Source organism: Planococcus citri, chromosome 1 (genome assembly GCF_950023065.1).
Source record: "Planococcus citri chromosome 1, ihPlaCitr1.1, whole genome shotgun sequence".
NCBI classification, from domain to species: domain Eukaryota; kingdom Metazoa; phylum Arthropoda; class Insecta; order Hemiptera; family Pseudococcidae; genus Planococcus; species Planococcus citri.
In genome coordinates, this window is record NC_088677.1 from 19832995 (window position 1) to 19905083 (window position 72089).

The following is a 72089-nucleotide window of genomic DNA, read 5'->3' on the forward strand; positions in this document are numbered from 1 at the left end:
AATCAATCAAATGGGCCTACATGCAAGACAACTTGATGTTGATACAGCCTTTCTGAACGGAGACCTTGAAGAAGAAACATACATGGAAATTCCCGAGTGTATGAATATGTCCGAGAAACACCGAGCAAAGTATGTACTACGATTGAAGAAATCGCTTTACGGATTAAAACAGAGCCCAACGTGTTGGAACCGGAAATTTGCGGAAAAACTTGAGGAATTAGGTTTCGAGGCAGATGTCAATGAACCTTGTTTATTCTGGATAAGAATCGAAGGATTTCAAGGATTCTTAATCGTTTATGTTGATGACATGATATTTGTCGGAAACAACCTGAAGATGTTGGAAAAATTCATCCAAGATTTAAAGAAAATATTCAAGATGAAAGATATGGGAGAACCCAAGAAGTTTCTAGGATTGAACATCACCCGAGACAAGAATACCTGAGAACTTACATTGGACCAAGCTGAATACTGCGAAGAAGTATTGAAAAGATTTCATATGGATAGATGTAATCCAACAAACATCCCAATGACACCGAGATGTAAATACCCAAAAATGGAACCCAAACCAAATCAAATATTGAAGCAAAATAAGAAAGAACGGAGAAGACAGAAAAAGGTGCAAAAGCAGAAATTCGACGGAGCCCCCTTTCCTTATAGAGAAGCAGTTGGCAGTCTGCTTTATCTTGGAAACGCGACTTGTCCCGATATCTCTTTTGCGATAAATTGGCTGAGCAGAAAACAATGCGAGCCAAAACAAGAAGACTGGCAAGCGGTAAAACAAGTCCTGAGAGGAACGACGAATTAAGGCTTAAAATACACTGGAAAGGAAAAAGGAATCGTAGGATATTCCGACTCAAGTTTTGGAGATTGTGACGATACCCGAAGATCTACAGCCGGAGTAATTGTTCTACTAAATGGAGATTTAGTAACATGGTCAAGCAAACGCCAGTCAATGGTTGCTAATTCTACGTGCGAAGCAGAATACATTGCGATCAACTCGTGTTTATTAGAATGCGTAGGAATTAACGCATCAATCACCCGAGCTACCGGAGAAAACTTCGAGCCATTCCTGATCAACGGAGATAACACAGCATCTCTGAAGTGTACGAATAAACCAGGATCACCGAAGTTAAAACATCTGACAGATTTAAGGTTCACACCATTCTTCATTACGTCATTGAAGATAAAGTGAAACTTGAATGGGTTAAATCTGAGGAACAAGACGCAGACATTCTCATGAAAGCTCTACCGAAAGAAGCTTTTAAAAAATTCCGGAGTTGTCTTTTGTGTGAAGTGAAGAACTGAGAGTTTCCCCGAGAGTGAAGAAGGAAAAACTAGGAAAAATGACCCGAGTCACTAAATAATTTCTTTTGTTCACAGATCCAGGTTTCATTGACAATGCGATCGAGGCTTTTGAAACCATTCTCCAAGTCTGCGATCAATACGGAGAAAAACCTGTCGGAAAGGTTCAGCACTACCTGGACGCACTCAAGGTGGAAAATATGTCCATTTTGGAAAGACATCCGGAAAAACACCGACAATCCCGACATCGTAAACAGGCGCATAAGAAAGCGATGGATAACCGAGATGATGGAATAGAAGAAGACTTTCTATCGGACGAAAATCGAAGTCAAAGTCCACCACGGCCTCAACAGGGACCTCCACCGGCCGGCGCTGGAATACCTGTCTAATTTCCCGAGTTGTTACCTGAGTAGAAAATATTGTATTGTATTCCTTTCAAAGACTGAAAATGTCTTATGATTAAGTTGTATAATGTTACCTGAGATCCGGAGAGGTACCTCACGCAGGGAGGGAGTGTCGACGGCTGCCGCGTAGCTGCGCCGACACCCGTGTAACCAGGCCCTTGGCCAAGCTATCCCGAGTACCTGAATGTAGCGCGGCTTCTCCGCGCACTTGCTGTTTTGTCCTTAACGTGGTATGATATGTATACTCTCCCTGTAATTATTGCGATTAATTGTTTTAAGCGTTTATTTCGAGTGTTATTTTGAGTTTGTTTTACAAGAATATATTTCTATTCTTTTACAAAGGTGTTCCGTTCATTTTATAATACTTTACGTATTATTTGACTGCTGTCAAGTTTGAATGTGAATTTTAAATTCCCGTTGTAAATTAGAATGCCGAGACAAGTAAAACTTTTAAAGTTTTTCGACATGAGTGTTGTGACAGGTGCGCGCATTGTTTTAGTATCCGCCTGTCTGCTTTTTCTGGTAAGTAAAGTGTTTGATAAATAGGTAAATAATGTACGCTTTGAAAAAAAATTCACTTACGTTTTGAAAATGAACTGGTAATTGAAAAACATGGGAAAAACAAAAAAAGTGTTGAAAAGTTGAAATTTTAAAATGACCATTTCTCGTACTTTAATCGTACTGCATCCCATTTTACTTACGTTAAGAAATGATACAAGAAGAGATTATTATTCTCGTTCAATACGGACTGAGTTCGGGAATGGGAAGATGAAAGAAGACGATAATTGGATGCCAAAGTACAGCGACGTCACCGAAACGAACGAGAGCCCAGTTTCACACTTGGGACCAGCCATCATCAAGCAGCTCGAATCCAGTATACTTCCCACCCGCTCCTCCCAGTATTCCGCAGCCAGCGCCTGGACTTCCAGTGCCTCCTTTTTTTTTGAATATTAAAAACTGATTTTTCCTTCTGTTTTAAAAATATTAAATAATTGTACTTTTTGTTAAATTGTAGTAAAGACTAATTTTTTCATCCTAAATTGGATTTTAGCTTCTTGTAATACTGTGTACGTTATAGTATTTACCTGTTTGTTTTTGTATTGTTTTGAACTTGATGAGGATTTTCGTCTCCTCGATATCGAAGCGAGAGCATTTGTAGATATGGCGCATCAAGTGGATTTTTTAACACATTACTTACGTACCTCATCGCGCGATCCTACGTAACGACAAAATTCGTGTTGTATACGACGCATCCGCGAAGACTAAATGTTTTCCATGCAGCTCTATGTAATTCTCCAATTCAATGTTCTATTGTTGGATGCAGTGATATTAGCAGCTGGGTGTTCCGCTGCTCCGGATTGAGTCTGCCGAGTTTGATCCTAACGCTCAGTCGACTCCTTTTGTGGAAAGGAGGCACCACAATGCGCCTCCCCTCGGTAAGTTCAAGATAACCACTAATTTAATGTGTTGGAAAAAAAAATCCTAAATTTTTATCTGTGTAACTATACTGAGAACATGTTTGGAGACTCGATATTATTTAGAAAAATCGAAATCAATTTCATTGAAGTGAAGCAAGATGTGCTAGCTCTGAAGTTTTTCTACGCCAGCAAAATGCTACCTTCTTGCTATGTGGTGCCGGAATATGAGACACTTTTTGCCAAAAATTGCTAGCAAATCAGTCGCGATTTAGTCGCATGTACGTATAGCAGAATGCAGAGCAAAGTGCTAACAAAATGCTAGCTTTTCGCTAGCTTTGTGCCAGCTACGTGCTAGCTATTTGCGCGCAATTCTGCTACTCTAATGCGACCTAATCGCAACTGATTTGCTATAGCATTTTTTGTGAAAAAGTGTCTCAAATTCCGGTCAACTGGGTGAGCATTGAAATATTGCCTTACAAACTGCTGGACTATTTAACTTGGTAGTTGACATTTTGAAAATATGTGTTTCGATATGTTTCATGTTCTACAGTCCACGAAACCCCCCCCCCGCACGCAGTACCGAGTACACTATGGAGTGCCATCTGTGCGGGCAAACCACTGCCGACTCCTTTCATCGGTAAGTATTTCAACAATCAATCACTTTCATTTATAATCGCCGAATTTAAACGAAACAAAAAGTTGAATCGCGTAAAATTATGTTACAGCATACCTGCAGATCCGGCGACCCGCGCAGTTTGGCTGGAAATTCTCGGCGTCGAAGAAGATGATGTTACGATCCCAGAAATTAGGCTCTGCAACCAACATTTTCTGCGTGGCGACATCTATCGGAATGCATACTCGATTCGGCGAAACTTGAGGGAAGGAGCCTTGCCGGTCGCGACTGCAAGGTACGTATAAATTGATAGAATAATAAAAATTTTAAAAAAAATGATCACTTTTTAACCCCGTTTGTTTTTTAAAAATATGTGTAGCGATGCCGAAGATGCTGCTGATGACAGCGAATGAAATTATTATACAGGTATGTACGTTAGCTATATCCTATGCTTTAGAGAGATATGATTAATTGATTAGAAATTCTATTCTGATGAATCGGTGAGAACAGAAAGGGAGCAAGTCACATTTTTGAATTATTTTTTATTCACGGATAAGGGGGTTTAAAAGTACGGCGGATCAACGGGTAATGTCAGATTTCTGCAAAACTGTCGGGAAAGTGGTGTAAGTATTTATTTGGGCGCAGAGAACGGCCGGATTCGCATTAATGACTTTTTTGTTAAATTTTTTGAATTCCTCGAAAAATAACTAACATTTCCGAGAAGACCATTTTTTGAAATTCAAGTTCAACTCTATAGGTACCGGAAAAGTATGAAAAATTTACAACTTCGGCTAAAAGTCTTATATACCTCGAGAGGTTTTTGGCTACTTGATGTACTTAAAATGTAGAATCAAGCCATATTCGTGCCCGAGCAACTTCAACAGAAATTTTGGCGATATTAAACAGTGCTAAAAATTGTGTCTTGGGGTCCTCTTTCATTGACCTTAACCATGTTTCCCAAAAATTTCTGATTTTTCAAATAAATCAGTTTTTCGTTATTCTTGAAAAATGCGTAAATGTAATTAGCCCCTTTCTGTTATCACTGACTCACATGAAACGTACTTTCGTTAAAATATTCTAGTTCCTTCGACACTGTAAAAATATTCGAGTTCACATCAAAGTTTTGTTGTTTTTTTTTTGTTCTCAGATATTGGAGGTCGTTACCAGTGGTTTTTAAAAATGTATTGATAATTTTGTATTTTTTTTTTTTTCGTTTTGTTTACTGTTACAGCGAGTTTTGTCGCTTTTTACCAATGGTTTTTAAAAATGTATTCATAATTTTGTATTTTTTTTTTTTCGTTTTGTTTACGGTTACAGCGAGTTTTGTCGCTTTTTACCAGTGGTTTTTAAAAATGTATTCATAATTTTGTATTTTTTTTTTTTCGTTTTGTTTACTGTTACAGCGAGTTTTGTCGCTTTTTACCAGTGGTTTTTAAAAATGTATTCATAATTTTGTATTTTTTTTTTTCGTTTTTTTCGATTATTAAAGTTTTTTAATTATTGTTTTTTAAAAATGTCATCCTATTTCTGTTTTTTACTTTTCCTCTTGTACAGGGTCATCCAGAATAAACGCTCACACGTAAAACGGCTTTCGCGTCTGACTGAGGGATTTTTTCCCCCTTCCAAACACACCACTGAATTCTCCAACTCCGGACAAGAAAAAATATATGTGGTTTCAGTTGGTTCCAGTTCGTTGATGCGTCAAAATGTACTCTCTTAAAAAACGCAATTTTTTAAAAAAAATCCAAAAAAATGCCAAATTTTGAAAATTTTGAAAAATTTTAGTAAAAACTCCAAAAAAACGCATCCTAAAAAGCCGGCATGGAGCGTTCCGACTGTCTCGAAGTGTCCCGAGCTAAAATACGAAGTTATAGGCACTTCACATCCCAAATCGAAAGGCACGAGCGGTGCCAAACGAACGCGCATGTCGGAGAATATCGAGAAGGCACGGAGCCGCACGGAGCATTATTGTGCAGGTGAAATCAACCGGCACGAGCGTTGCTAGACTGGCGCAGGAGCGGGGCGTGTCTCCAACTGCTTATGAACGCATTCTAACCTGAATATCACTTTGTTTCCGCGTAAAATTCAAATTTACCCCGTCAGCACAAAAAAATGGAAACTTGGAAAGGCATTCCCACAGATTTTGGCTCCTATCTTGATCATAATCGCTACAAACTCAGCAAATAGGCTCATTTCTGGTTGGATGGATATGAAAACGAGTTGAATTGTGTATTTGGAGCACCACAAACCCTTATGAGTTTGTCACAATTGCACTTTTCCTTCAACCTATTATTCAACTATAGCAAAAATTGACGGTTCTTAAGGGAGTACATTTTGACGCATCAACGAACTGGAACCAACTGAAACCACATATATTTTTTCTTGTCCGGTGTTGGAGAATTCAGTGGTGTGTTTGGAAGGGGGAAAAAATCCCTCAGTCAGACGCGAAAGCCGTTTTACGTGTGAGCGTTTATTCTGGATGACCCTGTATTATTTTGTTTTTTTTTTTGTATTTTGTTTTCGATTCTTGACGCTTATTTCCAGTCATTTTTGTCGGTTTTTAATTATCTTTTTTAAAAATTTTGAATAATTTCAAGCCCAAAATTGAGCATGTGTTTTGACATTTTTGAAACAGTGTTGGGCTCAAAATTCATCAAAAATGCTCAAAAAAAAGTATTGATAAAAATGTACGATGAAAAGTTACCTATGGTTCTTGTTCATCACTAATGGTAACCACTTAATGTTCTGTGGTTACCACTAATCACTAATGGTAACCACACTCTTTTTCATGGTTACCATTTATTACGAACAAGCAAAATGACCCGCCCTTGGGGCAGGGAATAAATCTCGCAAAATACCATATAATAACTGAGAAATTATAAAAAAATGATAATTTTTGACATTTTGTAATTTTTTGGCTACATTGTGAAGGGATTTATTCACTAGAAAAAAAAATGTTTTTTCACTTCTCAAAATCCAAAATTTTGAGAGCTTTTGCCCTAAACTTAATTGGGTCGTTTTGCTTATGTTTTTTAAAACTGCTACAAAAAAATCACTCAAATTTTCAAGTTTATAAGCCAAAAAATCTGATTCTTCCCATAAAAAACATCGTTCTCTCAATCTCAATTGTCAAAATTAAAATTTTCAAAAGATTTTGTCCTCGCTATTCCTGGCTCAATTTGTTTGATTATTGTTCTTTCAATTATCAAAATTAAAATGTTTAAATTCCATCTTGCATCCTTTCTGCCATGTATAGTGTGGTGCACCTATACATAAGATGATGGCAAGATTACCATTTTGGATTCTCTCCCCACGAATAAAAAGAAACACTAGTTGGTAGTGAATCGATCATAAAAATTTTCTTTCTATGCGTAATTTTTTGTGTAAATTTCCATAAAATAATTATTGCAGAACAAAAAAATTCATGTAAAGCTCATATAACAAAACAAAAATTACTTAGAATATCGACCAAAATCGTTCAAAATTGTTAAACAACGATCCGTGTGCACGATAGCCGGACATGGACAGAGAATCAGCACGTTAGAAGAATCCCTCGCTACGATAATTGATTCGATTTCCTGCACATAGAGAATCAGCACGTTAGAGGAATCCCTCGCTACGATAATTGATTCGATTTCCTGCACATTTTATTTTTATCTATAGTCAAACAATTCTACTTCTTATTGTATTACCAATTAAATAATCTCCATCAGCACAGGGTATAAATTCTTTGTATGTATTACAGGTGTTCGATAATTCGTTTTCTTTCACGGTGTTTTTTCTCAAAAAGTTTATCGAGGTCAGTGTTTCTCGAATCCGTGGTAAGTGTGTCTCGATGCGAGGTCAACCCCTCATATAAATGCGAATGATCGGATAAAAATAAAATTCCCACAGCTCGCCGATTACATTATAGGCCAGCAGCGAAAGCACAGATGTCGGAGCACTGTCTCGTTGGCTGCTCAATCGGGTTCATTGTACTCCACGCCGAACAACTTTTTCTAAATTGGTTATGGAATAAGGACCACGTTTCGTCATTTGATAAAAAAAAACGTTACTTAACAGTTTAGAGACTGCTGTGGGCTTACTCGTTGCCTATTACCAGGATATCGATGCGCCCAGTCTTATCGATCATTTGAATTTGTATCAAATGCCTGAGGAGCCCCCCCCCCCAAGAAGAAATAAATGGTCATTGAAAACCATGTTCCCAATGAACAAATGCAGATTGATGAGGAGCCAGCTGAAGAGTACGAGCCGAAGGTGAACGACTGGATAGAGACAATGGTATCTCACACAGTCAGATACCAAAGATGACGATGACGACCTTTAATTCAAGGCATCAAGATATGACGTATTAAGCCATCATATCCGTACCATGCACCCCATATCTAACGGGTACATGTGTGGGGTTGTAGGTTGTAAAAATGTGTATCAAAAGGCGAATTCGTTGCAGAAACATCGCGCTCGTAAGTACTGTAATTGTAACAAAAAACCATTATTCCTCTTTCTATCAATTATAATAAGGTGTTATTTATATTTTATTAATTTTTTAATTCATATAGGATTCCATTCGAAAGAAGCGGTCGAAGCCCACTTGGCAAGTTTACGAAACCAAGGAGAAGAATCCGACGGCGAACAAGGGCATCGCAGTCGAGGGCAACGCGGTCAAGGACGCGGTCAAGGCCGAGGCCGAGGTCGAGGACAGCGTTAATCGATCTCTAAAATTGTTTGTTTCCTAAATTGTTTGTTTCGTTTATTGTTATTTTTTTTATTTGTATTCGATAAATATTAATATTCGATAAATATTTATATCCAATAATTTTTTATAATCGAAAAATATTTATATCTTATATTCGTTAATTCAGCGTGGACTCGGTTGGACGAAGAATGCCATACACTTTTGAGCGTTTCAAAGGCGAAAAATGTCTTTAAAATATTTCCAAAAGAGACAAAAATACTATTGGTTCAAAAAATTTTAAAAATTTTACCTACGTTATTCAGAAGGGTGGAGGTTTCGCTAATCGTCTTCCAAATACGTTCGAAGACTGCCTGATTTTTTTCCAGCCCCTAAACCCAAAATTAAGGGCATTTTGAACGTTTTTTTGAAAATTTCAAATTCAAATTTGGAAAAAAAAAGGTTCAATATTTCCAAAAATGACCGTAAATACGGAGATTGGACGAAATTAATTTAATACGCTCTCACTCAAACCATTTGAGCCCCATTGGGGAAAAATCTGCCTTTTTTCGAATTTTTCTCAAAATTTCTCTGTATATTTTTATTTTTCATAATTGTATAAGTTTTGTTTGTTTGTTTGTTAAAAAGTGTAATAAAATTTTGTTGAATTGTGTTGAATCGCGATGTTTTATTTATTAATTGGTAGATATGAATTCTTCAAATCCTTCAAGTGGCTACTAATCATTATTAGTATTTTCTAGTGATAGGTTTTTTCCCTGTTCTAATAGTCATTTTCACTGTTTTAGTTGGGTAGATTCATGTTTTTACGTTTCATTGTTTTAGTTGGGTAGATTGATTTTAATTGGATTAATAAATTCTTTAAATTTTACATTTTCGTGTCAGTACATCGAAATGTCAAGTTTTATAAGAAATGCGAAATTGACATCATTTAACAGTGGCCCTCAGTTCAATCTGGATGACCTGTGTTAATCTCCATCAGCACTGGGTATAAATTCTTTGTATCCAGCGGTTTGATAATTCGTTTTTTTTACAATGTTTCTTCTCGCAAAGTTTATCGAGATCAGTGTTTTTCGAATCCGTGGTAAGTGTGTTTCGATCCGTGGTTCCGGTTAATTTTCACACGTGAATTTTTTCAATTCAGCGATGGACGTGGATCCGGCAGATGAGTGTCCGGTACAGTTTGTGGCAGGTCCGTCGCTGGTCGCTGCCACAAACTGGAAAAAAGACATCGAAAACATAGAACATAGGGCGTTCGCGATTGTGAATGAAACAACAATCCGAATTCAATGGTTTCCGCGGGACGAAACTGCCTAAACATCCTAAAGGTATACCCCATTCATAACGTCTTGTTCCTGCAACGGAGACAATCCTTCATAAAATGAATGGATAAAGAAAGAAAAACATCGGTATATTAAAGTGAAGTATGCTACAACCGGCGGGCAGAAAGATATAGCATTTTGCCTCCAGAAAAGCGATTGAATATTTTTAGAATTAAGTTTTTTTTTTGTTGTTATTTTTATTACTCAGAATATAAACGTTATATGGTATCCCTTTTCTACGCGCGCAGCGTTAATTATCATTCGTTATTCTAGTTCGTTGTTTTGGATTGCCCGAAAGAAAGGTATCTTCCAACTAATTTTGTTATTAATTCTAATTTCGAAACGAGATGAATATCCATAAATTCATGACGTGGAACGGGACTCAATATTCATTCGTTAAACCACCCGCTGCCGAAGATTTCATAAGACAACGTACCTCTGAACTAGACAAAATCAAAGAAGGGATATGGAATGATTTTAATTACAATGAAGAGGCTTTCACGATGTTGTACGTTGATGATATTATGTATTATGAACCTAGGCTTGATTTTCCCACAAACTTTATTCAATCTATTTCAATAATTGACTCAGACGATGATACTAATTCAAATATTTCTTCTAGACCGATGGAGATGACTTTCAAAATCCCAATGTGCCAACTATGCGGAGATGGCTTCGATCCTGGCCAAGATATCGTCAGCAATGAAACCTGTCCCCACATCTATCATCAACGATCTCCGATGGGCAACTATAAATATTTACCAATAAAGTGCCAACATCGTAACTGCGGAGCAATGTTGATTAGACAACACGACCACCCAGCCTATGGTTTAGTACGTTTAGTCGCAATAGACGGGTCGAAAGGTGATTAATTAATAACAGTTTGGAGATTTTTTTTTTTTTAATAAGCTTCAATTTTGAATGTTTAGATTTTTCTTTGTCGTATTATACTGACGTTATTTCATTATTATTTTGTAAAAGATTTCGACCTCGGATTGTTTGACTTAGTTTTATCATTTAATTTTTTTTTGTGTGTGTGTTCGCATTTATTCTACTATAGAGTTGTGATTCTGTTATCAGAAGAAATAAAAACCCAGTGTGAGTTCGTGTAGTTATTCAATTTAGTCTTCTCTGCAGATAGCTCTGATATATACCTATCACTGAGAAAAATGATTCGGTAATGGTTACTGAAAAACTCTGTAATTTTTGGACATGCTCTAAAACTTTGCAACTGCTCCCAAACGTTCAGGAACCATTCCCAAACGTTCAGGAACCATTCCCAACTTGATTTTCAGGTGGTTACTGAGTTACTTAGTAATCTTTACAAGATATAAGGTAAACGTTCTTTTATTACCAAAAATACAATTTTCAAAATTAAAAAAATTGGGGTAGGCATTCACGAATTTGGATTTTTTTTTCATTTTTGTCATCTATCCATCAGAAGGTATTTTTCACATCTTACACAACCTACTAAAATTCCTAGGCCTAACTGGGACTCGAACCTGCGACCTCTCGATCCTAACTACCTAACCCTAACTGTATGGCTATGAGTACTGTATAAAGGATAGGGCATTAAAAGAATATAATGTATTATTTTTTGTTTGCTACTGTGTGAGACACTAAGTAAGTTTACTATAATAAAGAAGTACAAAAATACAGGACATAAAGATTAAAAAGTACCCACAAAATTTGTCAGAGTTGGTTGGATATCAGTGGAAAGCTTTACCACTTTTTAAAAATGATTTAGTGTAAAATTTGAATTTTTCAGATCAAAATTGTTCTTACTTACATTTTTTAGGTTATGATTTTTTTTCAAAAGTTTTTCTTTTTCGTCTGTTTTGCACAAATTCAAAGCTTTTCCTCTTCATTTGAAGCATCTACTTAAACAAATTTGCCACCAGAATTTTTCTAAGGAATGATAAGACAATTTTTTGAACATGAATTCTTCAAAAGTTAATCAAATTTCCTCAAAATTTCTCATAAATTATACACTTATTAAATCAAAGGAAAAATTCCTCCAAAAGCAAAAATTTTAATGGATGTAGGTACCTATGTGGCCTACCTACAATATTGTTCAGCTTTTGTCATTTTCTACCCTGAAAGCTTTGCCTTTATCATTCGAAGTTCTATTCTTCTTCAAGAAGTTTTGATAAGCAAAGTGAGCTTTTTATTGGAATCATTTTAAAGTTTGAATGGAAAGCAAAAAACAAAATGTGCCTAAATTCTAGCTTTAATTCACTATATGTACCCGCACTTCAAGTATCACGTTGTACACAGAAGGAAAATGTTAATTTTAGTTCATCACATTGTCACAAATTCTAATCTCTAAGATTTTGGTATTCCTCAGAATTGTATTATCACCACACATGCACAATGAAACAATTTCTCATTTGTTACACATTACAGGATACTCAGGAACAAGTACTGAATAAATTTAAATCATTACACTCGAGTGTGTTGAAACTGTTACTTTTCGTTTTCAGTACCTATTAAAACTCTTCTTATTAATAGTTACTGAATACTTAGTAATGATTACAAAATACTCAGTTAATGATTGCAGAATACTCAGTAATGATTACTCTTTTGCAATCATTACTGAACTGTGCGGTAATGAGTACCATTTATCTAGGAACAGTTCCCAAAGTGTTCAGTAAATTGGGGAAAATACCAATGTTTTGAAATGGTTACCAAACATAGGGTAATTATTCCTGATCGTTCAAGAACAGTTACCGACTTTTTTCTCTCATTTCTCTCAGTGCACTCAGAAAAATGAATTGTAATGGTTACATAAAAAAACCGTATTCATTCCAGCAAAACACTGTAATTTTGGGATACTACGTCCATTTTGTAACTATTCCAGCATGTACAGTAAATTTTACAGTATGGATAACTCTGCACTCAGAACCGCGTTTTCAGTAATTATTCCGTATGTAATTGTAAAGTACAATTATATACAATGTAATCATTACAGCACTGATATGAGAAAAATTAGGTGGTTCGATATAGCCATCACATTGCTGATAGAGACCAGTTCCACTGTTTATTAGATTCTTTCCCGAGTTTTAGTGTAATGGTTGCGTTGAACTACAGAGTGTTTCCTATCTTGTACTGTAACCATTACTGCGCATGTGAGTGTAGGTACCATACAATGGTAACCATTATCAGAAAACGCGGGATTCAGTACAACATTTTTCATATTAGTTCTGTAATCATTACTGCGTATGAAAGTGCAGTTTACCACATATTTGAAACCATTACTGTAAAACGCGGTATTCAATACAACGTTTCTCATATCAGTTCTGTACTCATTACTGCGTATGAAAGTGCAGTTTACCATAATATTTGAAACCATCACTGTAAAACACTGTATCCAGTACATCGTCATGATTTGTAAAATGCCCTTTTTTTACTGGAATAGTTACTGAACTGGGATTTGTAACAAGGTTGCGATTCAAAATCGGGATTGTGTGTTCATTTTATCAAAAGCTTCAATGTTGACATAAAAAATTAATAGCATTGAAGATTTTGAAAAAATACACACAATCCCAATTTCGACTCGCGACACTAGCCATTCCTGTGGTATTACAAAATCATTATTGAAATTACTGTTTTGCTGGTACGAATACTGTGTTGTTTTGGAAACAAAAAAGAAAAAGTTATCAACTTACAATTGATCGGAATTCAAAATACACGTATGTGAAACAAACAAGACAAATAACATTGTAGGTTTGCATTGAAGAAAAAAATTTTATTATAAGAAAAATACGTATTACTACAAAAAATCACACAAAAAAGCAGCTTAATCTATGAGTATAGTTGATCTACTTTCATGCTAAAAATCAGTAGAATTCATTAAATTTTATAAAAGATGAATAAACTTTTTTCAAAAGTTGTAAAATTTGTCAAGAGACATAACAAATCATTTAGAAAGTTGTGAACAAGTAAATGCGATTAAAATAAATGACAAGTTATCATAGCAAAGTCTTATAAGTAATTACAGAATCATTTAAAACTGCAATAAAAAAGTATAATCACACACTTTTAAAAAAAAGAAGCAAAACAACTCAAAAGAACTTTTAGGCCCATGATTACTGTCCCGTTATCTCAAGTTACTCGTCTCATTCCCGTTAGGCATTGTTTGTCTAGATACTTTCAGCTATTGTTTTTTTTTTCATTATTTTATTCGATTGTAGTTTCTTTTTTTAAAATTCGATTTTTTATTCGTTAAATCAAGTAAAACTGTAACAAAGTATTGAAAGTGTTTCAAACAGACGAAAACGCATCATAATTTGTTCATATTGTGTCAATAAAAAAATACAATTTTTATAAGAACCTGGTTTTTTGGGAAGTTTAAAAAAAAACTGTTTTTTTTTTCAACAGCAAAGCAAGACTTTCTGGAAACTGTGATCCAAAAAAATAGGGTTTCCCGCGATTTTGCCAAAAAAGCAACTTTTTGACAATTTTGATAACACAATAGGTTCTTTTGGTCATTTTAACAAAAAGCGGATCCTTTTTATAGCACTTTCAAAAAAATAGGATTTTTGGGAAGGCAAAATGGTATCTTTTTTTGGTAATTTTATTTCTTTTCGCAATTTTGACGACAAAAAAAAACAGACTTTTTGCGATAAAAAGCAAGTCTTATAGAAAATTTCTGCTGAGAAAAAGGTTTCATTTGTAATTTTGACAAAAAAACCATTTTGGCAATTTTGATTTCAAAAAACACGCATTTTTCGAAATTTTGAAAATGAAAAATGACATTTCACAACTTTTACTAAAATTATTATTTTTTGCAATTTTGGTAATGTTACGTAGGTACCAATAGGTATTATTTTTTATTATTTTTTTAAAATTTCTACTCATAAAGCCGATTTTTATGATAGAAATGCAAGACTCACAGAATGTTTACCAAAAATATGTTTTTTCCTTTAATTTTGGTAAAGAAAAAAAAGACGTTTTGGCAATTTCAATGAAGGCAGTTTTTTTTCAAAAGATTTATCAAAAAAATAGGTTCTTGATTGTAATTTTACCTCAAAAAACAGATTTTTTTGGGACAAATGAGCAAGACTTTAAACTGACTTTTTGTCTATTTTGACACCTGAAACAGATTTTTCAGGACAAAAAAACTATACCTTCTGGAATGACTGCAAATACTCTTTATCGCCAATTCGATAAGTTGTAGAGAACCTGAAGTAGCGAAAATTTTCTTCTTTAAATAATTTCCAATCCACTGTAGAATCGGACGATTCAAATTCAGGAAGAAAACAAAAACTATGAAAGTGGGGGTCATAATAAACAAATTTGTCGACACTTTCAGCAACAATTTCAAGTTTGTTATCTGATCGAACAATCCCTATTGACAATTTTACTAGCAGAATGCTAGCATTAGTAGCACCCACCTAGCATGAGTAGCAGGAAACTAGCATGATACTAGCGTTATGCTAGCATGAAATGAACTAGCATAACATGCTAGCAAAATGCCAGCTTATTTCTAGCATGATACAAACTAGCAAGAAGTATGTTAGCAATGAGCTAGCTACATGCTAGCAACATAACTACCGAATGAAGCTAGCATTTCCCGCTAGCAAAATGCTATCATATATCTAGTATGAGATGAGCTAGCACAATGCACGCTAGCAATATGCTAGTTAAAACCTTGCCCCTTAATTACCAAGTGATGCTAGCAGTTCATACTAGCATGATGCTATCATATCGCTAGCATGGGGTGAGCTAGCAAAATGTATGCGAGCAATGTGCTAGTCAACCCCTTGCCTCATAATTACCTAATAATGCCAGTTGTCCCTGCTAGCATTATGCTATCATATTGCTAATGCAAGATTATCTAGCAAAATGTATGCTAGAGGTATGCTAGTAAAAACCCAGCACCATAATTATCGAGTGATCCCAGCAGTTCCTGCTAGCAAAATTCTAGCATAATACTAGCCTGAGATGAGCTAGCACAATGTATGCTAGCAACATGCTAGTTATATCCTAGCATCATAATTACCGAGCGATGCTGGTAGTTTCTCCTAGCATAAAGCTACCATGTTGCTAGCATGATATGAGCTAGTAAAAAGTACACTAGCCATACACTAATTAATCCTAGGAGAATAATTATCTTATTAACAATTTTACTAGCAGAATGCTAGCATTAGTAGCAGAATACTAGCACGGTGCTAGCATGGAATCAACTAGCAGATTACCAGTCAGAATAGTGTTAGCACTTAGCACTTTGCCAGCAGATATTTTATTGGAAAATTCATCCTAGCATTGAACTGGTATGATGCTAGCATGCGGTGAACTAGCAAAAGACAGGCCAGCAATTTGCTGGTTACATGCTAGCAGCATAACCACCGAGTAAAGCTAGCAGTCACTACTAGCATATTGCTAGTGCATTGCTAGCACCCTGTAATGGTGCTAGCTTGAGGTGAACTAGCAAAAGGCATGCTAGCAATCTGCTAGTTACATGCTAGAAATACAATCACAGGTAAACTTGCACTAGTCTACTGCTAGCGCTATTCTAACCTTGGTAAAGCTAGCAGTCAAAATACTAGCATGGTGCTGGATTTTCGTTAAAAGACTTCTTATCCAGGTGCTAGCAGTCAAGTGCTAGCATAATGCTAGCAAATTGCTAGCGTTGTTCTTTAATATGATACACTTGACTTCTCTTAGATGAAGTATGTAGTCAAGTCGAATATAAGCTCAATACAGTTTCCTGTTTAAATTAAGAAGAGTGAAGTTGGCAAACTAATCACTCAGCTTATACTAGCACAAGATGCTAGTGCAATGCTAGTTCTAAACTAGCATTGTAGGGCAATTGCCCATTTTTGGATATTCTTGGGAAACGTACCATAATTAAAAATATACCCTATTCTTTTATAAGGAAATTAATAAACTTCTAGCATTCTACATATTATACACATGCTAGCATATGCTAGCAAAAATCTAGCAAGATCATGCTAGCACCAGTAGCACCATTTTGAACACCTGCACTAGCGTATCTGCTAGCAAACTGACGCTAGTATAATGCTAGTCCCCCTGCTAGAATTATGCCAGGTGTATGCCAGCATATGCTGGAAATATGCTAGCATGACTATGCTAGCACTGTTGCTAGCATTCTGCCACTTGAAATTGTCAATAGGGATAAAACATTTTATATCGAAAAACAAAGGGTCGACACTGTCAGGGCTGTATTTGACTAATATGTCATGGATTTGAATTTTCTTATCGAATAATGAAATCCATTTTGTAACCATTACTGCTTCAAGTGTTTGAAACTCATTTTCAAATTTTGATTTGAAATCAGAAAAATCATTCAATGACATATTTTTTAATGGTCCATGCTTAAAATCTGAAACTAAAGACTCCTTTGAGAGAAATCGATTATTAAGTTGTAGCTGCATTTTTACAGCTATTGAATGACACACATTTGTCCGACATATAGCATTTCGAGAAATCCGTTTACCATCACGATGCTTCGATTCAAATCGCATGGAAGCCATGTGCCACAAAGGGCCCATTTTTTGAAAAACACGAGGGTAATGCACTAGATGGTGATGTTTAGGTTTTATTACATTACAATTTGGAAAACGTTTGTTAAGTTTCCTCAAATAATCGGAAATAACACATTTTAGTTTTTGTTGATGGGAATTTCTCAGACAAAAATCATCCATTATCACTTCTATCATTTTTATAAATAACAAAAACAGTTTCCAGTACTTATCATTTTCAGGAATAAGATCACCCAACATCAAAGGAAGATTGCGTATCAAGGCCATTGTTTCAGAAGCAGACATTCTAAGTTTTTTTTTCAAGTGTTGAGGTTGTATTTCCACAGGTTTATTCTCCCAATTCTTGTATGGGAATGATAAAATTCGTTGATTTAGATGTTGTAAGGTAAAAAGCTTTTGAACATTGACAAAATTATCAAGTATCTTGGCAATGTCGTATTGTGCTACACCCTCAAACACATCGTGCATCACATCTACACAAAGGTTTTGAGTTACGTGAAAATATGAAAACCTGTGAAAAACACACTCCTCAACAATATTAAAAGAATTGCCATCAGAATTGATATTCTGAACATGCTCAGTATAATTGTTCCAATCCCTCAAAGTTAAGCCATCTTCAGAAGTGAAATTTTGAAGTTGTTGAAATTGAATTAAGCAAAAACGACAAGGGTATGTAGCTCGGAAAGATTCAGAAAATCCAAATAACGAATGGAGACCTAGATTGTCGCCCAAAATAAGCGCAAACTGCAAGTAGATGCGAATTTTTTTTTCATTTATACAAATTTCTATTCCAGTTTCTCTCAAAAAGCTCAACTCAGCCATAGCACGGTTAAAAATTGCCCTGTTTTTGAACATTTTTCTGTCTAAGGAATTGAATAAAACAAAAAGGAAAATATTAGAAAGCTTAGACCTCATACTTGGTGGCAAAAATGGTAATGATAGGTAAACTGCCCCACACTTAGCCAAGCCAGCATGACTTCCTAAAGCATTATTATTTTCGAAATCGTCAAAATAAACACAAACTGGAAGCACAATTTTATCCTCGAACGTTTTCGACATATTTTCCCAGAAATCTCCTTGAATTAAATTTCTCACAATATCTTTTTCATTTTTCAAAGAATTTATATAAGTCCAAATTTTATTAAAATACCCTGGCAATTCAAAAAAATTTTTCAGGATGTGCCTGATTGGTATAAATTCAGCAGTGCTATTCACTCGAACTAATGCAATTTCATTCAATTTTCTTTTTTTTCGAAATTCCTCCCTACTACCAAGAAGAATTTGTATTGGAGCAATATAATACTTTTTCTGAGATAAACGAGTTAATTGTAAATATTCACTTTTCAACCCATCAAAAGGTTTTACTTCTCGTAATTTTTTTTCAAGTTCTTCGTTCCACAATTCATTATTTTTTAAATCATTGATCACTTTTTCAATCTGATCGCTAAAAAAAATTGCAGTATCATTCACAATACTCACAACTCTACATCTTGGAATATCTGGGTAACTGTGAAGTTTTGCAATAAAATTTAATGCTTCATCTTTACATGTACTATTGTAAGGGGACAATATGCCTTCACTGGCTAGGCAGGGATATTCATCGTATCTCTCTTAGTGGGATTATAAATCTTTCATCATTAAAGGAAGTACTGGAGAATCCAATCAATAGTTCGATTCTACAGTACTTTACTTAGATGAAAGTATATACTCGATGCACTTAGGTAAGGTGTTAAGTACGTGGGAACCACCCAAGAGGTGTTTTCACATCGTTCCATTAAGGGCAGATGTGAAAAGCTCAAAAGTTCGTAAAGCTCAATTCCTTCTCAACTCGAGGCTAGAAGCCAAGTTGAGATGGAATTGATCTTCACTTGTCGATTCGCGCTTCCTCTGGTAGGTCTGACCGCGGAAAAGTAATAAGGCCACTCACTCCTACGTAAGAGTTGTGCTTGAGTCTCAGGTCCTCTGCCTTAACGTTCGTGTTTAAAGGAGAGTATTCGCGTTTAAACTTAAGTCCTAAATTCGCTACCCAACGCGGGCAATTTGATAGTTACACAGAAGTAGGTAAAAGCGATCCTACTTGCGCCACTATTCGGTGGAATATTAGTATCGGTTATACGCGTAGAGTTTTTTATATATTTTAGACTTAAGTATCGTGTTGTAATTTATTACTTAAATTATAATACAGTGTTCGTATTTATCGTGTGTTCTTATTTCGCGTGCGGTTCGAATCAACATAAGATAAACTCGATCACAATTCTGTTTAAATTGCTACATATTGGTGTTGTATAAGCTGAGCTAGCAGCGGGTAAGTACAGTTTCAAAAGGTGATATAAGACATCTCTTAGGGAGTTAGTTTTATCCTAACCCATTAGGGAAATATTCTTATCCTTACATCGTACGCAACGCCTCTACGTATATATTTAACACTATCATTTTCATTTTCATTTAAGGAACCATCACCTTCATTCAAGACATTCGCATTTTCATTTGGCAAATTATCATCGAAATCAGATTCGTCACTAGATGACAACACACACTCACGTTCACAATCAACAGATTCATCACCTGATTCAATATCTGATGTTCCCATCCTCATACTTTCGTTTTTGTCAAAATTTTCAAAGTTATCTTGAACTATGAAGGGTATATTATTGGCACTCGTACTTGCAACATTACATGATAGGCCTTTGTTTCAGAAGTCTCAACAGTTGTTGAATGTTTTAAAGACAGGTGTTTGGAAAATGAATTCACAGAGTTAAATTTACGTTGATCCTGTTCAGGGCAATTTATGCATGTCATTTCACATTCGTCTTTATGTAACATGCTGAGATGACTGCGCAATTGTCTTATACTTTTGAAGGTCTCTTCAGGGCAATAACAACACCAAAACATCTTGAAAATGAGGTATTTGAAAAAAATCGTAATTTGATTACAATATAGGTACCTAAAGAGATGGAAATTTAAAACATTTTGGATTTTCAAGCTAAAAGTTCTTTCAAATTCAGTTTCATGTATGTATAATTAATAGAGAGAAAATTTTCTGTTCTGTACAGATCCCAAAATAAAATGAAATTTTGAAATAAATAGAGTAGGTAATATACCATACCTATCTCCAAGACTATAAAGATAAATTGCAGGTAGGATGCATAATACAAAAATATAACGATATAAAATTATAAAATAACATTCGAATACATTGAAGTTGCTTCATGCACCGTCTTAATCGTAACAATCAATTAGTTCTTTAGGAAGATTTTTTAATTCTGAAATTAAAACAGTAGCAATCCTACCAGGTTTTCGTTGTGCTGTTTCTTTGATACCGTATAATGCCAGCTGCACTAATTGCCATACATGGAAACAGTCGGCTGGATACTTTACATTGAATGTATGAAAGACCTTGAATGTGAAGTCCAATGCTTCGATTGCGGACGGCACTTGAATTTTTATTCCATCGAGATACACCATATAGTTGTGATTATTGCAAATTATGAACGGTTGCACCCTTTCGTTCTGTTTTAGGAGAAAATCTGCTCGTTCACTGATTTTGGTATCTATATCTGCAGGATTCTGTTTAACAAAATGATTAATTATTTAGAAATGCCCAAAAATTAATCCTGAGGGTGATATTGAAAATGAATACTTACAGATACACGTAAAATGAAAACATCACCAACTTCTGCTGCCGAAAGTTTTTTAGTTTTGGAAAGTGTTTTGCTTTTAAGTAGCTTTGGGAGATCCAATACGATGATAGAATCTTGAACGTCTCTGTCTACGTGGTCTGACGAGAAGCACTGATTTCCGTGGAAACGTCACCGAAGCTGATGTTTATTGTCAAAATCGTAACTGCGACGTTCGTTTAATCTACTCAGAAGAGCATCCGATCAACTTCCGATTTGAACCAATCGACCTGACTAACGACGACGATAATGACGAGCGACAACAACGAGTCCATGTTCTGGAAGCTCAAGTTGAACGCATGTGGCAGTCGTGCATTGCGATGGAAAGCTTCTTCCTGCACTAACTGGTAATGAAAACGTTGATACGCTTCCAATAATCATTACCAGTGGTGATGTAGAACAGATCTTTCACGTACCACCATTGAAAAGTGGCACAGGGAAAATGCAGGTAGAAAGTATATTCGAAGTTTTGGTTGATTAGGGCTTAGAAATATAGTACAAGCTTGCTGCTTTAACACAACTGCAACAAATAATGGTGCACATAATTAATGGTGCTTGCATCCATCTTGAGGGGCTTTTGGATAAAAAGCTCTTATATCTGGTCTGCAGACATCATATCGCCGAAGTCATCTTGAGAGCTGTTTTTGAATACAAATTTCCTGCAAGGTCTGGTCCAAATGTTCCATTGTTCAAAAGATTTCAAGAAGATTGGCCAAATATTGATCAAAAAAACTCGTGCCTGGAATTAATGAAGAAAATAATAGCTGAACTTTTCCATGAAGACAAAGCCTCGATCATTGAATACTTAAAAACCCTTGAAAAAAATTCAGGAAATGATTATAAAGAATTCGCCGAATTATGCTTGATTTTTTTGAGGTGCAATGCACCATGCACGGTGGATGGCAAAAGCAATTTATTCTCTGAAAATCTATCTGTTCAGGCACAAATTTCGAATGAAAAATGCGACAAAGAATGCAATTTTGCCTAATGGCAATTGATGAACAGCCAGGTGAGAGTTTGAAATTTATCATTTTCACTGTTATAGTCGGGTAAATTTATGTTTTTACGATTTAATATGATGACTATTAATCTATTTAATTTTAATTAATTAATCAATGTTCAAATAATAAAATTACGACGAATACGATTCCTTATATAAATAACCTCCTTTCTGTCTTGTTTTGCTTGTCTGTTTAGAATCCGACTCAAGCTACGAATTATTAGACGTAGAAATTGTTGAACATCCCTTCAACCATACCGTCGGAGGTTCCCAGCGGGCAGTACCATTACGAAGATCGCCACCCTTCCAGTTCGCAGCAGGAAGTACCCGAACGAATATCCCGACCTCGGTACCCCTCAGGATCAACGGATGAAACGGATCAATTAAGACTCCAGAATAGGATTCAACAAAATAAGTCTCCTTTTTCCAGTAGAAATTTTTTTTATGTTTTCAATTTCAATTATATTACCTAACTTTAATTTAATATTTTATTCTTATATTGTTATTATTTGTTCTTTTTTTATTTCAATATTAAATGTAGTCTTGTGACCTATGAAAATGGAAAATAAAGATTTCGTCATTGTCGGTGTTTTACTGCTTTCTGTATCTTGCGCTAAAATAAATGGAAAATTATTAAAAGTATCAAGTTTTATCGATACGATTAAAGCGATTAAAAAGTGTCAGTCCTCGTTAGTATCATCGATAAAACCACCTAATTTGGAACGGATTAATTTCATACGGAGTTTACCGCCTTGTCAACGATATCCGGAAAAATGGAAGCGCAGAACGAAGTATTAGGTACGAGTAAGCTTTATAGCGTATTGTAAAAATATATGTATTTAGCATTTCTCCAAAAAAACATTTCGCTTAAAATTCCGGATCCAAAATTCACAAACCTATACCGGCATTGAAATTTTGATTATGTTCAATGACCACGAAAAATAGGAAAGCTTAACCGACCTAGCAAAACAAAATTTATAGGGAAACATGAAAAAATACAATTTTGGCCAAACACAAATCGAAAGATTTGATCAAAAATAAAATTAGAAGCCTATCATGAATAGTTTATACACATTTCCCAAAGTGTGGGGGAAATGTACCAGAAAGACGAAGGGCACTCCGTTACGGATGGAGTGTTCTTATATTCAAATTAAAACCTTTGTTTTTCTCATTTTTTTCCACAGAATTGATTCGATATTATTATGAGCCGAAAATGGCATTAGTCAGAACTCGCCACGCTCCATACAAGGTGAAATGGATATCACGAGAGAAATACCTGAGGGAGTTGCGGAAAAGAACCCAAATGGAACAACTCCGAATGGAATGGGAAGCGTCTGGTTGAATTGTACATAAAAATCGTAACCACATGTAATTAAAATACACGTTTTAGACATTTGTATACTTTTGTAATTAATTTCTCCAATACGTCGTGGAGCGACGTTATTCGACGAAAAAACATGACACCATCAGATATGAAATTCTTGAATCATTGAATGCTTTTGTAAGATTTGCATCGCCTTGTCGTAGTAATCATTATTCAGTGAGTTGATGCTTTTATTCGGGATGCGTAATCTTTGTGCTAAATCTCTACTTGACTTATTTCATTGCTCAAGTGAGGGTTTAGCATGGAGCTTTTTCATCCGACTTGCACCGTAGATTGCACCGCTAATTGATATTTCACCACGAGTTCAAAAACGATGGTATAAATTTATTGAGAACGAAAGGGAGTAAGTAAGTAATCTTTCATCTTTCCATAGCAATCTTCACAAAGGCGCAAAACAAAGTCTCTCTCCAAAAAGCCACAGTCGTCGAATTGAAAAAAAAAAGCAAGCCATGAGATTGTGTAACTGTAGGTATAGAATACCTATTCATTTAGGTTATTTCAGCATACAAAACGATATTTCTTTTAATTAAGTAATTCGGAAAATATCTTATAATGATCCTTAAATACATCAATGAGCAATTTTTCAAGGAACGAATCTATTCCATAATATCCTCTCAACAGATATCACAAAATACACATAAATAATAAGGTATAAATAATTAGTCATACGTAAAGATGAGATAATTATATGAAAAATATTATAAAATTATTGTAGTTTTTGAAAGGCCGTTTTCAGGCAATGCTACATGCATCTTGCAAATCTCATTTTTTTTTTTTAAGAAAGAGTTTTCAAAAGTGGATGAAAATTATTCCAACTGAAAATAATCATAGAAATCCATCATGTGATTGATTTGAAATTAATGAGTAAGATTATTACAAGTAGGTATAGTAATGTTTCCTTCAATTAAGTAGGTATGTAGTTTGGAAAATACTTTTGTATAATCCTCGAGTATTTCAATGAGTATAGTTTTATCTACATATGCCATATCCTCTCAGAAATTCAACAATTACATACCTCGATGAAGACCCCCAAGTTCAAACAATCGAAAAATTTTAAAACGAAAATTTTAGCGATGAATAATCTATTACTCTCGGATTTAATTTTTCAATCGGTTTCAAGCAGAAGCTATGGGAAAATCTCAATTTCTCACAAAATGCCTTGGAAGTCTAAACCGGAAAAACAAAAATATCGAGTTCGAAAACCACCACAAGTTATAATCGAAAATTTAGAGAATCCAAGACTCCAATTTTACCAAAAAATGATTCAGTTCCCGTTCTCAAACAAAGATATGTACGATTCCGAAGACAACCCGAATTAGAGAAGTTTATACTGCACTCGTGTGATTGTGGCATCGCCCTCTTTGAATAGAGTTTTTCCCCCGAAATTACGCGAGTGTTTGTAAATTTTGTAAATCCCCATGCTTATGACGTTGTGACAGCTTGGATTATCAATCAAAAGAGAAGAATGAAAATACAATTTTGAAAAAGCAACGAAATCATTCTTTCTCACTAAACCCTTTTGAAATAAAGTAAATACCTATAGGTATTTGAAAAACGAAAATGCGCAATGCGAGAAAATAATTCAACGTACTCTTTCAAATACCCGAACTCTTCTGTAGTAGTATCTCACGATCTCATGAAAAAAATATAACTGATGTAAACTCCTCTTTTATTCACTATCATCAACATTATTTTCTTGCCAAGTGAGAAGGTCTATGCCCTTCACTTATATTATTATCGAGCTACCTCGAAACACATTTGCCATTAGCCTCATTATTGAGAAAAACCCCACTTTTCCTCAAACTTGGAAAAAAAAATAACAAAAAATATCGTGAGCGAAATTCGAACATTCCAATGGTACAATCAAATACCCCATGAATGATCAACTCCAACATTATGCTTTGAAAACTCTATCACTCAATATCAAAATTTTTCAACATTTTTCAAAACACACGTGATTCGAATTATCATCTATACTGCAGCCGCATCTCTAGCCGGGTAATTTACGGACCCTGAGTTCAGCGGTTCGTATAGGTATGCTCGAATTGCAATAATTCATAGTAAAAATTTATGAATTGCTTTCACATTGCAATCTAGTACGCTGTAATCGCGTCGCTAGCCGGGTAATTTATGGACCCTGAGTTCAGCGATTACAGATACACGTTCGAATCAGAATTACAGGTAAGTATTTTTGGAAAGAAAAATCCTTAGAGTGAAAGAAATTCATCAAATCAAGTCTTGGGTTGCAACGTCAGTAAAATACTAATGTATCACAGGAGTGCATTCTATTTCATTGGTGAAATCGAGTTGATCATAACGGATCTAAATATTGTAAATCGTCTTGTTATGGCGAAATGATCGATAAACAAGAACCCCCCCCCCCCCCCACCATTGATGAGGTACTGGCTATTGGCAACAATATTGAAAATACGAAAATACTCAGATTTTTTCAACAACATGTATATTATTTCAACGTTCTGATAAAAATTCTTCTTTTCATTTTTTTTTTAAATCGAAAAAAAAACATCTAGACTTGAAACATGTATCATTCATTATTTTCATTTTCTTCTTCTTTTCTATTGCTTTGTTTCCTTTTTTTCCTTTTCTTTCGTTTTCTTTTTTTTTTTCTTTCTTTTCTTTATCTTTTAAAATATGTACCAAAGAAAACCCATCAGAACTCAAAAATTGTATCAAATCACTTTTCATCATTAGGACACATTTATTCGAGATTTGAGAATACCACTACAGAAGTTGGGTTTAAATTGGTCAAATAGCTCAACTACAAAAAATTCAAGCATTGTTTTCTCGTGTATTAGCCTGAAATTCGGTGCACACATGAATTTTGTTCAATTTCAATTTTTAGATCATGAATCTACAACCCCCTTCACTCCACTAATGAGGAGATGGCTATTGGCAACAATATTGATTGTTTTTTTTAACGTTCCCATTGGAACTATTTTTTTTCATTTTCGTTCTTTTCTTTCTTTTTGAATATTGAAGGAAAAAAATCATCGAGACTTATTGAAATTAAAACGATTCCTAAAAAAAAAGGTGTTCGGTGAAATTTCAAAGCTCAAGAAATTAAAGATGGAAGATTAACGTTTTATACTCTGTTTTGATACAAGGTTACGCAAGTAAATTATTCAATGATAGAATAGACGAAGCGACCCATTTGAGAATTAATATTTTTTTTTCGAAAGCGCTAATTTTTTCGTGTTTTATATTATTCAAGTAGAAAACTAACAATGTCGACTTCAACTTTTTCTTAATTCAAACCGGCGATTACACACTGAAGTAGATGTGTACAGATGAATAGCAATAATTATTCATTTCTATTACAAGCGCACGTTAGTCCCAGATGATTTTCGTGAGCTGGAAAAATCACGTAACAGCAATTTTATCAACGTGTTATTGAAGAAGTTTGAAAAGGCACCGTACGCGTTAAAATTTGGTGAAGTTACAATTCCGTTAGTGTAATAAATGATTCGTCCTCAAAGATACTTATTTCATTATTTTTTCGAAAATTTTATGTGCAGCATTAATTATCTTTTCTTTGTATATTTATTTAATCTTTTTTTTTCTTACACTTTTTTATTTTTGTCTATTAACACCTTTAATAGCAAGTTTTATTTAAACAAACTAATCAAAATCAGTGATTGCAAGCGAAGAACTGCAATCCTTGGATCATCTTGTTTTTTATCTTCCGTGTCGCACTAATAATAATTGTTGTCGCGTCAATATAAATAATTATAGCCAATAACTTACCTAAACCTATACCTATTTTAATTATGCCAATTTCGATGTAATCTATACATACTGTAAGCTATGTCGTGTTCTTCTTGTTCTAGATAAATATGCCCACAAACGCGCAGCGCTTCCTGAAGGGTAACATTGCGAGAGGCTGTCTCAGCAGCAGTGTACATAAAAGCATGCTTTCCACGCCTTTTTGCGAGCAAAATCATCGATTATTTCATCAAATGAAAGTTTTTTCGCTACTTGGCTTTCAATGGACAGAATTGCTAGTCCATTGAGTCGTTCTTGCCCTGTTGTAGCTCGCTTGAAGTCCTTAATACATACGACCTAAAACACCTAAATGATCGTTCAGCACTAGCTACTGTAACGGAATCGTGATATTTGAACAGAATGCAGGCCCTACGCTGAACTAGGTGACACCCAAATCTAGTTTGGGCCATGGGCAACACTCATAGTACCGACCATACGAATAACTATACCTATTAATTTATTTAAATTGCGTATGTTTATGAAAATGTTCACTTTTTCGCAGACTCCTATAAATTAGAATTTTGAAAAAGATAACGAAAAATACTTGGATTCTGGGAGAATGCAAAATGGTTTTTTATTCATTCTACCTGGAATATGAATTAACAAATTAATACCCGGTATAATTCTCAAGCTACATCGCTCATCGCATCCTTACGAAGGTAACCTAATTTTAAGCAAAATTTCGAAAAAAGAGCTACGTCGCTCACACCTTTTGGCTAATTTAAAAGAATAAGCTTATTATACTAATTACGACCACGCTGATCACCGAGGTTGTTGGTCAAAAAAGAAGAAGGTTTCTGCATATAAAACAGTTGTCTATTATTTTTTTCTCTGAACTATAATATGTGTATCATTAACGATTTCCGTTGAAATTACAGCATACTTCCAAAAAACTATCCCGTTACAATATGGAAGAGGAAATGGTACACCCATGCCAAAATATAAGTGGTGTACGATGCTCAGACTGACATCCAGTAAGTAATCAAGAGTGGAAATCAATTCACTAAACCTTACATGATCCGAAGGAAGAAATTGAAGAAAAGAATGAAATGGGTGAGTTTGCAATGCATGCCATTTGTATCCACGAAAAAGACCGTTATCGTGGACCGTCGAGCGAATATATGGTCTTAGACATTCCGTGGTATGAACTATTAATTGGCTGACCACCCTACATCGATAAATACGATAATCGTGTTATCAAAATTATGTATAAGTACATAATTAATTTTCAATTTTATTTTTTTTAAAATAAATAATTTTAATTTAATTAATTTGTGGGTATTAATTCTTCATAGTTAAAATTCGACACACCTCCGCCCTGAAGCAGTTCCAGAGCACTTAAAAATCCAGCCATATCCGAATTATTTCGCGCCAATGGACAAATATATGACGAGCGTAAAACTAAATGATGTCTATACGGTTTACATCATTTCAAACGAAACGAACTCGAACCAACAGATGGTTCTGGTATTAATCGAACAGCTAATTCACGCCAGTTGACTCTTTAGTTCTTAAAAAGAGTGAAATAGACGAAATGGAAAATGATCCTTGTTTACGATCTTGGTTGAACACTAGAACTTCATTATTATGTTTCATTAATATATTTCAGTATACTTCATTATACTTTATTATATTTTACTGTCTTTAATTATACTTTACTATATTTTACTGTCTTTATCACGCGAGTGATTTAATTTTCAATATTTTTGAATTTTAGTGCATTTTTGTTCACACCTTATCATGTCTCTTTATGGTTGTTGCCGATCGACACAACTAAATGTGACAATTTCCCTTTTATTTTCATTTTTTCGTGTCTAATTTGATTTATAGAATGGACAACGTGCCCCCTTGCGCATATGTTTCAGTTACCCGGCCAGGAATGGCAGATAATACCCATACCTTCAATAAGGATAGCATTTACCAATGAAACTAGGAACACTTTTCTACGCTGGAAGCAGCTAAAAGTTTATACAATCCAGTATGGTGGTATCGCCATTCCCAGGTGGTATTAATGGGAATTTCTATTCCATTATGCAGGAACATTACAATGCAGTGATCACCAGTCTGCAAGACCACAGTATAATGTTGATTTGTACATGGGACCCCAAACTTGATACATATTGAACGCAGACGAAGAGGACGGATCACTTGTACGATTATGCAACAGCAGTTTTAAGCAGTACAATATGCATTCCAACGTTACGCTGGACACGAAAACTGGACTACCTATTGTTTATTTTTATGCATGCAAGAATATACGCGCAGGAGAAGAACTGTTGTGGTTCTATGGACGCAGGTCGCAGGTACAATCCGCCGAACGCAGATAATTCCTGGCTTCTACAGGACCTAGACCTGTCGGATAAAATTATCAGAGAGCTGGAATTCCCCTACGAGCTGGAAATACTCCAAGACACTAGCAATAGCAGTACATCCAGCAATACACAAAACATTTTAGTAGTCACCGCGAATGTGTTTTATTATTATTAGAGTACATACGTGATTAGTTAGGAAGAATTATCTACCCCATCCGATGAAGACGAATCATGTCACGTCGCATCTAATGAAAATGCGGTTTTGGATTTTTGAGATGATGTTTTAGAAGAGTGCATTTCTGACTTTGGTCGTATCGTGTTGAAATCGCTAAATTTCAATCATCTCTATAGCTATCCAGGTAAGTGGTAATTATTCCCCACTTAGGAAATAATTATTGTCCCGATCCAGTAGGAATAAAATAACACTATTCTCACCATCTAGGTTCCCAACCTCACTATATCAAGTCAGCAGTAAGGAATACCCCCAGTTTGTGAAATTGTAATTTTAATTAAATTTCATTTTTCCATGTAGCATGGCAAAATATAATACTAACATGCCACACCTGGATGGCAATAAACTTACAGTTATTACCTTAACCCTGAAAGATTCATTTTCAAACATGGTCCCGGCTCCCTGTTGTTGTATTGATCAACAACGCGAATCCCTAGGAAAGTAGGTACGATGCGGAAGTATCCAAGTTGCAAAGCAACGCTGAAAGTAACAACTTCATTTATTCATTTGTTTAATTATAATGACGTTTTGATTAACAAGAACTTTTTTTTGTACCTTGTAAACTTGAATGTGGTACGATTTCATTAATATGAAGTTGCATTTTTAGTTATTATGATGATTCTTTTTTATTATTAAAATAAGATATAATGAACTCATTCTGAATTATTCATATCATTGACCATAAGGAGCAGTTTGTTTTTTTTTTTTCGTTTGGAAGTATTTATTTATTATAAATTTTTAATAAATCAGAAAATAATTAAATATTTATTCCGATTAATTAATGGACATATATGGACTTCTACGAGAAACCTATACAGATAAAAGGCCGGCCGACGTCAAGATTTATGGGCCTCCTAATCGCGGGATACTGGCTATACGACCTGAGTAAAACTTATATTATGACAAAGAAAGAAGAGAAGAAAGAGTCGTATGTGTTATTTATTCAATAATCGACGCAAGAAGATTTTTTGAAGATCCACAAAAAACTTCAGATACATACATGTAGTTCAAGTTTGTAAGAAATACACTCCGCGATGGCATCACTGTACAAACATACAGAAAACGAGCTAACCTGCTCAGCAAAATTGACCTTTTTAGGCATGTAAAGGTAGTAGGCAATTCGAATCATTTATATGTCAATGCTGCTAACACTGCACATGCAATTTTGATAAGAGAATTTAATGTAGAATCAATTTCTAATGTAATGAGTACATATAAATTCACATAAGGAATGAAAACATGGTTATCTCTGTTTTCTATTTATTTTGTAAGTAATTTTTTATCGTGATTTAATCGAATTTTATCATGTTGCGAATTTTTATTGGTATTTTTTTCGATTTAACTTTCACTTTTACTGATTTTTTTTTTTTAATTCATTGTTTATTACTATTAATGTGTTTGAAAATTATTGTTTTTATTTTTTTTTTCTTGTCTTAGGCTACTATACCATGACTACCACAATATAAGCCTTATTAATTTGAATACGTCTCTAAATGCATTTTTTTCAAATATTAAAAACTGATTTTTCTTTCTGTTTCAAAATATTAATGAATTGTATTTTTTTTAATTCCTGAGGTGCTTCCTGAATCTGAGCTATTGTTTTCTCAGTTGTTTCCTCATCAATTAACTGACCAGCCATAGATTTTGTTGACTCTATTTTTATGTTAATTTTGTCTTCAATTACAGGTATTTCAAAAATTAAATTTTTATCAACCGGAGTATCTTCTTGAGTTCTCATTTTTTCATCAATTGAATCAGCTTCAGTTTCTTTCTTTAAGGGAATTTCTTGCATTTCTATATTTTCGCTAGCTGATTCAATTGTGGGAACTTTTGAATCCAAATTGTTATTAAAAGTCAAAAAGGTTTGAGTTGCCACATTTTTGAACGATTCTTCAAACTTTGGAAGTTTTTCCGAATTTTCCACTTTTTCAGCGCATTTGGCTAATTTTTCTTCAAAAGATAGGGTCTCGTTTTTTGCTTTAGAATCCAAATAGCGACTTATTCTTTCATCGAGAGTTTCAATAGGTATATCCGGATGTAAAATTTCTTGAAAATTTTGAGGTTGGTCTTTTACTTCAACATATTTGTCTAATTTTTCGTCAAATACGTCAGTTTTTTCATCATGAGCATCGAATCTTTCTAATTTGGGTGGCTTTTCTTCGAGAGGCTTATCAATTTCTTTTTTTTGTCCAAATCATAAATTGAGAAAGGTTCAGAGTCAGCAAACATTTTTCCGATTTCTGTCTCAGTTTCTTTTTCTAAAACTGTGGTTTTCTATTTCCGCCTCAGTTTTGTTTTCTAAAGCTACGACTTTTGCCGGACCAATGTTTGGATCTTATTGAGGTGATTTTGGAGATAATATTTTGACTCTAGGCTCGAATATAGAAGTCTGAGGTTCTGGTTCGGTTTTCTCATTCGGATTCATCGCGAAAAGAGCAATAAAATTGAGACTTTGGGTAACGAATTACTTTCGAAATCCAAGAGGTTTCAACAAAATTGTGCAATATTACTTTAAGAAAAGATGATTATAAGTAGCAGTTGACTGGATGCCTGAGAGATGAGTTGAGTGATGTTAAAGAGAAGAGTTGAGTAGGTAGCTTGATACTTGAGAGAAGAGCTCCACATACTTCGATACTTTTAATACAAATGATTTTTGTGTGTGTTGTGTCGGAGCTTTTATTCATTGAAGGTTCCATTAAAATGCATTGTGTTTTTCGAAAAAGTATTTCCCACACTCGAAGATTTAAGCTATGACATGTTTATAACTTGTGTACATCATAACCTAATAATGTTAGTTTTTATATTAGATTACTCTATATATGTATTTCTAAACTAATTATGTACAAATGCATATAGTAAATGATTTCATTCTATTATCTCAGAGATGAATATTTTTATAAAAAGGAACTATTTATGGTAGTAAAACTGTCTCTGTATTCTTGAAGAATATTCATGACAGTTTTATCGCTGAGATAAAAAGGTGAACGAATTTTTACATTGATGTTTTTATCACTTAGTATAAAAGCAGCGGCAAAATAATGGGTGATAATTTTTGTTGCCTACAGAATTTGTTTGACGGTTTTATTACCCTAATCATTGCACCTGGAATTGAACTAATGCTTTTGGCGCGAGCCTTTAATATGATTAGCATATTAAAGGAAGCAGATTAGCATATTAAAGGAAGCATACGTATTTTTACATGTGATTTTAAGTGGGTTTGTTTAAAGAATATTGAAAGTGAAAATATTGGATGACATTTATTACTTTACATTTTCGAATTCGTTAATATTTATTTGTTTCGAAAGAATACAGTAGCCAAATAATTTAATGGTCATTAATGTCATCAAAAGGGTGTATTTTTATTAATTGGGGGTTAGTTGTTTTGATTAGATTATCATTTTGTATACATAAACGAAGCGCATACTCGCATGTGTTAAAAGGTATGGGTTTTTAAATAGAAATCTTTAGGTGATAAATATGTCAGAATATTTTTTTATTTGACGAACTCCTGAGTGACAGTTTTTATTGTTTTTAATCTCATAAATTCGCTTGTCTATTTAGTATACATAAGATGTGCCTAAGCGGTACAGCTAATAAATTATGTATATTTATCAGTGGACAAAATTATTTATTGGTAAAAATTAATAATCGACAAAAAGGCCGATTTGGCATGGCCTTCAACCGGTTACGTCATTTTATGACCACCTCCACGACATTCGACATTCCTGGAAAAGATAAGCATACAATGATGCTAAATGGTGTAAGAGTTGATCCAGATTGTTAAATCATCTATATTATTCTCTGACCGATTGTCAGTGTAAATTATAGAAATTTTAATTGCAAAAAAAAATAGCGTCAATAGTACCTATTCTTAGTTCCTACCGTTGTTAATCATGAATCCAGAACTCGATAATCGACCTAGTGAACGTAAGTACATTTTAATTTTTGAATTTCGAGCATGTGAACGATGTTGCATATACAATATGTAAACATCCTCACATAATAGGGATGTTCGAACCAGTCTAAACATTTCCATTCTTTTGCAGTGATGGAGACTGATGCAGAATTGCCAACAGGCTCGCCAATTGAATACGGCCCAATTACCGTATCAGTCCTACGCAAAACAGAACTAAGGCAAGACAGGGAAGCCCGAGGATTTGTAATCACTAATGGTACGACGATGGCAATCAACTGGGTTCCGGTTGAGGATTCAACGATGTTTCAAGAATTCTTAAGCTTACCAACGAACACCGCTGAACAGGAAATTAATGAATCTATGGAGATCGATGAGATCCCAGAGCGACCACTGCCCATCATTGAGCCGTCAGAAACGATCGTGGCGAGATCACTATACACTACTGTCACCGACAGGTTAAGCAATATCAACGGAATTGAATATCGTATATGCTATATCATCGTCCAGGGAACGCAGTGCAGGATCAATTACCCCGAAGCTAGCATTGGGAGGATCATAGACGAAGTCCGAAGAATCGGTACAGCCCTAGGAATCCAGCAGCCTATGTAAAATTTCAAACCCTGTACATATTCCTTTTTTCTTTTTTTTTTTTTTTGCATCCAAATTATCCATAAGCATAGTAATTAAAATTAATAAGACGCATCGGCGATTATTGTTAACATCCTTATCATTTACTCAGTCTCTTTTTTACTTTTTTTTTTATTTTCTTATTCTTTTCCTCTCCTTCATTATTATTATTATTGGCATTTTTGCAACATACATTACTCATCCTTTATATTTTTTGTTGTTATATTTTGTTTTTACATGTTATTGCTGAAAATATATTTTCAAAAAGCAAAAACATCCCCTTTTTTTTTTTCTCGTGTCTTTGTTATAAAAGAAAAAGAGTGTACATCATAACCTAATAATGTTAGTTTTTATATTAGATTACTCTATTTATATGTATTTCTAAACTAATCATGTACAAATGCATAAATAGTAAATGATTTCATTCTATTATCTCAGAGATGAATATTTTTATAAAAAGGAACTATTTATGGTAGTAAAACTGTCTCTGTATTCTTGAAGAATATTCATGACAGTTTTATCGCTGAGATAAAAAGGTGAACGAATTTTTACATTGATGTTTTTATCACTTAGTATAAAAGCAGCCGCAAAATAATGGGTGATAATTTTTGTTGCCTACAGAATTTGTTTGACGGTTTTATTACCCTAATCATTGCACCTGGAATTGAACTAATGCTTTTGGCGCGAGCCTTTAATATGATTAGCATATTAAAGGAAGCAGATTAGCATATTAAAGGAAGCATACGTATTTTTACATGTGATTTTAAGTGGGTTTGTTTAAAGAATATTAAAAGTGAAAATATTGGATGACATTTATTACTTTACATTTTCGAATTCGTTAATATTTATTTGTTTCGAAAGAATACAGTAGCCGAATAATTTAATGGTCATTAATGTCATCAAAAGGGTGTATTTTTATTAATTGGGGGTTAGTTGTTTTGATTAGATTATCATTTTGTATACATAAACGAAGCGCATACTCGTGTGTGTTGAAAGGTATGGGTTTTTAAATAGAAATCTTTAGGTGATAAATATGTCAGAATATTTTTTTATTCGACGAACTCCTGAGTGACAGTTTTTATTGTTTTTAATCTCATAAATTCGTTTGTCTATTTAGTATACATAAGATGTGCTCAAGCGGTACAGCTAATAAGTACATAATATGTATATTTTCAGTGGACAGAATTATTTATTGGTTTCTTATGCTCGCGAGTATTGTGTATAGAAAACAAAGATTTTTATTGCTTGGTTCCCACGGACCATTTCTTTGTTCTCAGCAAAGGCAACGAAGAGTTCGAGTTATTATTAGGTATTATTAAAATATATGATATGGTGAGATATGGCCCACCTACGTAAGTAGTTATTATATGAACAACTAGGTAGCGTGAACGTAAGTGGTGGGAACGTGTTAACTCCGCAAAGGCCGTGACGTAGGCAAGCGCACCTAACGCGATATGCATCGCGAACGAGAGCAAATTACTTAGCATAGGTATCTTGAGCTCGCCGGTGCTTCGTCGCAAAGTGTATCTCTATTCGATATGGAACCTCGTAGATATGACAGGCAGGTAAGGGACCCTACCAATAGGTAAATTCGGACACGTGTAAGTATTACTATTTTGTTTTAGTGAAATGGATAACCAATGGTAGGTACCTATACGTGTCCGAATTATTTACCTACTGATTTTACTATCGATTATTATTCATTGGTTTAATACTTTATTTCAATAAAAATATGACTATATATAATTCCATCACAGAGAAAATTTTAATGAAAATATCGCTTTAAAAATGTAAAAAGAACTCGCGATACCATTGGGCATGAGTCGATCTTCCCGGGCATCGCTCTTGCTTCTCGTCTGAAAGGGTACCTCGTGTAATGCATTTCTGTCCAGAAAACTTGGACATTGTGTGGACCTGGTGAGTAGCCTCATCATTTATTAATAAGGTAATTTCTCCCATACTCATGAATATTGAGAAGTAATCTCTTTCTTCATGAGTATGCAAAGTGTAGGGCTTAATTATAACCCTGTATAATTCATCACCATCGATTACGATAATGTTATCCAGTAATAGGATAGTACATTATAACATGAATAATTAGCGCGAGTCGCATAATATGGACCTGTGTCCACATTAGTGATATAAAATAATGTAAATTATTTTATATTTTTATTCACCCTACATGATTGAAATTATGATAATAAATCAATTTGACACGTTTCGTAGCATTTGGTGTTATTATTGTTAAATCGAATCATTAATGCATATAGTTAAATTGAATGACTTCTAAGCTCTCCGACTCTCCAAGACTAGCCAGGTATAGGGAAATATTCACTACTTACATACTATTAATTTTTTCATTCTAAAATAAATTGGTTTTTATGTTCATTTGCAAATTTTTCTGGAAAATAGTTTGGATTCTAAGAGCCCGACGAGAAATTGAAAAACTCGACGATATCTTTCATCGTGAAATTGATCGTTTTCTCGATTCCGCGTAAATACCTAAAATGTCACACGCGCACTTTGTGTGTGAGAAATGGCATCCACCCCTGGCTCTGTCAGGACCTGCGGCGTCATCTAATTATCGTAAAGATTATGTCAGTATCACACCATGCCCCCATTTATATCACTACTATTGTCTTTACCGCGAGTATACTTCTTGTATATGCCTAACAATGGAGTCTTACCATTCAGTGAAATTCAAGGAAGACATTACACCCAGGTAAACCAAAACCCTCAGCATGCCGCCTCTAATGGAATCCTACACCAAAAGGAATACCCCCAGTTTGTGAAATTGTAATTTTAATTAAATTTCATTTTTCCATGTAGCATGGCAAAATATAATACTAACATGCCACACCTTGGTGTGGTTTTAGAAATGGATGGCAATAAACTTACAGTTATTACCTTAACCCTGAAAGATTCATTTTCAAACATGGTCCCGGCTCCACCGCAGAGTAAAGCTGTTGGGGGATTGTAAGTTGTAAAATTATTTTTAAAAAATTGCTGTTTAAACATTTTTCCTTGTATTGTTTTCTCAATGTGTCTCTGTTGTTGTATTGATCAACAACGCGAATCCCTAGGAAAGTAGGTACGATGCAGAAGTATCCAAGTTGCAAAGCAACGCTTAAAGTAACAACTTCATTTATTCATTAACGGAATTGAATATCGTAGATGCTATACCATCGTCCAGGGAACACAGTGCAGGATCAACTACCCCGAAGCTAGCATCGGGAGGATCATAGAAGAAGTCCGAAGAATCGGCACAGCTTTAGGAATCCAGCAGCCTTGTTCAATTATAATGACGTTTTGATTAACAAGAACTTTTTCTTGTACCTCGTAAACCTGAATGTGGTACGATTTCATTAATATGAAGTTGCATTTTTAGTTATAATGATGATTCTTTTTTATTATTAAAATATGATCATTTTTTTTTTTTGGAAATGACTACTTTTTCTTTTTATTGAAAAATTCATTTAGGTATTTTAAGAAGTTCCCACATTTATATGGTGAATTATTGTTTAGTGTCAATTTTTTTCATAAGATTCTATTTTTACTGAAAATTGTGTTTTTTGTAAGATTTTAAAATCTAGTGACGAACTCCACAATTTTTATTTATTATTTTAGAATGAAGAATAAAAACAACGAAAAAGCGGCGGTGCCAATTCTCGAATATGTAGCATTATTACTCGTTGTCGGCGTAGTGTACAGCTGGTACATGGGAATAGTACGGGAGGTGAACGAACGACCGCGACGATTCAGACTGGTTGCCTAGTCACTAGGTCAAGGTGAATTTTGTTTCTATTTCTGTTCGTTATACTCGTATGTACCATACGATGTCTATGTGTAGGGTATACACTTATTAATCGTTAAGATAATGCATGTGTGTACTAAATAATAAATTTATGACGTGCATGCTATTGCTATTTACTCTATTGTTATATGTACTTGAATATTCTGTTATTTTTCCAGTTCCTTCTCCGCTTCCATTTTTAATACCTGAAGCGCATCCGCGAGCTGGTGTAATGTCTCCATCCTACTTAGGGAATTGTTATTGTTGGAAGGGGAGCGGGGAGGTGTATCAAACACAGATGAACTTGCCCCAGTACCGCTATTAAAGGGATGGTTCCTATTGTAGGGGGTGTTTTGTCGGTGGATAGCACGTTGTTGACGAGCTATTTTGGCAGCGATTACTTCATTATGCATGAAGGAGTTTAATAATTGGGTGGGTGCGCCGGTTGATAAACTGTAGTGGTAAGGTAGCCTCTTAAATTCGTAGATTTTCCCATCTATGATTGGGTTTAATTTTTGCTTCATCCATAAAATGTCCCTTTCAAGATATGATCTTTTTGGATCAATTTCAAATTGTGGTTTCCAGTATCCGGCAGCAGCAAAATCCAGGGCATTTTGAGCGTTTTTTTGAAAATTTCAAATTCAAATTTGGAAAAAAAAGGTTCAATATTTCCAAAAATGACCGTAAATACGGAGATTGGACGAAATTAATTTAATACGCTCTCACTCAAACCATTTAAGCCCCATTGGGGAAAAATCTGCCCTTTTTCGAATTTTTCTCAAAATTTCTCTGTATATTTTTATTTTTTTTTTCATAATTGTATAAGTTTTGTTTGTTTGTTTGTTGGCGAAGTTCACTCCAACATTTTTACGAATTAGGAATAAATCATACATGACAATAGCACCAATATATAAATTAGCACTAACCTCCGAAATCAAGCCTCAGCAACGGGGCAGATTCCGAATACTACTCATCACGCAGGATCATACAGGAGTTTGCGAGAAAAAATGGGTGTCGTCGCAGGTATTAAACATCTTACGCACAATCTTTGTATACAAAAGTTTCAATGCGGTAAATTTCCCCGGATCCTCCCAGCGACGATGGAATCGTAACATCAGGGAGCAACGTCTACGCCGTCAAAAGCGAAGAAATGAATTCCGGGCGAAACACAGTGACTCGGATTGCGAAAAAAGGCGCGCATGGCGTTTTACAGAAAAACTATGACCATATCAAAAGTTGAAAGTAGTGATTCCGTAGTATTTTTCAACGAGGAATTCGAATCCGATGTCCTTTTTTTTCGCCAGACCCCTTGGGGGGTGGTACCAAAATCAAATTTTGTAAAAATGAAAAAAAAAAATCGAGTAACATGTCAAAATGTAGGTTTTTTGGATCGAGAAACACGAATCTGAGGTCCTTTTTCCCTCAGACTCCATGGGGAGGTGCTACCAAAATCAAATTTTGTAAAAATGAAAAAAATCAAGTAATATGTCAAAATATAGGTTTTTTGGGACGAGGAACACGAATCTGAGGTCCTTTCTTCCATCAGGCCCCTCGGGGGCCCTTGGAGAGGTGCTACCATTTTTGAGATATCTCGTCTCAAACGCAACTACATTTTAACTAAATTAACTCGAAATAATTGTAATTGACGATGGCATAAGTTTTTTCATTCAACTCCCTTCAAAATCGCGATTGCGGGAAAATGTGTGTTAAAAAGTGTAGAATTTGGGTGTGGTTCCTCACGGTGCGACTAAGCGCGATTCTTCTAGTAATGATACAAAATAACTGAAGATATCGGGTCGAATGATTGAAAAACTGACTAATTTCTACCCTCAGCCAAAAAAATCTAAATTTTGATAATCTACTCAAATTTTTGTGATTTTTTCAAAATTTGATTTCGGTAACACCTTCCTTAGGGGCTGAATGAAAAAAAGGACTTCAGATTCGTGTTTCTCGACCCAAAAAACCTACATTTTGACGTATCACTCGATTTTTTCATATTTTTACAAAATTCGATTTCGGTAGCACCTCCCCAAGGGCCCTCGAGGGGACTGAAGAAAAAAATTACCTCAGATTCGTGTTTCTCGACCCAAAAAACCTATATTTTAACATATCACTCGATTTTTTTTATTTTTACAAACTTTGATTTTGGTAGCACCTCCCCAAGGGCCCCCAAAGGGTCCGAGGTAAAAAAGGACCTCAGATTCATGTTTCTCGACCCAAAAAACCTACATTTTGACATGTCACTCGATTTTTTTTTATTTTTACAAAATTTGATTTTGGTACCACCTCCCCAAGGGCTCCCAAAGACCTCCCCAAGGGCCCCCAAAGGGTCCGAGGTAAAAAAGGACCTCAGATTCATGTTTCTCGACCCAAAAAACCTACATTTTGACATGTCACTCGATTTTTTTTTATTTTTACAAAATTTGATTTTGGTACCACCTCCCCAAGGGCTCCCAAAGGGTCCGAGGTAAAAAAAGGACCTCAGATTCATGTTTCTCGACCCAAAAAACCTACATTTTGACATGTCACTCGATTTTTTTTTATTTTTACAAAATTTGATTTTAGTACCACCCCCCAAGGGGTCTGGCGAAAAAAAAGGACATCGGATTCGAATTCCTCGTTGAAAAATACTACGGAATCACTACTTTCAACTTTTGATATGGTCATAGTTTTTCTGTAAAACGCCATGCGCGCCTTTTTTCGCAATCCGAGTCACTGTGCGAAAGTAGACAAAGGACAACTACCCTGACTTGTATTCCCAGTTATCTATTCTTTCTTGACAATTTTTGTTTTTGTTATTTTTTAACTATCATAATTTTTTCCATTTTTGTATATATTTTCGACTTGACATAGAAATTAAGCGATTAAGTATATTCAATTCCATATTAAATTCTTTTTTCTTACCTTTCTAAAATCCGACCAGCAAATTATTTCGCGAATTGAGCTATACGTTCATATCAATTGCCTGTTAACGTAAAATTTAAAACAAATGTAATTTAACCGCGTAAAAAATTCAAAATTTAAACAAATCCAAAATTACTTACATATCGCGAACTCGAAATTCATCTTTTTATTCTATATAATATTCTCCGACAGCTCAAAATTATAACTTTGGTATGGGAAAATAGAATTTTTGGCAATCATCTAGATTTCAGATGGAACTGGATACAATGGCAAACGAAGGAACGCATCGATCATTGTATTAGAAAATCGATTTTTTTTTTTTGTTTTTTTAAATTATGAAAAACCAATTTTTCCAAAGATTTTTTCTTAAAAATAACACCACGACTTGTGCGATAAAATGGTTACCCATCCCGACAGCGAACTGGTTGAGAGAATTCCTACGACTACCAACGAAGATGAATTCCGAAAATAATCAACAAACAGCAATCGAAGGTAAGTAGTAAGTACAGTGCAATTTATTCGTCAAATCGTAAGCGGTATGTTGCATATTTCAATATGCAACACCCTTACCTATGTCGAAAAATTCACAACCTCAGTCTGATCGTTTTTTTTTTGTTTATCAACTTATGAAAAACCGAATTTCCCAATTTTTCAAGGAAAACCTTTTTTTTCAAATATTAAACACTGATTTTTCCTTCTGTTTCAAAATATTAAAGAATTGTATTTTTTGTTAAATTGCAGAAAAGACATTTAATTTATTTTTTCATCCTAAATTGGATTTTAGCTTCTTGTAATACTGTGTAAGTAGTAGGTACCCGACCCGTATTTAGCTGTTTGTTTTTGTTTTTAATAATGAAGAAGGGTATTTTTTTGTTACATTTGCAAATTTTTCTGGAAAGTAGTTTGGATTCTAAGAGCCTGACGAGAAATTGAAAAACTCGACGATATCTTACATCATGGAATTGATCGTTTTCTCGATTCCGTTTATTTCTTATTTTATTTCTGTGCCAGAACCTCAGGAGTGAAGTGGACGGTGACTTCGAGGTATTTGCATTTGAATTTTCTAATTGTTACCAAGAGTGTGTTGCTGCCAGAACGGTGAAAAGAACGTTCTGCGTGTATTTTCGCCGTAACGAGAAGCAGTGGGTATTGGACGGGACGCAGGAAGACGACTCGTTAGGCAGGCTCTTGAATCATCACAAGTTCCATATGATGTGGAAATCGTAAAGCATGGCGAACCGATCTTCCTTCTCCAAACAATACGCCAAGTTGCCGCTAGGGAGGAATTGTGCTGGGATTACGGGGATCGCAGCGCCAGCGCCGACCAGGCATGGCTCAAGTAAGAATAAAAAAACGCGTGTTTTTTAATAATGAAATTACTCTGGTGTAGTTACTCTTCTGAATTTTTGTTTTCAGCATGCGGAATCTACGTCCGGATGGAGAAGTAATAGTCAGAACACTGAAGTACCCGTATCATCCCGTACCTCCAGCTTCTGCTCCACGACCCGTCTCCGAAAATGCAACACAGGCGAGTGAACGGAAGCGGCGCCACTACCATCAGCGATACTATCGGAGAAATCGGCGACTTATTCTGCAGCAAAAGAAGAATAAAGCTGCAGAAAAGTGAGTATACCTATGAATTATTAAACCGAGAATACACACGTACGGAACAGCATTTCATATTTTAATTTTTTTCAGAAAAAAGTTAAAGCCGGCGCCGGTCTCCGATATCATGAGGCTGAGAAATTTTATCGAGACCACGACAAGCACTCTACAATCAGGCCTGTAACGAATTGTGGGATGAGATTTCACCTGAGTATGTCATCTTGCATAGTATACGATTATACGAGTTATAAAACAAACAGGCTTGCTAATAATTACTTTTCAACAGGGTTCCGATGCCAAACTTGGCAGACTTGTTTGTGTTTTCATCTGACATTTCGAACGATCCGAAGACGATGAAGGCATTCGTGAGAGCGTTAGTGATGCAATTATCAAATGACTGAATTTCGTGTAGGTACATTTATTCGTTTCATATTGTAATGTTAGATATTATTCATTTTAGGATGATGCTGTACCGACTCGCAACGATGGACACGAACTGAAATATGAGAATTAACTTTTTCCCCCCTCCCAAAAAAATGGGCAAAGTTGTATTTTATAGTACATAATGATTGTTCAATTTTATCATTTTGATATGGTGAGATATGGCCCAACTACGTAACTAGTTATTCACCGAATAACTAGTAAGTAGGTATTCAACGAATACCTATTATACGAAAACGTAAGTGATGGGAACGTGTTAACTTCTAGAGGTGACTTTGATTAAATAGAAAAAGGCGCCAAGCGCGATGCATATATAATGCAACGCGCTCGCGAGCCAAACCAGTTGTATTTCGTTACATTTCGGAGAAGTTGTACTTTCACTTGCATCTTCGAAATGAGATGCACTTAGTCGCATCCGTTACTTGCCGTGCAAGATGTAGTTAGGCTAATTTGCATTAGAAGTACATCTCACAAGATGATCATAGTATAGGTATCTCGAGCTCGCCGGTGCTAGATCATAATATGTACCTCGCATTTATGAAACCCATTAGATGTTATAGGCTGATGAGACGCCCTCATAAGGGTGTCTCTCCCCTTTTTATACCGATGTCGCCCCCTTCCTATAGGGGTTAATTCGTAATTATCGCGTGTAGGAAATACGTATACTATTTCGTCGCGTTCATATTGGACATGGGTCAATCTTCCCGGGCATTGACCATGTTTCTCGTCAGAAAAGGCACTCCTAGAAACTACCAACCCCTGCCGACGTTGTCAAGTATTAGGGACATCCCGAAGAGGCAGGAAATGTGGACAGTTTATGAACCTGATAAGTAAGTTATCAACATTAATTATACAAGCCGCCCCTATTTGTGGATACTCTGTATCCACATGTAGGTAAAGTTTAGGGTATAATTATAATTGTTTTATTTATGTGTCAACCCTATTTAATTCATTAACGCGAGTCGTATTATTAGGACGAGTGTCCTTATAAACAATATAAAATAATTCAGCTTATTTTATATTCTTCATGTCTGAAAATAATAATAAATCATATTGCCACGCTATATCGACTGATGGACTTATTATTTACTACAGACTTCTGTGCATATAGTAGATTTGGAATGACTTCTAACCGCTCTCCGACCCACAAACAATAGTCAGGTATAGGGATAAGATTCACTACCTACGTAGTAATATTTAGCCTCATCTCCTCAGTATTATTTCTAATAATATTCCCACTAATAGTCATGGTAAAACTAACTATAATATCAATTTGTTGCGTAATTTTATTTTTTGTTGGTTTGGTTGCGTTTCATGCGCTTTTTTTTTGTTTTCTAATTTATGAAAAACCAATTTTCGCAATTTTTCACAAGGAAACCTCCTCCTTTTTTTCAAATATTAAAAACTGATTTTTCCTTTCATTTTAAAATATTAAATAATTGTACTTCTTGTTAAATTGTAGGTAGTAAAGACTAATTTTTTCATCCAAAATTGGATTTTAGCTTCTTGTAATACTGTGTAAGTAGTATTTACCGGCTTGTTTTTGTTTTGCTTTGTTTTTTGTTTTTTTTTTGTTTTTTTAATAATGAACAAGGGTATTTTTTTGTTACATTTTAGAACAGACTGATAAAATGCAAACCCACATTTTGTACATAAGCATTTTGTTTCCGTTCTTTCTATCTTCAACTGCAATGGATGTCATGTCGACGAAGCAGAGAAAAATGTGAATATTAACCCACCACCTCAACCTCTGATCGCGTTCCTCACTGGGCCAGCAAGTTCATCACAAGTTTTATAATTATACACATAATGTTGTTTCTGTAAAATTGTGCTCTCAAAAACTGAAGCTCGTGCCCCAGCATAGCGGTCCACTGACTGTTGCCTGAAATAATAATTTTGGCGACGGATGGCACGCTGTTTTCGTGCTATTTTACCATCGTTTATTTTTGTTCGCATAAAATCGTTCAATAGATAACTAGGTACTTTAGTGTACAGGCTATAGCGATAGGGTATAGTTTTAAATTCATAAAATTTTTTATCTATAATTTGAGTTTCCCTATGTTTACTCGCGATGTCAATATTTTGAAAAGATGAAGGGGAATCTAAATCGAATTTCCAAATTCCTGCATCAAAATCTTTTTGAGTGAAGAGATTTTGATCCGCTTCCATGCCTTGTATTATGTCGAAAATGCTTTCTTCAGCTTCTTCTATCTTGGCTTGTGCTTCGGTGAGGTTTTCTATATCAGTATTAATTCTCGCCGAACATAGAGTCGGTGTAATTGTTCCTTGAGTTGCTGAGAACGCAATGACCATAGGGTGTTCAGGGTCATAGTTGCATATCAGATTCTGAGCATTTATATCAAGTATGATTTTCCAATGATCCATCGACAGTCTTCCCATAATGAACACTTTTGACTCGGAATCTATTATGTAAAATGGCACACGTAGGACTCTTGTTTCCATGGTCAGTTGTACCTCTACACAATGTCTTGCTAATGCTATAGTCTTACTGTCAGCTAGAGTTAAGGTGATTGGCTGTGTCAATTTTATGAACGAGAGGTCCTTGGGTGCAAAGGTTGACAAAATGTCTACTACTGGCTGAGAAATTATGCTGACTATTGCCCCGGTATCCATCTGGAGTGCAATATATTTTGGCCCAACAACCACTCCCACCGCACAGGTAGGGTCCTTCGAGGTTGAATTAAATAGTTGTGGCCGGGTAGATTCGTGTATGTTTTCGGGATCTACGAAATAGAGTTCGGGTTTGGGAGCTGGTGCAGGGGGTGTTGAACTTTTTACACGTTTTTCTCGCCTTTTCCTACGTTTGCGAGCATTTTTGGAAGTAGACGGTTCCTGTAGTTGTTCCTCAACTTTCCCTGCTATTAGTTTGCCAAGAGTGTTATCAATAGGCATTTCTGCTGTGGTTAATGGGTCAATTTGAATATCTTGATAAATTTTTGGGGGAGGTATTATTTCTGGGTCTATTGACATAAGAGGTGGAATTTTAGCCGTTATGAGCTCAACTTCTGGAGTGATCGTTGAAGTAGGAATATTATATTTATGAGACCTACCAAATTAACTTGTAATAATTGTAACTACATCTCAATTATTTGTGACATTCTGATCAGTTATGTATTAGGTACGCACTTAATAGGTAATTGGTTAGAATTATTATATTTATCCAGGTCGTAAGTGGCAGGTAACGCGCCTGACCATTTCATTATGTTCAATTGTGTAGTTTGTAATTGCCCTCTACGCACCTTCTCAAATGTAACTAATATTTAATGAAAACATTTTAGTAGTCACCACGAATGTGTTTTATTATTATTAGAGTACATACGTGATTAGTTAGGAAGAATTATCTATTTTTGGCTCCGGAGCCACTGGCTTGATTCTTGGCCAATCTCTTCAAAGAATTCCTGAAGCATTTGCTTCAGACTTGTCCACTTGTCTCTAGCTTCATCTCATACAGAGAAAAATTAATACTCCACAATAGGATTCAACAAAATAAGTCTCCTTTTTCCAGTAGAAATTTTTTTCATTTTTCAATTTCAATTATATTACCTAACTTTAATTTAATATTTTATTCTTATAATATTATTATTATTAGTTATTTTTTTATTTCAATATTAAATGTAGTCTTGTGACCTATGAAAATGGGCTGAAATTTCACCACCAGTTCAAAAACGATGGTATAAATTTATTGAGAACGAAAGAGAGTAAGTAATCTTTCATCTTTCCATAGCAATCTTCACAAAGGCGCAAAACAAAGTCTCTCTCCAAAAAGCCACAGTCGTCGAATTGAAAAAAAAAGCAAGCCATGATTGTGTAACTGTAGGTATAGTATACCTATTCATTTAGGTTATTTCAGCCTTTTAATTAAGCAGTTCGGAAAATATCTTATATGATCCTTAAGTACATCAATGAGCAATTTTTCAACGAACGAATCTATTCCACAATATCCTCTCAACAGATATCACAAAATACACATAAATAATAAGGTATAGATAATTAGTCATAGGTACGTAAAGATGAGATAATTATGAAAAATATTATAAAATTGTAGTTTTTGAAAGGCCGTTTTCAGGCAATGCTATATACATCTTGCAAATCTCATTTTTTTTTTTTAGAAAGAGTTGTTAAAAGTGGATGAAAATTATTCCAACTAAAAATAATCATAGAAATCCATCATGTGATTGATTTGAAATTAATGAGTAAGATTATTAGTAAAGTAATCGAAAATAAAGTCATGATCGAGTAAGAATATTACAAGTATAGTAATATTTCCTTCAATTAAGTAGGTATGTAGTTTGGAAAATACTTTTGTATAATCCTCGAGTATTTCAATGAGTAATGTTTTATCTACATATGCCATATCCTCTCAGTCAGAAATTCAACAATTACATACCTCGATGAAGACCCCCAAGCTCAAACAATCAAAAAAATTTTGAAACGAAAATTTTAGCAATGAATAATCTTTTACTCTCGGATTTGATTTTTCAATCGGTTTCAAGCAGACAATTTTTCACAAAATGCCTTGGAAGTCTAAACCGGAAACACACAAATATCGAGTTCGAAAACCACCACAAGTTATAATCGAAAATTTAGAGAATCCAAGACTCCAATTTTACCAAAAAACGATTCAGTTCCCGTTCTCAAACAAAGATATGTACGATTCCGAAGACAACCCGAATTAGAGAAGTTTATACTGCACTCGTGTGATTGTGGCATCGCCCTCTTTGAATAGAGTTTTTCCCCCGAAATTACATGAGTGTTTGTAAATCCCCATGCTTATGACGTTGTGACAGCTTGGATTATCAATCAAAAGAGAAGAATGAAAATACAATTTTTAAAAAGCAACGAAATCATTCTTTCTCACTAAACCCTTTTGAAATAAAGTAAATACCTATAGGTATTTGAAAAACGAAAATGCGCAATGCGAGAAAATAATTCAACGTACTCTTTCAAATACCCGAACTCTTCTGTAGTAGTATCTCACGATCTCATGAAAAAAATATAACCGATGTAAACTCCCCTTTTATTCGCCATCATCAACATTATTTTCTTGCCAAGTGAGAAGGTCTATGCCCTTCACTTATATTTTCGAGCTACCTCGAAACACATTTGCCATTAGCCTCATAATTGAGAAAAACCCACTTTTCCTCAAACTTGGAAAAAAAAAATAACAAAAAATATCGTGAGCGAAATTCGAACATTCCAATGGTACAATCAAATACCCCATGAATGATCAACTCCAACATACGTACATGCGCAGTTTTTCATTATGCTTTGAAAACTCCATCACTCAATATCAAAATTTTTCAACATTTTTCAAAACACACGTGATTCGAATTATCATCTATACTGCAGCCGCATCTCTAGCCGGGTAATTTACGGACCCTGAGTTCAGCGGTTCGTATAGGTATGCTCGAATTGCAATAATTCATAGTAAAAATTTATGAATTGCTTTCACATTGCAATCAAGTACGCTGTAATCGCGTCGCTAGCCGGGTAATTTATGGACCCTGAGTTCAGCGATTACAGATACACGTTCGAATCAGAATTACAGGTAAGTATTTTTGGTTTGGAAGGAAAAATCCTTAGAGTGAAAGCCCCCCCCCACCATCATTGATGAGGAACTGGCTATTGGCAACAATATTGAAAATCCTGATGTAAATTCTTCTTTTCATTTTTTTTTTTAAATCGAAAAAAAAAAACATCTAGACTTGAAACTTATTTTCATTTTCTTCTTCTTTTCTATTGCTTTGTTTCTTTTTTTTTTTCCTTTTCTTTCGTTTTCTTTTTTTTTTTTTTTTCTTTTCTTTATCTTTTAAAATATGTACCAAAGAAAACCCATCAGAACTCAAAAATTGTATCAAATCACTTTTCATCATTTTTTTCAGACTATTGGAAGAGGACATATTTATTCGAGATTTGAGAATACCACTACAGAAGTTGGGTTTAAATTGGTGGTCAAATAGCTCAACTACAAAAAATTCAAGCATTTTTTTCTCGTGTATTAGCCTGAAACTCGGTGCACACATGAATGTTGTTCAATTTCAATTTTTAGATCATGAATCTACAACCCCCTTCACTCCACTAATGAGGAGATGGCTATTGGCAACAATATTGATTGTTTTTTTTTAACGTTCCCATTGGAACTATTTTTTTTCATTTTCGTTCTTTTCTTTCTTTTTGAATATTGAAGGAAAAAAATCATCGAGACTTATTGAAATTAAAACGATTCCTAAAAAAAAGGTGTTCGGTGAAATTTCAAAGCTCAAGAAATTGAAGATGGAAGATCAACGTTTTATACTTTGTTTTGATACAAGGTTACGTAAGTAAATTATTCAATGATAGAATAGACGAGGCGACCCATTTGAGAATTAATTTTTTTTTTTCGAAAGCGCTAATTTTTTCGTGTTTTATTCAAGTAGAAAACTAACAATGTCGACTTCAACTTTTTCTTAATTCAAACCGGCGATTACACAGTTACACACTGAAGTAGATGTGTACAGATGAATAGCAATAATTATTCATTTCTATTACAAGCGCACGTTAGTCCCAGATGATTTTCGTGAGCTGGAAAAATCACGTAACAGCAATTTTATCAACATGTTATTGAAGACGTTTGAAAAGGCACCGTACGCGTTAAAATTTGGTGAAGTTACAATTCCGTTAGTATAATAAATGATTCGTCCTCAAAGATACCTATTTCATTATTTTTTCGAAAATTTTATGTGCAGCATTAATTATCTTTTCTTTGTATATTTATTTATCTATCTTTTTTTTTCTTACACTTTTTCATTTTTGTCTATTAACACCTTTAATAGCAAGTTTTATTTAAACAAACTAATCAAAATCAGTGATTGCAAGCGAAGAACTGCAATCCTTGGATCATCTTGTTTTTTATCTACCTATACCTATTTTAATTAAAAACTCATGCCAATTTCGATGTAATCTATACATACTGTAAGATATGTCGTGTTCTTCTTGTTCTAGATAAATATGCCCACAAATGCGCAGCGCTTCCTGAAGGGTAACATTGCGGGAGGCTGTCTCAACAGCAGTGTACCAACAGAACTTTGTCCTCCGCTGTATGAAGTGTTGAGAATTTCCGATGACTCCCTGTTGCAACCTCAGCACACTCCACCTGAGATTGCTATGATACCGCAGATCAAAATTTAATCGTACTGATTATCAAAAACTCTTTGGATCCAAATAAATATGTGTTACCAAAACCAGCTACCCAAAAAGCATTTCCACGCCTTTTTGCGAGCAAAATCATCGATTATTCCATCAAATGAAAGTTTTTTTTGCTACTTGGCTTTCAATGGACAGAATTGCTAGTCCATTGAGTCGTTCTTGCCCTGTTGTAGCTCGCTTGAAGTCCTTAATACGACCTAAAACACCTAAATGATCGTTCAGCACTAGCTACTGTAACGGAATCGTGATATTTGAACTGAATGCAGGCCCTACGCTGAACTAGGTGACACCCAAATCTAGTTTGGGCCATGGGCAACACTCATAGTACCGACCATATGAATAACTATAACTATTAATTTATTTAAATTGCGTATGTTTTATGGAAATGTTCACTTATTCTCAGACTCCTATAAATTAGAATTTTGAAAAAGATAACGAAAAATACTTGGATTCTGGGAGAATGCAAAATGGGTTTTTACTCATTCTACCTGGAATATGAATTAACAAATTAATACCCGGTATAATTCTCAAGCTACATCGCTCATCGCATCCTTACGAAGGTAACCTAATGAAATGGGGGTGAGTTTGCAATGCATGCCATTTGTATCCACGAAAAAGACCGTTATGGAACTATATGTACATACCCCTGTCATCATGTGTACCATACAGCCTGTGCCATCGCATCAGGGAGAAAAAGTGCAGATGGAAAGTTCCAATGTAAACACCCGGGATGTACTAAAATGCCTACGACTAAATCGAGAATTACATTAAACGCCGCACGCCAAAAAATGATACCATTGAAGAACCAGGATGTCGTCGATCGTCAATATATGGTCTTGGATATTCCTGGGTATGAATTATTAATTGGCTGACCACCCTACATCGATAAATACGATAATCGTGTTATCAAAATTATGTATAAGTACATAATTAATTTTCAATTTCATTTTTTTTAAATAAATTTTAATTTAATTAATTTGTGGGTATTAATTATTCATAGTTAAAATTCGACACACCTCCGCCCTGAAGCAGTTCCAGAGCACTTAAAAATCCAGCCATATCCGAATTATTTCGCGCCAATCGACAAATATATGACGAGCGTAAAACTAAATGATGTCTATACGGTTTACATCATTTCAAACGAAACGAACTCGAACCAACAGATGGTTCTGGTATTAATCTCGAACAGCTAATTCACGCTAGTTGACTCTTTAGTTCTTAAAAAGAGTGAAATAGACGAAATGGAAAATGATCCTTGTTTACGATCTTGGTTGAACACTAGAACTTCATTATTATGTTTCATTAATATATTTCAGTATACTTCATTATACTTTATTATATTTTACTGTCTTTAATTATACTTTACTATATTATGTATTTTACCATATTAATCGGTAGCATTGGTCCCCATCGACATCCATCTTCTCTTAGTTTATCTTCGAGATTTTCGAAATTGATTGGTAATATGACGTCTTGATAAGTACCATCGATTGGAAAAGAAAAAACTCTCTCCTTATTTTTAATGCTTTTTATTGCAAAGATCTTTTCAAAAAGTACAACTTTTCATCATCAGGCAAGAGCACTTAATGAACAAATACAAAGTGAGCATCTTAAAGTAAAGGTTGGGTGTGGTCACTCCTTTGGGTGTGTCAGTTTCTCTGTGTTGTGATTGGTCCTAAAACTTGGGTGTGGTCACTACCAGGATGGGTGTGTCTATTTCTTGGAATGTGTATGTGACTGGTTCCATGTAGGCATTTGAGCAGGTCAATGTCCAAAGGTCCCAAGTCATCATTGAGGAGTTTTTCTCTATTGTTTTTGTGCATGGCTATTGCTTCCCTAATTGGTAGTTCTGATATTCTGGCAACTGGTTTTTCTAGGGTCAGATTGAGTTCAGTTATTGTGTGTCCAGTTGCTATAATGTGGTCTCCTATTGCTGATTTTCCTTCAATGTTGTATCTGGCTTTGTGCATATGTTCCTTGTATCTGGTTATGATGTTTCTCTTGGTCTGTCCAATGTAAAGTTTGTCACAGCCCAGAAAACGAGCTAACCTGCTCAGCAAAATTGACCTTTTTAGGCATGTAAAGGTAGTAGGCAATTCGAATCATTTATATGTCAATGCTGCTAACACTGCACATGCAATTTTGATAAGAGAATTTAATGTAGAATCAATTTCTAATGTAATGAGTACATATAAATTCACATAAGGAATGAAAACATGGTTATCTCTGTTTTCTATTTACTTCGTAAGTAATTTCTTATCATGATTTAATCGAATTTTATCATGTTGCGAATTTTTATTGGTACCTATTTTTTTCAATTTAACTTTAACTTTTACTGAGTTTTTTTTTTTTAATTCATTGTTTAATACTATTAATGTGTTTGAAAATTATTGTTTTTATTCATTTTTTCTTGTCTTAGGCTACTATACCATGACTACCACAATATAAGCATTATTAATTTGAATATGTCCAGTGACGTAGCGAATGGGGGGGGCAAGGGGGGCTGCATTCCCCCTCTCATATCAAGTAGTGTTTCGAATTCCGACAATGTGTGTTGGACAATGGCGACGAATATACTACCGTCGGCTATATTCGGCTCAGGAACGTAGTGAACCCTAGTAACCCAAACACACCTCTGACTAACACACGTACATACAACGTACTCGTCAGAACATACCTTTGTATATTTAAATAAACGTTTAAAACGATTTACCAACACTAAACAACTCGGTCCAAACGCTAAATGGTAGTATTTGGATCGAGTTGCTTTTAAAATCCCGAGTTCGAGCCCAGCTAGATCCGGAAATGTATCAGATATGACAATATTTTATTCACGAAGCCTTATGTTTTTACACCAATTCATCTCCCATTTACCATCAAAACCAATGCAAAACCCAATAGGAATTTGCCAGATTCTTCGATGACTTTTTTCGAGCACCCCTTTCCTCTATTCTTTCCTATTCCCAACAGGACTTTGCGAAAGTAATTAAAGATGTTGCCAGCTCTCTCAAACTATATTGCTCAATGACGAAATATAAACATAAAAATCAGAACATATTTCTCTCTCTAACTCGACTATTTTCTGTCCTTCTCTCATACGTTTTTATAATTTCCCAAATATCCACTTCTCCTCCAACCTATATGCCTCTATCGGTGTTCTGCTACATCGCTATTTATGCGTAAAAGTAGCGACACTTCTTTCTCTCTTTGTCTTAATCATTTTTTCTCTCTACTTCCAGATCCCATAAACTCCAAGGCGAAGTCGAAGCTGAGATTGACTCATACTAGAGCTAGTCTCAGTTTAGATTTCGTCAAGCTCCTTTTCGGTAGTGCAGTGACATCGTGTTAAGAATTCCTTCGCGAACACTTTCTATCGTCCTCCAAAAATTTTGCGCGCTTTTCTCGTCACTTTTCATACTTTCGCTTTCGCTAAACCGTTATTCTATTGGCTCATCCTTCGCTCGTGTAGTATTTTTCTCTCTCGATCGGAATGGCTCATAGGATGCTGATCTGCGAACGATGTAAGATGGCGTTATCACTACCGGGACCTGAAACGCCACCACCCTCGCATCCGACTGACCCGCCGCGTCCTTCCGAACCGATTTATATGACATCCTGCCAGCACTTATACCACTATTATTGCGTCGACAGGATGTATCAGACATCGACAACGATGACCCAAGGCATACGACACACTTTCTGTGAGAACGATATGTGTAAGACACCAATTACCATCAAAGATTACTTCATTATCAACAGCAACACTCGCCTTTTCACATTTGTCACCTCAGAAGATTCACGCGTCCAAGAACTATCTAACCAGTTATCTGTTCAACGTGATTACACAAACCGAATGCACACGGAATGGACCACCGAGAATACCGCACTACGCCAACGATTACACGATGCACAACGCCGATATAATGAGCTTTTATCCCGTTACAATGTCGCGCTGGATAATACGGTAAGTAACTTATTCTCCAGCTCGACCTTTTAGCCACCATCGACTCAACCGTTGCAAAACATCTCAAATACTACCGTATCGACACCACAACATTCTCAATACCGATCAATTTTACCACGACTACTGACGACTACCACAACCGAACCAACTGGGCTGTCAACAACGAATTCAACCAAACCAACCCCTTCATTGCACGTAAAAATTGATATCCCCATGAAACCCTACTTTCCAAATCAAAAACCTGCAGTGGCGCCTACCACCACAGTTCACCATCTAGCAACTCCGTCACCTAGCGAACCTCGTGACTTCACGACCACTGACTGACACGCATAGAGATACTGTCATTACACCATTACCGCTGAATTTATCCTGCCATGGACCCCGGACTCCTCCATCGTCATGCCCACCGACGCCGCATTTTATCTTGCAGATGTTCCATTCGAAGCAGCGAATACAATCCAGGCGACTACTCGAAGGTTTTCATCGATCGCGAAACTAACGTCTTTCTTGATCCATTCTTATAACCCGGTCGCAGCTAAGATCGGGAAAGGAAAACGCGTCTTGGAGAGGGCCCAAAAATCGACAAAAAACCAGAACTAGAACTAAACCGAATTGAATATGACTCAAGACTACGAGGAAGAGCCATACTCTCTGTTTTTCGACATGCTAATGGATGCTTACAGAGAGGAACCTCAACAGTTAGAAATCCATCAGCATTTCAGAAAATAAATCAATCATGAGTGTCGAACAACCCTGAAAATTATGAAAATATGCCAGAAACAACAGATAACAATTCAAGTACATGAGAGCAGAATAATTTTCAACCACGCAGAATCGACAATGAAGAATCCAGAATCAGGTTCGAGTATGTAGAAAGAAGGGTAAGTATACTTAATTTTCATTGAATAGAAAAGAGAGACGTCAAAGATGAAAAAACACCAAAGAGAAATGAATTATTCAACCTTGTGTTTTCTATAGAAAACATCTCGAGTTCATTCAAGACTCATGCACTTTTATTCCAAGATTCTTAGGACAATTTGCAAGTAGACATGCTGTATCTCGGGTACAAACAAATTCAGCTGGAGAGTCCAGGAAAAAACTATAATGATCAGGAAGATTTCCCAAATTCAAATTTATGGCAAAATAATTTTTATCACACTTATCCAAAATTTATGACTGAAAGGGTTAAATTAGGAGACTTTCATTAATTGTTATCATTACTTTCATTTATTTACTTTTATAATAATTATTGTGTAATTGTTCTTATTTCCAAGGTAATTTGTTTAAATTAATCAAGCGTGTATTCTATTTCATTTATTTTATCCATAATTCGCTAAATCACGAATTCCGTTACGAGGGGATCGTTCCATAATATACCACTCGTTCATCAACGGATTTTGGTGCATCGAAGACGGATTGGTCCACGGGATTGCTCGAGAACCAATACGCCACGATTCGGTTGCTAGATCACGATGGGATACGAGCCGCGTTGGCGGAACCAATATCTCGGCAAGGCGGTTGATGATGAATATAACGACGCATATACGAAACGTCCCGCCGTTCATTTTATTGAGTATTGGCAACCACGATCTGTTAAAGGAAGACCAGGCAGCTCTCCAATGTAATACCATGGACCTCGTGGAGTTCCTCTTATCTCAGAACGTGCAACGAATCGATAATATTCTTGGCCCAAAATAACACCACCCAAGTCACGTATCGACACAGATAACAAGACAACTCAGTATGGAAATTTGATAATAGCCAACTGAAACACAAAATTAATAATTAATTAGGGCCAAACCGATAGTTTTATTAAAAAGTTTTTTTTTCATAGGGAATGACAGGTCTAAATAAGAAGGGAAATGACCCTCTTCAACAGGAAAACCTTTCGAACACACAAAGATCGCTATGATCTGTAATAAAAGAAAATTAAGCCACAATAGAGGTCTAGCCTGTCCCCTAATATCTTCCTCTACTCATGCTATTGAGTATAGCGAACCAAATCCTCCACGACGAGACGGAGGTATTTTGCCTAACCGTCGGATATTACATGTTTAATTGCATTATATATTGTTCATTGTTTTGTTATGTCGATTCATCTCACACCTAGTTTCAGTCAGCGATACGAGTATCAGAATCGCCAAAATTTCATACGGCCTTTGCGGGCCTTTGCGCTCCGAATCCGTCTCTTTGCACCCAAAATTCGGATTCGTCGCTGAATTTTCTGTCGAAAAAGTGCTGTCATTTACTCAATCGAAACTCAGTATCTGATACCGGTATCGCAAAGACAAACTTTAATATATGTTGCGAAACCTTTCAATGATCTTTTTTCCAGAATAAGTAACCCTTTTGGAAATTGTCTCGCTATTGAAGTTCGATTTTGTGAAAGTAATAAAGTAAAGTAAAGTTGCATATTAATAAAGCGAAAATCAAGTTAAAAAACGAGAACAACGCGAGACTGAAAAAACCAAAGGTTACGTCGCAAACGAAACGGATAAAAATTTTTATTCAATTTATAATTTAATAAATTATATTTATATATCTAAAAATTAATCACATAAATAATATAAATTGAATCAATAATTTTTATTGAATAAATATAAAAAATAAAACTCGAAGATCTAATTGCATGAATTGTCTGTTAAAGCTAACAAAGTACTTGCTGAAATTGAAGAATCCTTGTCTGCGGCTCGCTTATCCCAATCTTGCCAAATGTACATTTACGTTGTTCACTGCAGTTCGTAAACGTAACCCAATACTCCCTATAATTAAAATTAATAATACCCCCCTCCTCCCATGTCACTGAATTCAAATATCTCGGTATAATTATCGACTCCGGTTTCACCTGGAAACCCCACTTAAATTATCTCCGCTCGAAATCCCTGAAAGCCTTCCATCGGATGACCAAAATCTGTCACAATACCTGGGGCCAAAAACCCTGGGCAAGAAAAATTATGTAATCATCCAGATGTTGGTTAATAAAGTAACGAAAACGCAAGAAGTAGCAGGAAAAATTATGCGAATTGAAAACGAGATGTTAGAAGATTCCGAGCTGAAGTTGTGGTAAATTTTATTAATGTAAGTATATAAAATAGGTACCTATAATACTAGTACTTACGTACAAATGCAATAGGTATGTACCTATATAATTTTCTCTTTTTTTCATAGGTAACGATGGAGAGTACGGATGAATTAATTGATAGCATCGCCAATGTGTTAGAAAACATAAGACACCTTCTCCACAGCACTCAGCGTCTCTATTGCATCAATGTCTGCGGATTATCATGTTACTAAATAAATTAAACTTACGGATGATTTGCACTTTTTTAATTTGTTCAGTTTTTTCGTTTAAAGATTCAAGTTGTTGTACTGATTTCGATTTCCTTGTGGTTCAGATGACTCATCATTTGTCACAGAATCAATTTTTGGGATGCTGACAAAAATAAACCATGAAGAGCAGGTAATACGAGTAAATTTTAACCAATCTATACAATCTTACTGCTCTTGTTATTACCTTTTGCTGATTACAAACGAATACGTATATAATCAATGTTATTGGGTAGTTGATGATGAAAATCACATTACAAAATTCTCTTTTAATTTTTACTTGATTTTAATTCGCAAATTCTATTCATTTTTCATATTTGTCAATTTTTATTGAGCTACGAACAATTTTATTCTTTCTTCATAATTTTATTGTAATTTTCAATAATTAAATTAAGGCAATATAATTTATGTTTATTAAGTGTGTGTTTTTGCCACCAAATTTACAATAGTGTGAAAATTATTAGGTAGGCTAGCGATTTTTTTTTGCTGCTACGTTAACAGATTCTTGTGGTTTTATCTAATGAAATGATCTCATTCTGAATTATTCATATCATTGACCATGAGGAGCAGTTTTTTTTTTTTTTTTTGGTTTGGAAGTATTTATTTATTATAAATTTTTAATAAATCAGAAAATAATTAAATATTTATTCCGATTAATTAATGCACATCTATGGACCTCTATGTGTTATTTATTCAATAATCAACTCAAGAAGATTTTTTGAAGATCCACAAAAAAACTTCAGATACATATATGTAGTTCAAGTTTGTAAGAAATGCAGTCCGCGATGGCATCACTGTACAGACATACAGAAAACGAGCTAACCTGCTCAGCAAAATTGACCTTTTCAAGCATGTAAAGGCAGTAGGCAATTCGAATCATTTATATGTCAATGCTGCTAACATTGCACATGCAATTTTGATATGAGAATTTAATGTAGAATCAATTTCCAATGTAATGAGTACATATAAATTCACATAAGGAATGAAAACAGGGTTATCTCTGTTTTCTATTTATTTCGTAAGTAATTTTTTATCATGATTTAGGTACTTACACGAGCGTCCGAATTCATCTGTAACTACGAGCTCTCAAAAATCTACGGTTTCTGATTCAAATAATACTCACGTATCAAAACCATCGAATACTTCGAATACTGACGACGGTTTCATTCTTCCATCCAGTAGAGGTAGAGGCGGACGAGCCTCCAGAGGTACGAGAGGCGGTCATGGATCGTCGAATATACCAACGAGTAATAGATACAGTGGTCTTTATAGCGATGAAGAATGGGGCGCACAACGCGGACCAACTACTGTCGATGAAAGCGCGATGGACACCGCCGACGAGTCGAATTCTAGACGTGGTCGCAACAAACGTAAAAACGACAATAAATTTATAACATAACCGGAGGGTCTCGGACTCGTATATAATCAAACGAATGCGTATAATCAAACTCTAAATCGATTTAGGGACAGAAATTCTTTTAAAGGCACAAACGAGTCAACTGTTCCTCGGCAGCGCAGGGCACTTACTTATAATCAAGTTTTTCCACCATTGCCTAGCAATACCCAGCAACCATCGATCGATAATAATCAAACATCTTCGAACGTAAATTCTAGATCATGTATGGCAAATTCAGTGGAATAAGAAAAGAGACGAATTTGAAAAGAAAGGAGATAAAATTAAAACTATTCCTGGCCATTATACCTTTGCCCTTATTCCTTATATCGCCTGGTTGGAGTCTCAGCTTGAGCTAAACTATCATACAGCGCAGATTTTCTCCAATCATGGCAATTTTAATCATTACTTGTTTCATAAATTACATAAGGTTAAGTCTCCTCTTTGTCCTTGTACAAGAGGCGACCAATTTCCAGAGGCAGAACAGACTAACCTTCATGTATTAATACTGAACCGATTAGGAATTGAGGCTGCAACCCATGGTGCAGCGCTAGTGTCGCTATTAGTGATAACAGTTGAAATAGGGGTCTGATGTATTGGATTATATGGGAAAATTTCGAATTATTGCATTATTTTATAACTGAAAGAAGTAAAGACTTATTTAAATGTAAGCATCTTTAGTAGAATTTCACGCTCTTTCATAAAATGTCAACAGAAAAATTCTACGTGCAATAATTTCGGAGATATTTAATTTCAAAGAGTGTTGAAATTCTATTTCTTCGTCATGTGATTACTCAGTAATCACTGTATCACAAACTTTGAAATTCAATATCTCCGAAATTATTGCACGTAGAATTTTTCTGTTGACATTTTATGAAAGAGCGTGAAATTCTACTAAAGATACTTACATTTAAAAAAGTCTTTACTTCTTTCAGTTATAAAAAAATGCAATAATTCGACATTTTCCCATATAATCCAATGCATTAGACCCCTATTTCAGTTGTTATCACTCTTATCAGTATTTTTAGTTCCAAAAGTTGCAACCTCAATAGATACATATATCGATGATCTTACTGTAGAAGACCCTATAAATCCCGAACTAAGTGTGCTGACTCCACAGTTCTTTAACTTTGCTAATGAAGTGATGGAGACCGTGTACTGTCTACAATATTTTCCCTGATTTGACGTTATTTATTTTTTCGTTATTATTTCTTTAGGAGAACATGGTGATCATCGCTTTTGCTGATGATAAATTAGTTGTTACATGGGGTAACGAATTAGATGCTCTAGTAGTCGAAACTGAACAGGTGCCAAAGACTGTACGCTCTAAATATCGCGAGGCTGTATCGAACAGTGTCTCTTGATGCTGCTAGAGTACTAGCCAAAGTAGTTCCCCTCCAAATCGAAATTATTATTTGGAACTTTTTCTAACGATTCTCACGACAGAATTTCTCCACCTCTGGAATTTCCTTACTTGATGTAAAATTTACGTAGATAAGTAGGTAGCCGTACCTGTATCTACGTACAGGTAGGTACTTATGCAGTTATCACGATTAAGCCGTAGTCTCTTTAGTCTCTCCGTACCTTTGTACCCAAAATAATGTCAAAAATTCATTCATTCATTCATTCATTCATTAAGACGTATTTATTTAAGAATGTGAAAATCTGAATCCACCATGGAGTCGTAAGAAAACATTTCTATATTATGTATTTATGTAGGTACATACATGAGCAAAATTTATTATCTTACTGTTCCCTATTTGCAAACCTCGGTGCGAAGGGGAAACAGAGGTAAAAATTGCTCGATACATAGACTTTAAAAACATGTTCACTCGTATGACTTCAGATCCGCGTGTAATATTGTGGAAAAGTTTAAGTTTTAAATTTTTGGAGGTGGACAACGTGATGGTAAAAGGAAAACCGGCAGTTCGCCCAAAGACTGGCCCTAATTTCGAATTAATACCTATCAGCCACAAATTTCACTATACTCAACCTATGAATCGATATTTCATCAATATTTCTGAATATAACGATATCAGAAATGCGATGATTGCAGAATTAGAACGATTCGAAGAAGTTCAAGATGAACTGATTAAGAAAAATGATCGAGACATTAAAGGAGGTCTAAAGAAGCTTTTTGATAGCAAAAATGCTCCTTATTCGGCAAAGTGTACTTTATTGCTGTTTACTACGTTAGGTCGTAAACCCTTCGCTCTCACTAAACATGGCGGCTTTTGGCAGTGAATATTAAAGGAATATTTCGCGCCAAAAGACAATTTATACTATAAATAGAGGTATTAGAGCAGGTAGACAGCCAGCCCCTGAAACGGAAGAAGCGGCCCCAAATGTTGAACCGGAAAATCGCGAGGTTTTGATAATACAAAACCGCAATCGGAGAATTATAGCACGCGACCGTTATCACCCTGAAATAGCGGCTCCACCAGCTCAACGCAAGGATGTATAGGTAACGCGACTTTTGAAAATAGAAATATCTCATATGTATAGGTACATATAAAACAAACTTACAGCATTTTGTCTTTTTTAAATATGAAAAATTAGAATAGTTTTATTAATTAAAAAGTCTAAAACCGTATAAAAACAGTAGCAATTAAAGTGCAATATGTGATATACTACCATGCCTACATTGTCTACGTGAGGGATATTAGGGAGACACAGGTTGGTAATACTGGGATATTCGCGATGTCCTGGTCCTAGACCAGGATATGAGCAAATATCCCAAGCCAGTTCGCTATCCTGAGTCGACGCAGAGTAGTGCAATTCGTGGACAAATCGTATTACTAATAACAGACCCTTAAGGTCATTCAGTTGATCCTATCTTTCAATAGAGTTAAGGTGTTTCGTTATAATCTATAGAGTATTAATTCGTTATGTGTTAAATTGAATCGTCCGTGTGAAATAATTCAAATATACGGTAAATGGTGAGTCACTACGGTGTTTCCTTATTTATTGTGTACTTACGAGAGTACTAGTGTTTTGTTGTGATTTGAGCTAGTCTGGCCCCTTGGAGGAATTATTCCCTGGTGAATAATTCCAGGAGTCTAACAGTGTGCTTGTTCCCAGATATCTTCCATCGAGCTAATCGCCATAAATCCATTAATATCTCTCAAATATGCACATGATATAATTTATACTGATTACTTAAGAGTACAATCCAACTTTTCTTTCTCGCTTTTTTTTCCCCTCGGTGAAGCAATACCTAACTGCATTGGTCAGTATTTAATTATTGAGACGCTTGGTTAAATTTCATCAGCAACAGTACGGCCGTGGTATGTGGCTGCAATAATATGTACTTTTAATTTTATTTTTAAAAACTTGCGTATCTACTCAAATTTTCTCATTTGATTTTCCAAGTACCTTCGAGTATTAGTATTTATAATGACGTTTTCATTAACAAGAACTTTTTTTTGTACCTTGTAAACTTGAATGTGGTATGATTTCATTAATTTGTGTTTTTCATTTCTATCATTTATAATTGATCTTTTTATTGACGAATATGAAGTTGCATCTTTAGTTATAATGATGATTCTTTTTTTTATTATTAATAATAAGATGATATTTTTTTTTTTTTGGAAATGATTTACTTTTTCTTTTTATTGAAAAATTCATTTAGGTGTTTTAAGAAGTTTTCCACATTTATATGGTAAATTATTGTTTAGTGTCAATTTTTTTCATAAGATTTTATTTTTACTGAAAGTTGTGTCTTTTGTAAGATTTTAAAACTCCAATTTTTATTTATTATTTTAGAATTGTAAATGGGAAGTCACTGCACTATCACTATCGCTAGCACTACAGGACAATCGAATTTATTGTTAACGGGTTCGAATTTTTAGAAAAACTTTTGCATTGAAATATACTATCACTTCACAAGACGCGAAAGTAACCACGATATGAAGAGCACATCGGATAATGTTACCTGTAAGGCAATTAAAAAAGAACTATGAGCTTTTATTCGAAGGTAGTATCGAGGTTAGCTTCATTTTTGGTAGAATGCAAGTGGTGGGAGTAGATAATAGACCGGCTGTAATGATATGAAAAAGCTTACTTTTTTGTAACTTTGATAAAGTTTGAGTGACGATTAAGCAGATAAGCTTTTCGTTATTTTGATGCATTTGAAAAATGCATTATTGTACAATATTTTGTGATCGTGTATTTAAAGATAATTTTAACCTCGAATCATTTGGTTGGTGGACTTTTGGGTTTACCAGAACCCCACAAAGGTCTGGCCAAGAGTCAAAGGCATAATACCGACGAAAGCATTGGTACCTACGATGGCCCTATCTATACTTTGCAATAGACTTTTATGAGAAAGATGATGAAAGATCAATCTATGAAGTGGGAGGTTATACTTGCAGTTGACAACGCATATTTTTGATAATATTATACAAAATTAGTTTATTTATTTGGATGCTGCAAAAAACCTAAAACTCAAATTCAAATCTTTTCTGCTCATGTTGTTGCTACTTTTTGTTGTTATCTTTCCCTTCTTTTTTCTGATTTCCGAAGTCTCTTAGAAATCGAACGAAGAGTATGCTATACCTTAATGGAGGGCAGAATAGAAAAGGTTTATTACCCGGAGAATCGTATAAATCAATTAATAGAAACCATAAGAAGAGCGGGTACTGCAGCAGGAATCCAACAGCCACCCTTGCCGAATAATGAACAGATGGTGGAATAAAGCAAACAAACCCAATCAACGTAGAATGCCTGGCTGCTGTCGATGACACAGCTAAATGTGACAATCTTGTTTTCTTTTTGTATTTAAGCCCTTATTGTGCTCATTTTGTTTCAAATAGAATGGATCAAAACAATAATCAAATCCCGCAAGTGCCAATTTATATGTATCAGCCCCCTGAAGGAGATTGGTTTGTGATACCATTTTCGCCGATAAGAATATACTTCTTAATGACAACACGCCCAACCTATCTCCAATGGCACCAGATCCTTGTATACGTCTATTTTGGAAATATAGCTTGCCCCCATTGGCTCTGGCCTTGGGAAGTTGTATCACTATGCTCATTGTTACGTATTGAAATTTATAATCTACCTCCGTTGTATGGTTAAGGCGATATCGAAAAGTCTAGTTTTTGTTTCCTAGCTGAACAAACCCCCCTCCAATTTGGCTTTTACTCTCGGCAGCGGTTCTCAAAATTCAAAAAATTAAAACACCCGACACTTGTATGTATAATAATAAGCTTCGTGCAACCTTCTTTTTTTTTCTATATATTTCATTCATTATATGATTTCTTTCTCGGACAACTTTCAACTTATTTTCGAGTTTCTTGATACCAGCATCAATCTCAAATTTGCCTAAGGCAGATGTAAAAACTCTAACTCCAAAACGCCATAGCCACCGTACAAAAATTAAAATACGATAAAAGCTATAAAATTTTAGGCAAAAAATTACGTCACTTCGTTTGTCCAGCGCTTTGATTGAACGGATGGCGGTATAGGTTTAAAACGACACTCTTGCTCTCTCTCACGTCCATCCATCCATCCGTTACTCCATAAAAGTCAAAACTATTTTTTCAAAAATATTCACCTAACCTTCCAGCCTCCTTTACGCCATTTAATGTTCAATTTTATGCGTAAAAGGAGGGACATTTTTTCTTATTTCGACTACCGATTCCTCACTCCTCTCTTGAAAATTTGTCCATATCCTAATCTGAAAATTAAAATTCCAACTACACTATTTCTTTATCTAATCATTCTATTTTGTGCGACCTGAGAGAAGCAGTCCTCGGTTTTGTGAACGTTGCTCTGAAGGATATTATTTGCTGTGGTGAGTTATAATTTATCATACCCGATACGTGTATTAATTTTATAATTTTGCTTCATTTGTGTACTGTTGATCATCTATTGTCTTTCTGTTATAAAACGCAGAAAACAATATCTAAATTGCTGATTTTTTTGTGTGTATTTCGACTCATCCTGTGATTTTTCCTATCCTATGTCTAACATAGAATTGATTTGCGAGAGGTGTCGATTGCCCCTGGCTATCGCAGGACCAGCAACGACACCTGCAGATCCTGACGACTTTGTGGTGATGTCGCATTGCCAACACCTTTATCACCTTCGGTGCATCCTTCGTATGCACCAAGATTCTCCTTACATCGATCAGTCCAACATCAAAGTCACTTATTGCAAAGGCAATAATTGCAAAAAGGCAATTCGGGGAACCGAATTCTTCGCCATACATCATTCTACACGGCCCGTTATATTTCCGACCGAGAATCAATACATTTCCGAATTGACTATGCAACTATCCGCGCTGCGAGACTACACTTCGCGGATGGAGACTGCGTTTATAAATGAAAATTTAGAACTTCGCAGTCGAGTACGTGAATTTCAACAGGAATATTCTAATCTCTTAATGAAATATAACAAAGTGCTCGACACTTCGATCGGAAAACTTTTTGATAATATTAGGCCAATGCTGCATCATTCAGGCGCCACTAGTTCGCGCGCCAACCCAAATATTCCAAATCTCAGAATGATCGCACCTGGGCCATCGACATCCCGCCAGGTACCGAATGAGTCACCTTCACCCCAAGTTCCGACCTCCACTAGGGCACCTTGGCTACTCAAAGCAAATGCTTTACCTCAAACTATCGATCAAACACCCCCAAGATTATGCTCTTAAGATTGTCATAGCATTTTAGGTACTTATGTGTTACGTACTGCGCACGGCAGGTTGGTGTCACGCATTGGAGCAACCAATGGGGTGCGATGTTGTACAATGTGAACAGATTTGATGAGTGCACAGTATGTAAAACTTACACAAAGTGCTAAGACTATCTTAAGAGCATAATCTATTTCCATACTTGTATTAAAGAGCTTTTGGTTTAGCAGCCTCTTTGGCAACTGGACCAATTTGCAGTTCATCAACGGTCGTTTCCGCATGACCGCAGCGAAATTATATCAAAAACGCATAGGTCCCTTCAAAATCCTAAAAAGAACCGGTACGAACTCGTATTTAATTGAACCAACCGATGATTTGCAAACAAATAGAATCGCCAATGTACGACAGCTTGCTTTATTTTTGAAAAAAAAAACGAAATTCTAGAAATGGAAAATGACCCTTGTGTAAGGTCATGGCTTGACAAACCTACATTTAAGAAAAAAATCTCTGGAGTTTCTAAATGCCCACCTCATTGCGGATAATGAAAGCTCATTGGAGGAAGACGAAATATGAGCTGTAGAAAAGATTCAAAAAATACGTGTAGGTACCTTGTTCAGACGTTAAAAATGAAAATACCAAAGCAGCTGCCCGAACGGTACTTGCTAAATTGCAAGAAATTGCACGAGAACAACGCAGAATTTATCGTGCACAAAAACGCAATGAAATGTTGCAACATGAAAAACACAAAATAGTGATACAGCATCCATATCGGAATCTCCAGACGTATACAGCGATATCATTGATCTCACTAAAAAAAATAAGAAAAAATAATCAACGAACGTCGAAAACCCTACGACTCCAATACACAAATTTCACTGTTTCACTTCACAATCTAGAACCGGGTAACTCAAATTCTACAATATACAAGGATATTCCGAGTGTAATAATAATAATAAACATATCACAACAATCGCACACAAATATAATTAAACAATCGGACCAAGGAACGTTCAAAACCCCACACCCTCAAGTTCAAAATCTACACCCGATGAAACTAATATAAAGAAAACTCGAAGATCTAAACGATTAGCGGCGACAGCTTTACGTATGGGAATGAGCCCAGCATCAAAACAAAAAATCATCAAGAATTCAGTCCACGGTTAAGATTTCAAACAAGCATTTTACCACAATTACTACGGTAAAGGTAATGATCCAAGTACAGAATACAATGACATCAGTCACATATCTTCTTCATAGTGTTGGTGAACAACCTATTATTATTTTAAAACTTCTTCCTAGAGTACCAGAACCTCGAAAAAGACATCAAACGACAATAGTTATGCTTAGATATATTGAATTTCTACAACAGGAGTTAGCCAGGGCACGCACCGAGGTTGAAACTTTCAAGATGACTCTGTTGTCATTTCGACAAAGATCGTTATTGATATTTCATAATCATAACATCTTCATTCGTTGTGTAAGTCATACCTCCCTCATAATGATCAGGAAAATTTCCCAAATTCAAATTCATCAGAAATTTGAAGTCTATTTCTATTTTCAGTTGTTTTCATAATGTATAATGTACTTGTCGAAAAAATGTTCAGTTATAGTATTAGTGTATATGTTTATTTCTTTTTGATCTGCTTAATTTGTATAATGGTGAAAAGAACACGAGGTACGTAGGTATAGTAAACATATAATTTTTATCACACATATCCAAGATTTGATACTGAAAGGGTGAAATTAGAGGCTTTCATCAATTGTTATCATTCTTTTCATCTACTTCATTTTATTTAATTATTGTGTATTGTGCTTATTGTTAAGGTAATTTGTTTAAATTAATCAAGGGTGTATTTTATTTCATTCATTATTATTTCAATTGATAAAATATTTCAAATTGTGTAAATTTACTCTAAAGAGAAAGTTGTTAAGTAACAATTAATTGTGTTACAGGTTTACTACAACTTGGTGATTATCGAACACCTTAGTCACGAAGCGCTTCGATTTAAACGAATAACTACCAATACGATTGGTATGAACTTACTAAAAACAAAATCAACCTGCAAAAATTAAAATGAAAATTCTAATCTTCGGTGGTGACTCGAAAATAAATAGGTACGTAGGCTATGTGTGAGGTACCATCCAATACCTCCACGTTCCGGATGAAATTCAAATTAATTACATGCTATAGGACCACGTGGATGCGATTTTTCATACGTACGCTTTTCCAGGTAATTTCGAAGAGAATGGGGGCCGACAATCTTGGCCAAAATGAGACTTCTCCTCGCTTCCAGTGAGCGCTGTTACGTAGTTAGAAAATTCCGGTCCAAGAATTAACTAATAGGTAGGTACGATAAGGAAGTTTAGCTGAGTTTCAAATTGAAAAATTACTCGAATATTTCAATTATGTATCATTAAAACAAGTAAATCGACCTGTCGGTTCTTATAATTTGAAACAAGTCAGGTTCACATCAAACCTATTTCTTGTAATATTTTTATTTATTAATGCGAAGAGACCTAACTTCGCGAAAAACCAACACGAGCAAGGAATTACAACTGCTACGCTGAGTCATGGGGGTGAATAATTTAAATATGTTCGTTTAATAAGTCCCTTTACCATATTATACGAACTATCTTGTAATTATTCTCTTATCAAACATCGAAATTTTGAAAGTTTAAAAGAATAAAAAATTAAATTTTAATTTCTAATAGACTAACAGGAACAGTAACCTTTTAAATACAGTAATTAAAGTCTTTATTTATTTATTCGATCTTTAATTACAGTACTGATGATTACAGGTACGTACATATGTTGGACGAATTCCGGATATAACAATCGTCTGGTTTCAACGGGAAGTATAGGTACTACGAATTTCAGTTATTTGCGTCGTCTTCCAGTACTTTGTAAACAGGTTTATATATTTTCAGGTTCCATTTCGTCGAATCGGCCAACAACTTGCTGGGATGAACAGAACCGACGATGAAAAAAAATCAACAGTAGACAATAAACGGAATCAAGTAGGATTTGCAGCCGCGGTAAGCACTCCGCTTCCCAATATTTTTACTCTCCCTTCTCACTCTCGCAATGTATTAGTTTATTTTATGAATACTACAACGTGTCTGTAATTATTTATCGATTTTTACTTCAAAATTGAGAATACCAGTCGTAGCTGGGAAATCAGACATACACTTTACAGGTACCACGAAGAACCAAATTTGAAAACCGGGTTACTAACTCGCCTCAAGACTCAAAAATCAGCGTAAGTATTCATTTCAATACACTGTAAATTTTTCTAATATAGCTCGCTATAGGGAGTAAATGTGCATAAATACTTTACATTTGAAGGATTCCCGATTAAGAAGCAAATTCCAAATGCAAACATAGGTATTGTTGGCCAGAGCCAGAGCTTGATGTATTCAAAGTAATCAAAGTACTACAAGCCCAAGAAAAATTTTCATCCACCAATCAGAGAGCCAGTTTATAACCTTGCCAAACACAACAGCCGAAAACACGATTCCTGGAGAACCTATCACAGTAAAGTTAAAAGGCAAATTCGTGGCACAATCAAGAGTAGTGGCCATAACAGATGTGACTGAAACCATCAATGGTCAGACGTAGCGAACGGAGGGGGGGGGGGGGGCAAGGAGGGCTGCGTTCCCCCTCTTCCCGTGGCAGGCCCTTCCAGTTCACGGCCCTTCCAGTTCACAGCCGGAAGTACCCGAACGAATATCCCGACCTCGGTACCCCTCAAGCGATTCGTCTTACTTATCGTCGTCGCCGGAGCCTATTACCAGAATATCGAATATCGATGCCCCCAGTCATATCGATCATTTGAATTTGTATCAAATGCCTGAGAAGGCCCCCCATGAAGAAATGGTCATTGAAAACCATGTACCCAATGAACAAATGTCGGAAATGGAAATGCAGATTAATGAGGAGCCAGCAGATTGTTATATTTTAGATTATTACTCCACACCGAAAATTTTTTTTGTATGTTTTTCGAACCACAGTGTCTAAAAATTAAAAATTACAAAATCTCTGTATGTGAATTTCCAAAATAAACTGCAACAAATCAGGGAAAGTGGTATTCGATCGAGCAAGATTGCAACGTCGAATACGATAGACCTCCTCTTATTGATTTTCATAAGGATAAAAATATTCTCAGAGAAACCAGTTTGGACACAGCCGAATTTCACGCACCACGAATGCTATGTACTAACAACAGAATCAACTATGGAAATCAAATGGGTGGCACCAACTGAGTCCTATACGATTAAAAAATTCTTAGAAACCTCGACAAACCCAAACAACACAGCTGTGGAGGCGATGTGCATAGGCGTTCGGTGTTTAATCCGCTCGATTTCAGATGTGGACCCAAGGGAATACTTTCTGACCTAGGAATGAAATCAACTCTTGGTAATCTCAGCGTCGGTTGTTGATTTAGGATTTGACTCATTGGAGACATTCTCGCTCACCTAAGGGTTGAATTACGCCTATGCCTAACTAGCTCCTAAAGCATAAGTGAATAATCAGGCTATCTCAACTATACAAGATTGTCGAAATGCTGAAGAGTACAAGCCAAAGGTGAATGACTGGGTAGAAACAATTGATCTCACCTAGTCAGATACCGAGGATGACGACCATTAATTCAAGGCATACAACTGAATTTATATACGTATTTTTAAGTGAATTTTCTCAATGGAATGTTTGGAGTAGCTTATTATTGAATTTGATGATGTCTATAGTTAATAATTCAATATACATAATATATACATTTATAAATTTACTCTAAATCTTTGTCTCGCGATTTTTACAGGGGTAGTTTTAACCGACGCGGATGATGATGTAGTACGTCTTCTTTAAGCCGAAAGGTGGCGGTGATGTTTTCTTAGAATATTTTACTCTAGCCATTCTACTTATTTCTCCTCGACGAACAATTTTTCATTCAGTACAAGGATTCGTGGTTTATCATCAATGCCTCGGCGGAGAATGGGTCGCTCGGCCGACTTTGCAACCACCACCGAAAGAACTTCAATATGATTCCGAAAGTAGTGTGGAATGCAGGAGCTAAATATTTTGGAACCACTATCACTGAACTAGATTTATCGATTTTTCTCATCAATAACTCATCTTTGATCTGAAAATTCAACTTGTAATTTCTCAAACTATCCGGAGAATGCAACTCACTCATAACTCGTAACCAATTTAGGATCCATAGATTGATGATGTTTCACATTAGTAAGAGCTTCATGCAGAGTGTCACCTAACTCGACTCCAAAATAACGAATACTTCCTACCTCAATCAAAGTTGTGTCAAATATGGAAGAACCACTCACTTCATCTGTACAAACCGAGTGCTTGAAAGCCTCATCAGAGATATCACATTTAGAATTGAAAAGTGCATAACAGAAGTCCCAGAAACCATCTCTTCAATCACCTTATTCATATGTGACTCATCTTGCAACACAAACGATAAAGTACAAGTATTGACCACAGTTTTATGAAACGTGCCAAAGCAAAAATTTCTTTTTCACAATCTGTATACGACATTTGAGACTTTTTCAAAGGATGAGAGGAAAACATAATCAATTTTTGTAAATAATTTTTCGCTTTGAAGCATCTTCTTTCATCGCAATTCGAATTAAAATTCCAAAAACTTCAAAACCACCAACTCGTGAATTTTAGTCAAAACCGAGATACCAGCAAACCACAAATTGTCAAGATCGTATAACTAGGATGCACGGTGAAAAGCACCCGAGATTACTATCAGACATGCAGATTATCGCCATCAAAACAATACTAGACATATAAATTTATCCCTAATAGGTCGAAAAATCTCAGTGATTTATAAATATAAGGTATCGATTAAAACTACTTACTGACTTTTTATACTATTTTCTCTATTTTTAATAAACGATGTCGATTTTTCTTACATAAGCATGACTATTTATCACATCGCAAACAGCTAAACTCACTATGAGCAAAGTACGAGTAAAGTATCTTTCCGAAAGGAAATTAATTGTTATCATTCTTCTCATCTATTTTATTTTATTTAATTATTGTGTATTGTGCTTATTGTTAAGGTAATTTGTTTAAATTAATCAAGTGTGTATTTCATTTCATTTATTATTATTTCAATTAATAAAACAGTCCAAGTTGGGTAAATACTCTAGAGAAAACCGTAGGAATTGTGTTTTCTTTCAATTAGTTCTATTAATTTAATTTGCTGAAGAGCGGAACCCCGCACCACACCTTGTCCGAACCGAAGGAGACTAGTCGAGCAGCTTTCCTCGCTCCTGAGGCAAAAGGCCGAAAAGTACAGTCGGGAACACATTCTCATCTGACCTTCGCAATTTGGCTAAAATGCCTCACGAAATACTATGCAGAGGAGATCAAAGATTGGTTGCTTATTTTCATATATTTTATAATAATTCTAATCTAAGCATTTTTTACATGATGAAATTTACAGATTCAGAAACAGAAATTATTACTCAGTCTCATCTTTTGACTTGTTCTTCACTTCAAGGAAATGTAAAATTTTGTCATTTAAATGTGCATAGGAACAATATTTTCGAATATTGTTGATATTTTGTCTTTTTGTTTGTTCACAGCGATCAGAGCATTCAT

General features: G+C 35.2%; 1 long non-coding RNA gene across 1 annotated transcript; it reads right to left on the reverse strand.

The window, feature by feature from the left end:
* Positions 1 to 25860: 25860 nt before the first annotated feature.
* LOC135849755 (uncharacterized) lies at positions 25861 to 51432 on the reverse strand. Its single transcript, XR_010559610.1, has 2 exons — positions 49849 to 51432; positions 25861 to 27089 (listed from the first exon to the last, which is right to left on the reverse strand). It is a non-coding gene; the product is annotated as an uncharacterized LOC135849755 (long non-coding RNA).
* Positions 51433 to 72089: the final 20657 nt, after the last annotated feature.